General features: G+C 42.7%; 3 protein-coding genes and 1 long non-coding RNA gene across 5 annotated transcripts; 2 read left to right on the forward strand and 2 right to left on the reverse strand.

Annotated features, from left to right (window-relative positions):
* Positions 1-15,612: 15,612 nt before the first annotated feature.
* LOC109889377 (uncharacterized) lies at positions 15,613-33,651 on the reverse strand. Its single transcript, XR_002255276.2, has 4 exons — positions 33,539-33,651; positions 29,765-29,803; positions 18,710-18,778; positions 15,613-15,650 (listed from the first exon to the last, which is right to left on the reverse strand). It is a non-coding gene; the product is annotated as an uncharacterized LOC109889377 (long non-coding RNA).
* On the forward strand, positions 20,974-22,831 carry LOC109889375 (ankyrin repeat domain-containing protein 34C-like). The gene has a single exon (XM_020480775.2). It carries the CDS (start codon positions 21,029-21,031, stop codon positions 22,598-22,600), a length of 1,572 nt encoding a protein of 523 aa, XP_020336364.1. The 5' UTR covers positions 20,974-21,028; the 3' UTR covers positions 22,601-22,831.
* Positions 33,652-33,704: 53 nt separating the features above from the next.
* LOC109889376 (isocitrate dehydrogenase [NADP], mitochondrial-like) lies at positions 33,705-42,537 on the forward strand. Its single transcript, XM_031822795.1, has 11 exons — positions 33,705-34,019; positions 37,448-37,539; positions 38,169-38,334; positions 38,518-38,678; positions 38,758-38,901; positions 39,258-39,394; positions 40,692-40,843; positions 40,979-41,091; positions 41,391-41,488; positions 41,870-41,962; positions 42,146-42,537. Exons 1-11 carry the CDS (start codon positions 33,905-33,907, stop codon positions 42,228-42,230), a joined length of 1,356 nt encoding a protein of 451 aa, XP_031678655.1. The 5' UTR covers positions 33,705-33,904; the 3' UTR covers positions 42,231-42,537.
* A 50-nt stretch (positions 42,538-42,587) lies between these two features.
* LOC109888848 (zinc finger protein 710-like) lies at positions 42,588-51,002 on the reverse strand. 2 transcript variants are annotated; one of them, XM_031822793.1, is made up of 5 exons: positions 50,933-51,002; positions 47,141-48,643; positions 45,746-45,937; positions 45,485-45,659; positions 42,588-44,872 (listed from the first exon to the last, which is right to left on the reverse strand). In XM_031822793.1, exons 1-5 carry the CDS (start codon positions 50,975-50,977, stop codon positions 44,709-44,711), a joined length of 2,079 nt encoding a protein of 692 aa, XP_031678653.1. In that variant the 5' UTR covers positions 50,978-51,002; the 3' UTR covers positions 42,588-44,708. The 2 variants fall into 2 exon arrangements, with proteins under 2 accessions (XP_031678653.1, XP_031678652.1); XM_031822792.1 differs by having other exon boundaries at positions 42,615-44,872; positions 47,111-48,643.
* Positions 51,003-72,089: the final 21,087 nt, after the last annotated feature.

Consider the following 72,089-nt stretch of genomic DNA (forward strand, 5'->3'; position numbering starts at 1 on the left):
TTCCCCTCTTTCCACTGGGATTCTCTGCCTCTAACCCTATTACAGGGGCTGAGTCACTGGCTTGCTGGGGCTCTCTCATGCCGTCCCTGGAGGGGGTGCGTCACCTGAGTGGGTTGATTCACTGTTGTGGTCATCCTGTCTGGGTTGGCGCCCCCCCCCCTTGGGTTGTGCCGTGGCGGAGATCTTTGTGGGCTATACTCAGCCTTGTCTCAGGATGGTAAGTTGGTGGTTGAAGATATCCCTCTAGTGGTGTGGGGGCTGTGCTTTGGCAAAGTGGGTGGGGTTATATCCTTCCTGTTTGGCCCTGTCCGGGGGTGTCCTCGGATGGGGCCACAGTGTCTCCTGACCCCTCCTGTCTCAGCCTCCAGTATTTATGCTGCAGTAGTTTATGTGTCGGGGGGCTGGGGTCAGTTTGTTATATCTGGAGTACTTCTCCTGTCCTATTCGGTGTCCTGTGTGAATCTAAGTGTGCGTTCTCTAATTCTCTCCTTCTCTCTTTATTTCTCTCTCTCGGAGGACCTGAGCCTTAGGACCATGCCCCAGGACTACCTGACATGATGACTCCTTGCTGTCCCCAGTCCACCTGGCCATGCTGCTGTTCCAGTTTCAACTGACCTGAGCCCTAGGACCATGCCCCAGGACTACCTGACATGATGACTCCTTGCTGTCCCCAGTCCACCTGGCCATGCTGCTGCTCCAGTTTCAACTTCCACCTGACTGTGCTGCTGCTCCAGTTTCAACTGTTCTGCCTTATTATTATTCGACCATGCTGGTCATTTATGAACATTTGAACATCTTGGCCATGTTCTGTTATAATCTCTACCCGGCACAGCCAGAAGAGGACTGGCCACCCCACATAGCCTGGTTCCTCTCTAGGTTTCTTCCTAGGTATTGGCCTTTCTAGGGAGTTTTTCCTAGCCACCGTGCTTCTACACCTGCATTGCTTGCTGTTTGGGGTTTTAGGCTGGGTTTCTGTACAGCACTTTGAGATATCAGCTGATGTACGAAGGGCTATATAAATAAATTTGATTTGATTAGATTTGATTTGGCGGTTGTGATGGCGATTGCGGTTGCTGTTGTTTCAATCGTGGCACCACCTGTTAGCTTCCAGAATGAGACATTATCGGTAGATTGATTCAAATTATTTTCTGGCACACACTCTTTTTCCTCCAGACGTTCTTTAAAAAAAAAACCTAGCTATCGACATTTGGTTTGCCATTGCTAGCCTCTCTTGGGCAGGGGGCAGTATTTAGAATTTTGGATGAATGAGGTGCCCAATGTAAACTGCCTTTTACTCAGGCCCAGAAGCTAGGATATGCATATGCATAGTAGTATTGAATAGAGAACACTAAAGTTTCCAAAACTGTTAAAATAATGTCTGTGAGTATAACAGAACTGATATGGCACCCGAAAACCTGAGGAAAATCCATCCAGGAAGTGGAATTCTTTTGAATTAAGTGTTTTTCCATTGAAAGCCTATCCACCATATACATGGATGGGACCTAGATTGTAGCTCCTATGGCTTCCACTAGATGTCAAGTCTTTGGACCTTGTTTCAGGCTTTTATTCTGAAAAATTAGTAAGAATGACAACATTTTCCTGAGTGGTCGGTCGAATGAACCAGAGCTTTTTGCGCGCGAGACCGGGAGCGCACCCTCCGTTCTTTTTCCTTTGTATTGAATACGCTATTGTCCGGTTGAAATATTATAGATTATAAAGACAATAGACAACCTGATGATTAATAAAAAACATTGTTTGACATGTTTCAACGAACTTTACCGGTACTATTTGGATCTATTCGTCTGCCTGTTGTGACCGACTTTGAGCCAGTGGATTACTGAACAAAACGCGCCAACAAAACAGTTTTTTTGGATATAAAGAGGGACTTTATCTAACAAAACAAACATGTATTGTGTAACATGGAGTCTTGTGAGTGCAACCATATGAAGATCATCAAAGGTAAGTGATTAAATTTTTGCGCTATTTCTGACTTTCGTGACTAATCTACTTGGCTGGAAAATGTTTGTATGCTTTTGTATGCAGGGCGCTGTCCTCAGATAATCGCATGGTATGCTTTCGCCGTAAAGCCTTTTTGAAATCTGACACAGCGGCTGGACTAACAAGAAGTTAATCTTTAAAGATGATTGGACGATTGGATTAACAAGAAGTTAATCTGTATTTTGAATTTCGCACTCTGCAATTTCAGCGGATGTTGTCGAGGTGGGACGCTACCGTCTTACTGCCCATAAGAAGCTAGAACTACTAAATTACCTTAGCTGGTGAGTCAATTAGAGTAAGCTAGCATGGTAGAGCTTGCTAGCTTATGCGCTACAAAGTTTATCCACATGACGTTGTTCAAGTAAACCACCGGCTTCCAATAGTTGGAAGCCAACTTGATTGTCACGGACTATTTCTTTGTTACATTGTATTAAAATGACCCAAAGGAAATACATCTCACATGCATTTATTTTAAACATGTAATAAAATAAATACAAATTCAAATGTATATTGAATAATAATACATTTTTGGGGTAGGCCTGAGATCAAACTGGGTAGGCCGCTACCTGTGGCTAAGCCGCTGTTACGGACTCTGCCGTGGATTACCGACCTCTGCCTGCTTTGACCTGTTGTTTGCCTGACCTCTGTTTTGTAAATAAAGTAATGTGATTCAAATTGTCTGTATCTGGGTCTTATCCTGAGTTCTGACTGTACGAACTGGCCATGACTGACCCAGTAGACTCAGACCAGCTCCACAACGCCATCTCCTCCCAAGGAAGCCACCATCAGGAGATACAAGTAGTTACTTCGAGGTCTCATAGTAGGATTCCCATCCTTGGTGTAACGCCATGACCTTGCCTTGAATACATTGCTGGAGCAATTCCGCTGAATGTCTGTTAGGCAGATAGCCACGACAGTAACCTCCCAGCCCCTCAGTAACCCCACTGTTAGCAACTCTCCAGGCCACCCCGGCTTCCCGAGAACCCTGCTTACCTCCTCCGTAATGTTTCTCTTGCAGTGTCCCCCCATTTTCGAGCTGCAGCCCTTGTCCGTTACCTCGGACCGCTCGATGATAGCATACCTCATAACGCTGATGTCCGGGAGGGGCCTCGACTGGGTTACGGCGGAATGGGAACAACAATCAGCCATGTGCTTCAGTCTGGAGGAGTTCGTGGTTGAGCTGAAAACTGTTTCCGATTCTCTGTTGTCTGGGAGATAGGCTGCCCGGTAGTTACTCCAGCTTCGTCTAGAAATCTGCAGTGTGGCAGACAATGCTGTTGATTTCAGAATGTTGGCAGCCGAGAGTGCCTGGAACTCATAATCCCTTGTCATGACATTGCCCTCTTTGGGTACAGCGAGCACCATCCCCCTCTCTCTGTCTCCTACACTTAGGCTCCTGCGACCTCAGGTCATAAATTCCTGGAGGAGATTATCTCCTCTTGGCCACAGTGTAGAGAGAGAGTGAGTTGTCATAGAAATAACAAAATAATTTCTTCCACTTCACAGAACTGGAGGTATGAACAGTATTTATGTTCTGGAGAACGTATAAAAGATGGGTGAAGAATCCAGCTACGAACTGGTCCGTTTGGTACAATTCTGTGAAACTCACGAGAGACAATACGGCCACATTACCATAACGCTGTTTATACAATAGCCTCAGATATGAGGCTTACATCTAATTGTTGTATAAGATGAATGAGTGAGGTTGATACTGTTTGTGAAATTGTGTAATGTGATTTTGGACTGTTTAATGAAGGATACTCCAATTCGCTTTGGAGTTTAACTAAATCAGAGGACCACCCATGACCACAGTTATGGTCTGACGTCCTGGGATAGGCCGCTTTCTGCTCTTCCGAATATAACCCCCACCTTGAGAATTTCTCAACAGACCATGTTTCTCTCAATTATGAGAGGACAAAGGTTGCAGACCAGCTTACCTCGATAACGAGTTGGCCAAGGTTTGAGAGTAAGACCATAAACCTAAGGTTTGAGTAGATGGCTGAATCTTTTAACCACAACACGTGGTTAAACTCTTAGACTATCGATACCGACAGAATAACAACAAGTCTTTGATATTAAATACTAGTCTGCAGCTAGGAATTCGGTATCATTGATCACGAAGATCGACAACCGCCGAAACATCTATTCAATAACGACATGAATGAATGCGGGCGGACAAACTCTCCAACAGAAACAAACTTTTCAACAGAGATCCCGACGACACACTGAGCGTATATATATATATATATTGATTGCAATTATTCCTGAATGAGTGAGGGTTCATGTGCAAAGGATTAGCATTTCAATTGTTAGAATTATCAACTTTGTAGTGTCTCATCTCAGTTGACCCCCACTTCCCTTTTTGTCCACCAAGCCGCGATACCGGTTTATACCACTAGGGAAACGCCGTTATCATTTCCTTGTAACTATCTACTGTTTGTTTATGCATTTCTGTGAATTACTTAGCTAGTAAATAAATGATTTAAGACAATTGATGTATGGATGACTCACAGTGAAGACTGGGTTCTAGCAGATAACCAACAATTTACGAAGTTTGGAATGAGACTAACATGAGGTAAATAATAATTCATTCATTCAAAGACTAAGTGATCAGATATTCAAATATCTGAAAGTCATATTAGGAAAATTATAACTTTATAATCTGAATATTTTCCTTGCTGCCCCGACTTCCTAGTTAATTACAGTTACATGATTAATCAGTTTAATCACATAAAAATGGGCTCATTCCTCCAAGCTCCCGTCGGGCCCTGACCTTTGTTCGACAACTCTTTTGGTGGCCCACCATGGTCCCTGACTTATCCGCCCGCGTTCATCGCCAGATGCACTGTCTGTTCTCAGAACGAGACTCCTCAGCAAGCTCCGGCTGGCCTCCTTCAACCACTTCCTGTCCCTCACTGTCCCTGGTCACATATCTCTGGATTTCATCACTGGTCTCCCTCCGTCTGATGGCAACACCACTATCCTTACGGTGGTGGACAGGTTTTCCAAGCTGCCCATTTCATTCCCCTCCCCAAGCTACCCTCAGCTATGGAGCTCATGGTGAAGCACGTCTTCCGGATTCATAGACTTCCGGTTGACATAGTCTCTGACCATGGTCCTCAGTTCTCGTCCTGGTTCTGGAAGGCATTCTGCACACTCATTGGGTCGTCGGCCAGCCGGTCCTCTGAGTTTCACCCCCAGTCTAAGAGACAGTCGGAGCAAGCCAACAAGGACCTGGAGACAACTCTTCGCTGCCTCGTCTCCGCCAACCCCATCACCTGGAGCCAGCAACTTGTGTGGGTGGAATATGCCCGCAACACGCTCCCCTGCTCAGCCACTGGTCTCTCGCCTTTCGAGTGTTCGGTGGGTTATCAGCTCCCGCTCTTCCATCGGGCCCAGATGTTCGCCGTACCTGGAAGAGAGCCCGGTCTGCTCTTAAGACCACCTCCAGGTATTGACATTAGGCGGAGCGCCCCAGAACCCCGGCTCCCTGGTATCGTCTCAGGCTGTCACGACTTCCGCCAAAGTCGGTCCCTCTCCTTGTTTGGGCGGCGTTCGACGGTCGACATCACCGGTCTTCTAGCCATCGCCGCTCCACCTTTCATTTTCCATTTGTTTTGTCTTGTTTTCCCGCACACCTGGTTCACATTCCCTCATCAGACTAAATGCATGACTAAATGCATATTACCCTCTGATCCTAGACATTTTCCAGATGGAAAAAAAGCATCTTTCCCGCTTCTTTCCCCGCCTGTGGCGCCTTTAGAGCAGCGACGCTCGCCGCCGACCTCTGACTGGGGACCCTAGCAGCGGGCCCCGAATGGATGGGAAATTCCAGCAGCACCGGACAGGGCGACTCTGGCAGCTCAGGACAGACGGGCGACTCTGGCAGCTCAGGACAGACGGGAGACTCTGGCAGCTCAGGACAGACGGGAGACTCTGGCAGCTCAGGAAACATGGGAGACTCTGGCAGCTCAGGACACACGGGAGACTCTGGCAGCTCAGGACAGACGGGAGACTCTGGCAGCTCAGGACAGACGGGCGACTCCGGCTCGATGCCCACTCTAACCCGACCGATACGAGGCGCTGCGATGTAACGCACCGGGCTATGCCTGTGCACCGGGGACACCGTGCGCCTCACGGCATAACCCGGTGCCTGCCCGGTCTACCTCTCTCCACAGTAAGCATGGGGAGTTGGCTCAGGTCTCCTACCTGACTTGGGCACACGGGGAGTGTGGCTGCCCCAATAAATTTTTGGAGCTGCCTCTCGTCCCAGCCGCGCTACCGTGCTGCCTCCTCATACCACCGCCGCTTAGCATTCGCTGCCTCCAGCTAGCGCTGCTCCTGACCACGCTGCTTGGTCCTTTGGTGGTGGGTGATTCTGTAAAGTTTGTCGTCGGTGGAAGAAGGTGAGGACCAATGCGCAGCGTGGTAAGTGTCCATATTATTTATAAAGTAATAGAACACTGAACAAAAACAACAAAGTGAACGAACGAAACCGAAACAGTTCTGTCTGGTGCAGATACAAACACTCAACAGAAAAAAAATCGCCCACACCACACAGGTGGGAAAAGGTTACCTAAGTATGATTCTCAATCAGAAACAATGAACGACACCTGCCTCTGATTGAGAACCATAGCCAGGCCAAACACAAAACCACAACATAGAAAATGAACATAGACTACCCACCCAACTCACGCCCTATAAATATAAATATGTGGATGAGCAATGACAGAGTGGCATAGGCAAGATGCAATATATGGTATAAAATACAGAATATACATATGAGATGAGTAATGCAAGTGTTGTGTCTTTGCCTATGCCAGATTAAGTGATATGACATGCTATTCTATAAAATAATTTATCTGTAATTAATATTAACTGATTAAGCTAATCAGGTAAATGTAATTAACTAGAAAGTCGGGGCACCACGAAATAATGTTTTATTGAGCTGTTATCTTCCGAATAAACTCTTAAAGACCTAGTAATCTTTTGCATCAATAGCAGTCAATATTTAATCGTCACTTTATTCAGTCTCATCTGAAAGTTGTATATTCTTCACAAACCCTGGCTAATAAGTTGAATCAGCAATACAACATTTGGTTAAATCATTTATTTACTAAATACCTAAATAACCACACAGAATTACATATACACAGAATGCATCATACGTTGATTACAAATTATGTCACAAAGGAAAACGTCCCTAGTGGACGGAACAGATATGACAGCTGGTTACACAAAGAGAGGGGGTTGGGTTTGAGTGAAAGAGTGGGAAAACTGAGTAACAAAGGGAGAAGCTATGCTATCATAAATACAGTATCTTATGCATTCTAAATTACCGCCCATTTGAAAAAGGAAAATGCAATAAATATTTACTCTGAGCTGCACTTCGGTAGATTGGTGGTAGATCGTAGGCCGGGTGGTCCAGCATGGATCTCTGGCCCTCTGAAGACTGTCTAGTGGTGAACTGGAGCGTGGTAGAATGGATACTCTGTCCGTCCTCTCCTAGCCCACTTTTAGCGGGCGGAGGGGTAGCACTTCTTTAGTGAATAAGAGTTCAAAGTTCATACCAAGTTGCCATACTTTAAGCTCATGCTATATTCTGACTGTTATAGTCGAAATTCATCCTTTTGGTGTGTAGGTCGTCACCTTCAAATTGAAATTTGATGCCAGTTTCGTTAGGTTCTTGCTGATGTTGGCTTAGTTCTGTAGGTGGTCTTTGTCCTTTCAACGTGGGGACTGCCAGTCCGCACGTCCGTGGAACAGAAAGTTACATTTTCGTCAACGGCTTTATATAGTGGTGAAAGAAGGGGGTGTTTCATAGTTTTACAACCCATGTCTGTTCACTTGGACAGGGCCTCTGAGTGAGCAGAGTGGTGTTATGACAAACCGTTCTCTCATTTAAGAAGCTAAAATTACATTTAATCTTTTCACACATAGTTTCATATTTAAACATTTAAAATTGTGCAACAATTCCATGTGAATCTGATAACTAGAATGTGTGGACTTTCCAAGATACAGTTTGTCGTCCTACCATCAGTAATAATGTCTCAGACACCAACTGATCTGACATCATATTCATTAAGTACCAACGCATATTTACCAACTGGTTGGTACCATCTTCTGATGTTCCCAGACTCTCTATGTTAACAAAGGGATTTTCAATAGTGACATTGGTAGAGTAGAGAGAGGAAAATGGGGAAAGGTATTTATGGGGGTCATAAATCTCCCCAGACAGGCCAGCGTCATGACACAAGATATGTAAACATGATTAAAGTGGCATTATTAAATTGACTAGTGATCAATTTATTAAAGTGGCCAATGATTTCAAGTCTGTATGTAGACTGCAGCCTCTCTGTGTTCGTGATGACTGTTTAACAGTCTGATGGCCTTGAGATAGAAGCTGTATTTCAGTCTCTAGGTCCCAGCTTTGATGCACCTGTACGGACTTTGCCTTCCGGAAGGTAGCGGGGGGAACAGGCAGCAGTGCCCATCTTAATCTTTTCTTTTCATTGGCCAGTCTGAGATATGGCTTTTTCTTTGCAACTCAACCAAGAAGGCCAACCTGAAAATCAGCTGTTTCCAGTTACAATAGTCATTTACAACATTAACAATGTCTACACTGTATTTCTGATCAATTTGAGGTTATTTTAATGGACAAAAAAATCCACCTTTTTTTTCAAAAACAGGGATATTTCTAAGTGACCACAAACTTTTGAACGGTAGTGTACATTTGGCAACTATTCCACCTGCAGTCAATAGCGCTACTGCTGATTATCTGGGAATCTGACAACAAGCAAAACATAAACAATGGTCTAACCTTAAACACACAGTAGAACAATCTGAAGGTACATAAGATGCAGGTAGAATGCCTAACAACCATCTGCCTTATAGAGGATGGTCTCCAGTATTGTTGGACATTGCTGCCTGGTATCGCTGTGACCTATGGCATTACAGTCCTAGTTTTAGCATTTGACGGTTTGATTAATGCAGGCCAATGAGAGGTTATCCATTTCAATATGGAGTTTACTGTTAATAAGCAACCAATGTTAAACCTTTAGGCTTACTGCTTCGTAAGGAGTGATATTGAGGAGAAACTGAAAAATTCAACACAGAGGACATCAAAGCACCCACTTTGCAAAATGAGTACCAAACTCCTTGTTAGATATTCACCAATCTCCTAGGATACGGCCGCCACACACAATAATCACCCAGCGAAAATGTTGCCTGTATAATGCTCTTGAATAATGCTCTTCTTAAACAATTACTGTTAGCCAGGAGAGGGGCAGGTGTTGGCCTGCACTGTGAGATCTGAGAGGACATTGGCAGAGTGAAGCAAGAGCGGAACCATTTCAAGGCTTCCGGTGTGACAGCATAACACATCTCAATATCAAAAGACAATAGGAAGGGGGACTGTAAATGGATCGTACATCAAGGGACATAATCTAATAAATGGAAGCAGAAATCCCTATATTATCCACTGCTTATATCCCAATAACATAAGCAGAGGATAACGGATTTGCAAAACATACAGGAAATGTTTCCCAAAACTGAAAAAGTAGAGGCTATATAGAGCCAGGACAAAGCTACAGCCGGGTTCGTGCCAGTTCATCGCTGTCACTGCCTACACATTCAGTTGATGCAATCGCTGAGACACCAAATGCCATGAGAATGTCAGACTCACTTTTTAAAGAGACAACTGTCTCAGTTCCACAAGCAACATCCATCTCTGCAACAACACAAAACATATGGGATATCTCTACCTGTTATGGAAGAATATGTTACTAAATACTGTGGTGAGGTCTAAAGAAACCCCAGTTTAAGAGAGAATTCATCAAGAGAATGAAAATAGCAAGCTCTTTTGATAATGAGTAGCATTTAAACAGCTCCTTCTACAAAATATGTTCTGTAAACCTTTCAAGTCCTCTCTGTTTTGGACATGGAACAGAGGCAGATTTACTTCAATAGAAGTACACTATATATAAAGAAAGTGTACGGAAATTCTGCCACACTCACTGCTGACAGGTGTATAGAAATCAAGCACACAGCCATGCAATCTCCTTAGACAAACATTGGCAGTAGAATGGCCTTATTGAAGAGCTCAGTGACTTTCAATGTGGCATTGTCACAGGATGGCACCTTTCCAACAAGTCAGTTCATCAAATTTATGCCCTGCTAGCACTGACCCGGTCAACTGTAAGTGCTGTTATTGTAAAGTGGAAACTTCTAGGAGCAACAACAGCTCAGCTGTGAAGTGGTAGACCACACAAGCTCAAAGAATGAGACCATCAAGTGCTGAAGTGCGTAGCGCATAAATATTACTACTGAGTTCCAAACTGCCTCTTGAAACAACATCAGCACAAGAACTGTTAGTCTGGAACTTCATTTTATTTTTCCTTTATTTAACTAGGCAAGTCATTTAAGAACAAATTCTTATTTACAATCACAGCCTAGAAACAGTGGGTTAACTGCCTTGTTCAGGGTCAGAACGACAGATTTTTACCTTGTCAGCTCTGGGATTCGGTTACTCGTCCAACGCTCTAACCACTAGGCTACCTGCCGCCCCATGAGATGGGTCTCCATGGCTATGCAGCTGCACACAAGCCTATTATTGCCATGTGCAATGCCAGTGTTGGCTGGAGTGATGTAAAGCTCACCGCCATTGGACTCTGTAGCTGTGGAAACGCTTTCTCCGGAGTGATGAATCACGCTTCACTGTCTGGCAGTGAGACGGACATATCTGAACGCCACCTGCCCGAATGCACAGTGCAAACTGTCAAGTTTGGTGGAGGAGGAATAATGGTCTGCGGCTGTTTTTAATGGTTCGTGCAAGGCCCCCTAGTTCCAGTGAAGGGAACTCTTAACGCTACAGCATACATTGACATTCTAGACGATTCTGTGCTTCCAACTTTGTGGCAACAGTTTGGGGAAGAACCTTCTTGTTTCAGCATGACAATTCCCCTTGCACAAAGCGAGGTCCATGCAGAAATGGTTTGTCGAACGGTGTGGAAGAACTTGACTGGCCTGCACAGATCCCTGACCTCCAACTAGGGCTGTGGCGGTCACGACATTTCATCAGCCGGTGATTGTCAAGCAAATAACTATCGGTCTCACGGTTATTGACTGTTAATTAACAAAAACACATTTAGCATCTCCTGGCTTCCAAAGATGCAGACCTTTGGAATATCTACATTTAATCCATGTAAAATAGCTTACACCTTCACAATAAATCTATTATTTATTTTAGATAGGTCTAAAGAAGCATGATATGAAGAAAATGTAGTCTATTTCAGAAGAAGAGAATAACATATTGTCCTTAAGTTAGGTCCATCTGGCTTTGCCAAATGGCTGTGAGCTACAACATTTCATTAAGCAGACAAGATTTGCTTAGAATTCTGTGGCATTATTTTATATAATTTTATAATTTGAAGAATACAATTGAACAAAGTTGAATAAAATAAAAAGTATATTTTCTCAATGATTTGAGGGAGTGCGCACATGCAGCTATTGTGTGTTGAGCTGTTAACAAATATATAGGTACTCCATTATGTTTCATTTAGAGTTATTAATGTAACTTTAGTTGTTCTACAAACATTGGCCTATATGTTTTTGAATTTTAATACGTTATAAGGCTGCATGATGCGACTCTAATGATGATTTGAAAAATGCTGCTTGAAAGGCATGAGCTCCGATTTTTTTTTGTGCAGGCTGTACACACTTCACCAGTCTCGCATTCACAATTTAATTTGACAAGCACTTGATATTCCCTCTAATTCCATGGATGCATCCCATTTGTGTGGTCTTAATGCACCCTAAAGAAATCAATGCCCATTGCGGCCAGTGGCTGTTGTGCCCTTGGCCCAGAGTGCTGCATTGTGCCCTTCTCCCTGAGTGCTTCACACTCCGAAGCACCTCTCCCTCACATGTCTGTTTCACCTTTCTCTGTTTCTTGCTCCTGTTTCCTAGTGCTTCCCGGTTTTGACCCTTCTGCCTGCCCTGAGCCTGCCTGCCATTCTAAACCTTGCCCCACCTCACTGGATTATTGACCCGTGCCTTCCCTGACCCTGAGACTGCCGTTCTGGACCCTTTGCACCCTCTCTGGATTACTGACCCATGCCTGCCTTTGACCTGTTGGTTGCCTGCCCCTGTATTAGAAATAAAAGTTTGTTTCTTCAACACTGTCTGCATCTGGGTCGTACCTGATTTGTGATAACATGATCGGGTCTTTCTTACAGGCTACAAGTGAAGACCCACACATCGGGGATGCAACTGCGCACATCCTTATCCAATTCCGAGGTGCATATTGAAGATATTGGAAGAACTGTCCACATTGACTTTGTCAGCCAACAAGATGAGTAAGCTTAACGAACAGCAAAATAACTAGCCTATGTCAAGCTACTATCCCGCATTGTACAAATTTGACCTATTCTATTCTGTGAAAGAAATGAATATTCCAAACATAGTCTGGGACAGTTGGGTATACGACAGATCCCAATTAATACATCCACTAGCATCAAAAATGTTTAGCTTAACATTTTAAACTATTAGGCTATTTATTCACATTATAAGCATAGCAATGCACACATGGCAGTATGCTATAAATGTGAAAGTATAGAATGTCATATTTTGGGGGGGTGGTATTTTCATACATAGCAGTTTTACCCCGGTTTTACTGTTTAGAAATGAAATCACTTCATGTATCTAGTCCTCCCATTTAAAGGTGCCATAATATTTTGGAGAAATTCACTTATGTGTATTAAAGTAGTCAAAAGTATTTGGTCCCAAATTCCTAGCCACCATATTCCTAGTACTTGCAGTTAGTTTTGGTTGTGTTTCAGATTATGTTGTTCCCAATAGAAATTAATGGTAAATAATGTATTGTATCATTTTGGAGTCACTTTTTTGTAAATAAGAATAGAATATGTTTCCGAATACTTCTGCATTCATGTGGATGCTACCATGATTACAGATAATCATGAATGAATTGTGAATAATGTTGAGTGAAAAAGTTACAGAGGCACAAAAATCATAGCCCCAAGACATGCTAACCTCTCACCTTTACCAATAACAGCAAAGGTTAACCTTTTTTAGGGGGGGGGGTATGATCTTTGTTCTTGATGATTCATAATCATGTTAGTATCCACATTAATACAGAAGTGTTCATTAACATCTTATATTCTAATTTAGAATGGGGTGGTATATAGTCTAGTGGTTAGAGCGTTGGGCCAGTAACCAAAAGGTTTATGGCTCGAATCCCTGAGCTGAGAAGGTAAAAATATGTTGTTCTGCACCTGAACAAGGCAGTTAACCCACTGTTCCTAGGCAGTCATTGTAAGAAAGAATTTGTTCTTAAGGATCAGCCCCTTTTTTTCAATTTTCGCCTAAAATGACATACCCAAATCTAACTGCCTGTAGCTCAGGCTCTGAAGCAAGGATATACATATTCTTGGTACAATCTGGAAGGAAACGCTTTGAAGTTTGTGGAAATGTGAAAGGAATGTAGTAGAATATAACCCAATTGATCTGGTAAAAGATAATACAACCATTATTTTGTATTTTTTTTGTACCATCATCTTTGAAATGCAAGAGAAAGGTCATAATGTATTATTCCAGCCCAGGTACAATTTAGATTTTGGTCACTACATGGCATCAGTGTATGTGCAACGTTTTAGACTGATCCAATGAACCATTGCATTTATGTTCAAAATGTTGTATCAAGACTGCCCAAATGTGTCTAATTTGTTTTTTAATAACTTGTCATGTTCAATATTGTGCACTCTCCTCAAACAATAGCATGGTATTATTGCATTGTAATAGCTACTGTAAATTGGACAGTGCAGTTAGATTAACAAGAATGTAAGCTTTCTGCCAATATCCGATATGTCTATGTCCTGGGAAATCTTCTTGTTACTTACAACCTCATGCTAATCGCATTAGCCTACATTAGCTCAACCGTCCCATGGAAGGACACCGATCCCAAAGATGTTTTTAACTGGCTTGCCTAGTTAAATAAAGGTAAAAATACAAATAAAAATACAAATGGGAGGACTTGATACAGTAGCGGCAAAATATATTGGCACCATGGCACTTTTCTTCAATAATTCCCATTTTCTTCTAAAATAAGTAAAAACAAGTAAATCAATGTTTGTATACCTTGTTATTGGATTTTCAACATTGGAGAACCAATTGTATTTTTGTAAAGTTAAATTTACAATTTTAATTAAGGAAATAAAGACAAACGGCATTAACAAAATGGAGCTAGTACTTAGTTGCACAGCCTTTGACCAAGATAACTTCAGACAAAGGATTCTTGTATCCATCAATGAGCATGTTGCACCGTTCTACTGGCAATTTGGCTCACTTTTCAGCAGCAAACTGTTCTAATTCTTCCACGTTTGAGTGGTACCCTTCACTAACTGCTTGTTAATAGAATTATATGATTAGAATGATTTGAATATTACACTCTGAAACCATATGATTGTATGAAATTGATTAGAATCAGACTATTTTAATGCTGTGTGTGATGTAGTCAGTAGACAAAATGTTCAGCTCTCGCGTTTCTTCTTGAACTTTTCCTTGGTGCTTTTTGATGCGTGTTTGTGGTTGTCCTGCTGGAAGACTCACAACCTTCAATGGGGACCCAGTTTTTGAACAATGGGTTAACATGCCTTGCAAAGGACAACAACCCCAAACAAATGCACCATGGAAAGGTTCAAGAAAAAGAAAAACGCTGAATTGTTCTGGAGTGGCCAGCAAAGAGCCCAGATCTGAATCCCATCCATAACCTGTGGAGAGATAAAAATCCACAGCTGGTGAAGGGCACCCCTCAAATATTGAAGAATTAGAGCAGTTTGCTGCTGAAAAGTGGGCCAAATTGCCAGTAGAAAGGTGCAGCAAGCTACAAGAAACAATAACTGCCAACAAATGTTTATCTTGGCCAATGGCTGCGCAACCAAGTATTAGCTCCAGGGTGCCAATACTTTTGTCCACACAATGTCTTTATTTTCCAAAAATAAAATGGTAAATTTAGGTTTACAAAAAAATAGTTCTGCATTGTTGAAAATCCAATAACATTGTAACTAAACATGTATTTAAATTGTTTTACTTATTTTAGAGGATATTTGAATTATTTAAGAAAAGTGAAAGGGTGTCACGTTCTTTCAAAATCGAACCCAGAAGCAGACCAGGACAAGGAGAGTAGGAAGAAGGTGAGTATTTATTTACAAGTGAATGTGAATGGGTAGATATATCCAGGTGGCGTAGCGGGCAGCGGTGGTGAGTTGATGGGAGTAAATAGGTGGATCCAATGGGGTATCGGAATCCTCCGAAGACCAGGCGGGAATGGGGTAAATGATCCGGGTGAGTAACTGAAGACAGAACAAACGGAGGTAAGTTTAAGGCAAGCAATACGTAAAAAAACAAAAAACAAATTTTATCCAACTTGAGGCTGATACTATGGCACAACATACTGTTCATGGCTAACGATCCGGCAGGGAATGGATGTCAGGTCAGAGCTTTTGAAGGGGAGAGGTGATGATCAGGACAGGTGTGCAGATTACTGATGGGATACAGGTGCGGGTGAACATCGATCTCCCAACAAGCTAATTCGCCCGGCAACCAGACAGGGTGCGTTCCAGGACACCGGAAACACACTCCAGGACAGAAACACAGGCAAACACAGACTCAGGAAGCGGGATTCGTGACAGTGACAATATATTTGTCTGCAACTGTACAAAAGTGATTTCATTTCTAAAACGGTAAGACTGGAGTAAAATGGATATGTATAAACAAACATACCCTCAAATAAAAGATGACATTCTGTACTGTCACATCATATGAAATATTTGATTTCAAATCCAAAATGATGGAGTATAGGGCCAAATGTACATCATAAATTGGCATGGCATCTGAGTAGAATTCAAATTTCAACTTTCTTACTCAGTTTCACTCATGTTGATCTCAGTTGATCATAAAAAAGACAATGCTAAACTAGTACAGAGATCTAACTTGTACATTGTTATTCTGGGATATGTCTTGCTGTTTCCTACCATTAGATATGATTCCATAAGACTGTATCTTGGGAAACCCTCCAGATAGGGAGGGACATCTTGGGATGTCATACTGTACTTGTTGTGGGTTGTCTAATTAAAACAAAATAAACTCTCAAATGTCTTAATTTTGAAAGATGTTGTTCCATTTATATCAAGCTTGAACTTTTCATAGGTATGATCCAGAAATACACCCCCTGTTCTTTTAGCCCATTGAGAAGCATTGCATGATATCAGAGTCGAGAGACAAAATGCTATATTTAGAAGGAGGCAGTGCAGCAGGTGTGATGTTAGCCAATTAAACTCAACTCCAGGATGTACTTCACATCAACTGAGTTGAGTGGCGACCAATGTTCCATCTCATTTTTTTCATCACTGAGCAAACTTCATCTCTGCTGAGCGCAAACTTGAACATTGTGAAAATCCTGTGCAACTTCCGGTGCGCGTTTACTGTGACCACTGAGGCTGTACCTGCTTTAAGTTACAGTTTTAACAGTGGCCAAGTAGCCTAATGTGGATATTTGATCATAATGTAGGCCTACCAGAGTAGCCTACCATAAAAAAACTAAATGGATCCCATAACATATTAACAAAGAAATAGCTGATCTGTCAACAAGTGTACAGGTGCAGCAAATGTGTGGTGTTCAATGTAGGCCTACATTCCATGAGACTTTTGAAAAAGGCTTGACATTAATCTGCTCATCCACTTGTCCTTCAGACAAGGAGGTGACTGAAAATGTTGTGTTGTTTGATGCAAGAAACCCCTTTATAAAATAAAATACATTATTATTACCATAACATTATTAGAGAGAATCAGACAAATGATGCTACTATCTGTCTTTTGGCTACTTTTGGCATGTTCAAGACTGTCTCAAAATACAACACTGCCCCTATAAGTTATTAAAAAAAAGCTCTTTACCTGACTGGCTTTTCAAAGATGGCTAGAAAAGCGCACATTATGTGCTCTTGTAGGAAATAACCACCCCACCATTGTTGACTAGAAATCAGCTATAACTGGGCTAATAACTCACTAACTCGCAAAGAATATGAACAAATGTGCACAGGTGGCAACATGCAGCTCTCACTTTGACATAAAAACAAGCTCATCTACTCATGCTATAAACACAGTCTAGCTCAATGTGAATGGCACAGATCCATATATGTCAACAACTATTTGCATGTAAGCTTACTGCAGCTTTGATTGGTTATGACTCACCGGTCTGTGTAGAGTACAGGCCTGAGTCGTCCCAGTCAATGCAATATAATCCTACTCCAATGCGCTCTGCCTACTAGAAAATCTCTTGCACAGTTTTTTATACTATGTCTTGCATAGTTTGTTTTGTTTTGGTAGGTAACATTGAAAGTGGCTAATATTCCGTTGATTCGATCACAATTCCCACAGTAAAGGGAAATCTTGATAGCGTTAACTAAAGGGGAAAACTAGAAAATTTAGTGAAATTCAATCTCATACATCTCTGCATGAGCAGAAATGTCTTCTGCGTGGCGGCGCGCATTCGTGCAGCTTAGAGGGAACATTGGCATGACTAGTGTGTGCCGACATCACATGAAAAAAACTACAGATTTCAGCAAACAAAAATAATGTGTATTTGCACGCTATTCTTTTGTTGCTGAAATCCGTAGTTTTTTTCAAAACGTAAATTTATGTGACGTCGGAGCTCCAGTCCACCCACACTAGTTGCCACTCAACTTCGTGGATGTGATGTATATCAGGGAGTTGAGTTTAATTGGCTAGTGCGATGTAAGATATCTGAAGATGGGAACTGCTCCCATGGGTGACAGCGCTTATTCTCTCTGTTTTAATTATTTATTTCCCCTTTAATATGCTGCAGACGACAGCAGCGTTGGGGCAAAGATCATATGGAGACTGCTGATGTCTGTAGTTCCCAAGTTAATGAACGTGCTTAGACCGGTAAGCTTGGGGAATATGGCTTTGCCCTGTGTTATGATCCCCACTCCATAATCTACCTCCCTGAAGTGGCACCAGTGTGGATAGACTAGCCCCTCACCTCAAAATGATACAGACTGTGTCTTATTTCAGCATCTACATTATTCCAATTATCATGGTATATTACAGCCTCCCTGCTTACATCCACCAACAAAGATCCCTTTTTGTTGCTTGACAACACTCATCAGAAGGCCTTGACTCCATTATATTTTACCTATTTTTTTTTTACCTCTCAGGGATCTACATCTAAGCAATGCCTTTCCTTGGATTACCTCTCCTGTTTAAGTGATGTCTGTACCAAGAACCATGTGGACTCTTCCTACACAGAATAGCCAGACAGCCATAATGACTTTCTATCAGTTCCTGGGATGAACACAAGCATGGAAGTAGGTGACTCCCTGCTGTTCCATAAACCACCTCTCCCGTGTGCTTCCCTGGTAAATAACAACATTTCCCAGGAGTCTGTCAAGCAATCACTAGGGGGGAAATCACTGACATCCTTGACTGTTAAAGTCCTGCAACATCAGAGTAGTGATAAATCTGTCCCCTATGAGGAAAAATGCAGGGGTCATAAGGGCTAATGATCAATGGGCTTTGGGATTCTTTGTGCAAATGGAAAACATCATCAACAAATACATTTGGGTAAATGACATAAGAACCCTCCTGTTTCTTGGTGCAATGTTATTGTTCTGATTACCTGTTCCTTGCAAAGCTGAGAACTCCATAGCTCTCATCAGGAACTGCTTCTCTGCTGTCTCATAGCAACCTATAAATAGAAATGTCCCTATTAGGCAGTATGGCTGTGATGGCTGGAACAAGTTGTGGCCTCTTTAATTGTGCTGTAAACATGTCCTGTTTTCAAGATGATGATTTACCCATTATTTTTGCAATATAATAAATCCAAGACAAAAATGTCAAAAAACATCTGCAATGTGTATTCAAGAAATAAACATGAGTGTATTTGTTTTTGTGGTCAGGAGGGCTAAATATTGCAACCAAATTACAATTTTGATGTATTGGACATGTAGACACCCTGAGATGATTAGGCTACTGAACCTAACATCAGCACAGGTTTTCCACTTCTGTCATAGGGCAGACAAGTGACAGCCACCTTCCCTGGCTCAACATCTGTGATGTTAATATGAATGATCACATGAAACTGTATAACTTCCAGTGTACAAAAATATTCAATTATACTTTTTGTATATACTGAATCTTGATTCTCCCTTTGTTGTGGGAGTGGGACATAGGCTAATCTATAAAAATGTTTTGTCATTATATGCTGTAAAAAAAACATGTGTTATAAAACTGTGAACCTTTCCATTTTATTGGAAGGTAGAACTGGATTGTTTGTGTGATGCATGACAGAGGTTCTCACCAGACGCAATCTTTATTTTTGTCGACTCTGACGTCAAGAAAATGCACGTTTCATTCACCAGGCAAAAAAAAAAAAAAAAGTTATTTACAACCTCAGTATCTTGAGGTTATTGCCTAATGGATTGATTTAGAACGTTTCCATAACAAAAGCGAGGAGCATGATGCGCTATGCTGCCAGAGCTCTGAACCAAAACCAGGACAGTATTTGAGAAGCTCCGAATAAATTCAGGGATTATAAAGAAGAACCTTGTATTTTCATTTTTCCCCCATTATGTTTCAGGGTCGCTACTGACAAGACATTGGGACATCTTTGAACATGACAAGCCTGCATCAGGTAAGATAAGTGGTGGAATGACAGTTACACCTTCTTGATATCTTGAACATAAGAATATGTGGATTAATGCAGGTTATTTTCACAAAAAACGTAAATAGTCTACATATTAATATACCATTCATGTAATGTCCAATATCCAAGACTTTATACCGACATTTTAAAGCCCACACACCTTTTTGAGTAGACAAGTATATTATAATTCGATAATGGAAGATAGTTTAGCTAATGAGAATATTAAATGTGAGGAGTCCATGGTTATGTGAAGAGTCAAAATAACACTTTAAATTGTGGTCCTTCGGGTTACTTCTGTTGATAACAAGTTTACTGTTATTTTAACGACATAAAGGAATCATAGTAAGTACTATATGTCTGTAAAAAAAAGTCGCCTAAATTGTACAACAGATCAGGAATTTTGTAGTGAAACGTTTTCTAACAGATGCGCTCTCTAACACAAGTTATCCAAAATGAGGACCATGGAGAGCGACGCGGTATAGCCTAGTCTAATGGTAATCTATTCAACAGATAATGCACGTTAGGTAGCCTACCCGAAGAAGATACATCTTAGTTGTCGTTGAATCGAGTAAGAAAAAATTCTGAACATTACATAGATGTTTTTGCTTAAAACATGTGACCCAACTCTTCAACTCTTCTAGGATGATTAACGCTTATGGTGACGACGTTTTTTTTCTACAACCATATGATTATCTCAATATGTCATGTTATTTGTTATTGGTATTTAATGATCGAAAAGTTCAACTAATTAATTTATAGGCTTGGATCTGTAATTAATTGGTCAATTACAGAGCAACAATGACAAAATAACATTACAATATTGAATACTAGGCTATTGTCCATCTATCACTAACAAGCAATACATTCAAGATAAATGGCTTGATTACATATAGGCTATAATGCACATTCTTCCATCTAATTGATGTTTTACACAGGGAGATGGAAGCTTACAGAAGATACATGTGACAAGTTTTGGCCACTAGCACAGTTGACTGTTTTGACAATAAAACTACCTAAATAGGTATAAAGTTCCTTCCACAATTTCCATACCTGTTCATGTCTTAATAAAATAGATTTTTAGAACACAGACTGCCTCCTGGTGGCAGTCTTGGGAGAGGCTTGGAAAGTATCCATTGTGCTTGTGTGTTTGTGATAATACTAGATGGATGAATCAGTAAACCGACCTATATATTAAGCAAAATATGCAAAATAATCTATGCTTTGTTTGAAGGGCTGCAGGTAGTGACTGCCTTTCACCACTGAGGGAGGGCACTATCTGTGTATGTGTTGGCGATGATGGCAGACATACTAGAGCTGCGGACAGACGGGAACTCTCTCCTGAAGGCGGTGTGGCTCCGACGCCTGCGGCTCACCAGGCTCCTGCTGGATGGGGGTGCCTACATCAATGAGAGCAACGAGCGAGGAGAGACACCGCTCATGGTGGCCTGCATGTCCAAACACAGCGACCCGCAGAGCGTCAGTAAGGCAAAGCTGGTTAAGTACCTACTGGATAACAAGGCTGATCCCAACATCCAGGATAAAGCAGGCCGGACAGCCCTGATGCACGCCTGCAGCCAGAGGGCGGGACATGAGGTGGTGTCCCACCTGTTGACCAATGGGGCAGACCCAAGTCTGGAAGACAGGAGTGGGGCCTCTGCTCTGGTCTATGCCATTAACGAAGACGATAAGGAGACCCTGAAGGGTCTCCTAGACGCATGTAAAGCCAAGGGCAAAGAGGTCATCATTATCACCACAGACAAGTCACCCTCTGGCACCAAAACCACCAAGCAGTACCTGAATGCCCCCCCTTCCACAGAGCTAGAGGATAAGTGCTCCGCTGCATTCTGCACCACTCCCTCTGACATTGAGCTCAACACCTCCTCATCACCTAACTCAGCCGAGCAGCACAACACTATCTTCAGTTTCCAGACAAAGTTGAAAACATCGTCCAGCACAGCAGCAAAGCTTCCCAATGGGCCGACTTCTCCCACACGGCGACCAGCCAACCCCAAGCGTGCTCGTTTACCCCAGCTGAAACGTCTGCAGTCGGAGCCCTGGGGGCTGATCGCTCCCTCCGTCCTCGCTCCAGCTGCGGCCCACGAGGAGAGTAAAAGAACCACCCCTGATGAGGACGTTGTCACGGGCATCAATGGACTTTCTCTGTCCAAGAGATCGACTCTGTCTCGACAAAACAGTGTGGATGGCAAGGATGTGTTGTTTCCACAAATTTCATCCTCATTATCTGTCCCTCCAACTTCCAAATCGGCATATGAGAGGAGTCTGTGTCAGCAGCACCAGCCCCTAGCCCGGCGTAGCACAGTCCCTGCAGAGCAGGACAGTAGCAGTAACACTGGGACAGCCAGTTTGAGAGACACAGTCTACAAGAGATGGCTGGGCACTGACCACTATGACTCAGACTTCCAGCTGTACTCAGACTGTGGCATGCTGGACTCTCCTAAGGTTCCTCTAGAAAGGAAGAAACTCAACGGGTCTCCGTTAGCCATTCTGACCAACTCCAGGGAGTCCATAGACATCAACAACAGCACGTCATCTCCCAGCACAGCACGACGGTGCGCACCAGGCCTCCTGGAGAGGCGAGGCTCAGGGACTCTGCTACTGGACTACATTTCCCATACCCGGCCTGGCCATCTACCCCCCCTGAACTTCAACCCCAACCCTCCTATACCTGACATAGTAACCAGCAGCAAGCCCTCATCCCCTCTTGCCTCAGGTTTCAGATCAATAGCTCGAGTAGCAGCTAACTCACCAAATAGAGGCCAGCTCAAGTCAAAGAAGAAACTTGTAAGGAGGCACTCTATGCAAGTGGAGCAAATGAAACAACTCTCTGCTTTTGAGGAGCTGTAGTGGGACTCATTGTTTGTAGATGTTCACCACATAAAAAAAACGTGTACATTTTCTAAAGAAAATGTCCTGATTTTGTAGATTTTTTTATTTCAACCTTTCCTCTTAGAAAATCAGTGGAACAAGAATATAACTTGCTTATACAGTTGTAAATGTTATTAATGCTCTTAGAATATCAGCACCACCTATTCAACATTACAGGTTAGACACTAGCAACATCTCAAGGTAACAACTGATGGCTGAGAGATTCAAAAGCATTACATTTCTAGACAATTAAAAATCACAAAAACTATTTGAATGTAACCATATGAATAACAATTACTTGTTGGGCCAATTATCGGAAAAGAAGGTGGATCAAAAAGTTATTTATAAGTCCCAATGCAACCAAAAGGTGTTTTGTTTTAGTGCCATTGGTTTCCTGCCCAATATGAAAGGCTAAGAAAACATTCAAATCCTATGACTTATATGCCTTAAGTACAATTAAAGAGATTATGGAAATCAGCACTTCATTATCGTAAATTCTAAATTGCCCAAGAGAAAAATAAAATGTTGTTTCTCCAAATGTTTTGTAGATATAGCAGGGCATGTATTTTCATACATTAGTTCCATGACAAAACAACACAAATTCATCAAAAAAAGCAACTGCATTTATTTTCCGCAAACTCAACATGTGTAAATATTTGTATGAACATAACAAGATTCAACAACTGAGACATAAGCTGAACAAGTTCCACAGACATGTGACTAACATAAATGGAATAATGTGTCCCTGAATAAAGGGAGGGGTCAAAAGTAACAGTCAGTATCTGGTGTGGCCACCAGCTGCATGCAGTGCATTTCCTCCTCATGGACTGCACCAGATTTGCCAGTTCTTGCTGTGAGATGTTACCCCACTCTTCCACCAAGGCACTTGCAAGTTCCCAGACATTTCTGGGGGGAGTGGCCCTGGCCCTCACCATCCGATCCAAAGGGTGCCAGATGTGCTCAATGGGATTGAGATCCGTGCTCTTCGCTGGCCATGGCAGAACACTGACATTCCTGTCTTGCAGGAAATCACACACAGAACGAGCAGTATGGCTGGTGGCATTGTCATGCTGGAGGGTCATGTCAGGATGAGCCTGCAGGAAGGGTACCACATGAGGGAGGAGGATGTCTTCTCTGTAACGCACAGCGTTGAGATTGCCTGCAATGACAACAAGCTCAGTCCGATGATGCTGTTACACACCGCCCCAGACCATGACGAACCCTCCACCTCCAAATCGATCCCGCTCCAGAGTGTGTAACGCTCATTCCTTCGATGATAAACGCGAATCCGACCATCACCCATGGTGAGACAAAACAGCGACTCGTCAGTGAAGAGCACTTTTTGCCAGTCCTGTCGACGGAAGAGCACTTTTTGCCAGTCCTGGTCCAGCGACGGTGATTTTGTGCCCATAGGCGACGTTGTTGCCGGTGATGTCTGGTGAGGACCGGCCTTACAACAGGCCTACAAGCACTCAGTCCAGCCTCTTTCAGCCTATTGTGGACAGTCTGAGCACTGATGGAGGGATTGTGCATTTCTGGTGTAACTCGGGCAGTTGTTGTTGCCATCCTGTACTTGTCCCGCAGGTGTGATGTTCAGATGTACCGATCCTGTGCAGGTGTTGTTACACGTGGTCTGCCACTGTGAGGATGATCAGCTGTCAGTCCTGTCTCCCTGTAGTGCGGTCTTAGGCGTCTCACAGTACGGACATTGCAATTTATTGCCTTGGCCACATCTGCAGTCCTCATGTCTCCTTGCAGTATGCCTAAGGCACGTTCACACAGATGAGCAGGGACCCTGGGCATCTTTCTTTTGGTGTTTTTCAGAGTCAGTAAAAAGGCCTCTTTAGTGTCCTAAGTTTTCATAACTGTGACCTTAATTGCCTACCATCTGTAAGCTGTTAGTGTCTTACCGGCCATTCCACAGGTGCATGTTCATTAATTGTTTATGGTTCATTGAACAAGCATGGGAAACAGTGATTAAACCCTTTACAATGAAGATCTGTGAAGTTATTTGGATTTTTACAAACTATCTTTGAAAGACAGGGTCCCTAAAGAGGGACGTTCCTTTTTTTGCTGAGTTTAATATCTGGACACTACAAACGTAAATACAGACTTTAGTGGTTGTTGTTCCTCTAGAATATAATTTACACTTATGGCAATTGAAGTAAAAGTTAATACAGCTGCCATGTAACTTAACTGTAAGACATTCCTTCTGTTTAAACATTAACATATTTTGATGCATAGTATTTTTGTATGTAGTTTGCTGTATATTCTAAATAAATGTCTCTAAGCACTTGTCATTCAACAGTTTCTTACCAAATGCAATGATGTTTGAATGCATTTCACTTACGGAGTTCATCATCATCAGTTGGTAATATGTGTTGACTGCTGTGTATAGTTTCATTCTAAAGGCTAGGCCAGTCCTGGTGGTAATCAGGTCCATCATGCCAGACCAACCATGGAAGCACTTAAGTCCCACAGCTTCTTGGCAGCTGCCCTGAGGGCCCACAGTTTTTGAGGTGCAGTCACTTTAGCTAGGATAGAAAACAAAGTCAACTACAATGTCTCTCCCGCCCTCTATCCACCATTCATAGTGACAATAGCAGTAGGTGGATCGTTCGTATTTATGAATGTCTTATTCAATGCGTCTCTATGGGCTATAGTAGTAAAGGTCAAAGAAAACATTATATCCCCCCCAAAATATATACTTTTTCTACACCTAAAGGGGTCCTAAAATTCCTAATCAAATAGCTAAATGATCCATGGTATGACCATCTTAAAACAATTCCATGTGTTAGCTTAATGCATCTGTTCAGAGAAAGAGATAAAGCCTGGGCCAAGTACCATAGAACCAAAGATCAGAATGATTGGAAATCATATAGAAAATTAAGAAACGCCAGTAAAACTCAAATTAGAAATGCAAAAGCCTCGTTCTATATGGATAGTCTTATAAAGAATTCAAAAACAAGCACAGCAGTTTTGGAAATACACATATTGTGTATTTTAAATAGGTTAACTAACCAACCCATTCAGCAACTAATCCTCCAGGACATTCATGAGCCAGCAGATATAGCTGCTGTTTTTAATCACTATTTCTCACCTATTAGCTCATCTATTACCTCAAATAATAATTCTACCCATAATTCCATTAATGCTACAGTACCTTCGGAAAAATTTCAGACCCCTTCCCTTTTTCCACACTTTGTGACGTTACAGCCTTATTCTAAAATGGATTAAATAAAACATTTTAGTTATCAATCTACACACAATACCCAGAATTCCAAAGGAAAAACAGGTTTATTGAAATGTTTGTACATTTATAAATGTTTTTAAACTGAAATACCTTATTTACATAAGTATTCAGACCCTTTGCAATGAGACTCGAAATTGAGCTCAGGTGCATCCTGTTTCCATTTATAATCCCTGAGGTGTTTCTACAACTTGATTGGAGTCCACCTGTGGTGAATTCAATTGATTGGATATGATGTGGAAAGGCACACACCTGTCTATGTAAGGTCCAACAGTTGACAGTGCATGTCAGAACAAGAACCAAGCCATGAGGTCAAAGGAATTATCCGTAGAGCCCATAGACAGCATTATCTTTTATATTGTTGATTTATTTGACCTTTATTTATATCGATTTGTTCTCATTGAGATAATATCTCTTTTCCAAGAGAGACCTGGTCCAATAGCAGCAGGCAGAACATTTCAGACAGAACAACTTACATACACTAACAAAACATTAAACACAACTATAAACACACATACAGTACAACAATTACATATTACATTAAAAACACAAACATCTTGACTAAAAACAGCTGGCCTAAAAACAATTACATTATTATTGCAATTATGTTGAGGCACAGATCTGGGGAAGGGTACCAAAAAATGTCTGCATAATTGAAGGTCCCCAAGAACACAATGTCCTCCATCATTCTTAAATGGAAGAATTTTGGAACCAACAAGACTCTTCCTAGAGCTGGCCGCCCGGCCAAACTGAGCAATCGGGGTCAAAGGGCCTTGGTCATGGAGGTGACCAAGAACCCAATGGTCACACTGACATAGCTCTAGAGTTCCTCCACCAATCTGGCCAGATGTAAGCCACTCCTCAGTAAAAGGCACATGACATCCTGCTTGGAGTTTGCCAAAAGGCACCTAAAGGACTCTCAGACCATGAGAAACAAGATTCTGTGCTCTGATGAACACAAGATTGAACTCTTTGGCCTAAATGCCAAGCATCACTTCTGGAGGAAATCTGGCACCATCTCTACGATTAAGCATGGTGGTGGCAGCATCATGTTGTGGGGATGTTTTTCAGTGGCAGGGACTGGGTGACTAGTCAGGATCGATGGAAAAATGAACGGAGCAAAGTACAGAGAGATCCTTGATGAAAACCTGCTCCAGAGCACTCAGGACCTCAGACTGGGGCAAAGGTTCACCTTCCAACAGGACAATGACTCTAAGCACACAGCCAAGACAATGCAGGAGTGGCTTCAGGACAAGTCTCTGAATGTCCTTGCGTGGCCCAGTCAGAGCCTAGACTTAAACCCGATCTAACATCTCTGGAGAGACCTGAAAATTGCTGTGCAGTGACACTCCCCATCCAACCTGACGGTGCTTGAGAGCTTCTGCAGTGAAGAATGGGAGAAACTCCCCAAATATAGGAATGCCAAGCTTGTAGCGTCATACCCATGAAGATTTGAGGCTATAATCGCTGCCTTAGGTGCTTCAAAGTAAAGGGTCTGAATACTTAAGTAAATGTGATATTTCCGTTTTTTTTATACATTTGCAAACATTTCTAAAAACATATTTTCACTTTGTCATTATGGGGTATTGTGTGTAGATTGATGAGAATATTTTTTTTTTTATCCATCTCAAAATAAGGCTGTAAAGTAACAAAACGTGATAAAAGTCAAGGGGTCTGAATATTTTCCAATCCTCTGTAGGTCTTTTTTCCATTCTTTTTTTAATTTAACCTTTATTTAGCTAGGCAAGTCAGTTAAGAACAAATTCTTATTTACAATGATGGCCTACCCCGGCCAAACCCGGACGACGCTGGGCTAATTGTGCGCCGCCCTATGGCACTCCCAATCACGGTCGGATGTGATACAGCCTGGATACATGGAACCAGGAGATCAACACCGCAAATCAGAAATGTAACTTTATAAAGATGAAACCAACTGATATACTGCCTCTCCTCAATTAAATAAATATTTTTAAAAAGGAGCTGGCCTCGATGGACTGGAACCCATATTTATAAAGCGTGCTGCTAATATTATAATGTATTCTCTAGTCCCCCGATATCATCCAGAAGGCGAGGTCAGTACAGGTGCATTAAAGCAGGGACCGAGATACTGAAAAACAGCTTCTATCTCAAGGCCATCAGACTGTTAATCAGCCACCACTAACATTGAATGGCTGCTGCCAACACACTGACTCAACTCCAGCCACTTTAATAATGGGAATTGATGGAAATGTATGTAAAATATATCACTAGCCACTTTAAACAATGCTACTTAATATAATGTTTACATACCCTAAATAGTATCTCTATCCACAGTTAAACGAGTCCTATATCGACATAACCTGAAAGGCCGTTCAGCAAGGAAGAAGCCACTGCTCCAAAACAGCCATAAAAAAAGCCAGACTACGGTTTGCAAATGCACATGGGAACAAAGATCGTACATTTTGGAGAATTGTCCTCTGGTCTGATGAAACAAAAATAGAATTGTTTTCTACAATGTAGAAAATAGTCTAAATAAAGAAAACCACTTGAATAAGTAGGTGTGTCCAAACTTTTCACTGGTACTGTATGTTTGATGTATTTATGCAGGCCTCATCTAAAAAAATAGAACCTAGTCTCAGTATGACTTCCCAGTTCATTGTTATTAATATTAGACAGTAGATGCCTTATTATTCTTGTTTCTCTGCATTTTCCTTCTAGGTTTGTTTACGTTTTTTCATTTGGATACTTGAAAATTAGATGGTGCATCGCAAAATATTTCATTGCGCAAAAACCTAAAAAAAAAATATATATATATATTACCATCCCATACATACCAACTTTGTCAAAATACAGTAAAAGTGTTTACCATTGTGATATAATGTACAATCAGGAAGTAGTGGAAGGTCACGGGAACAACTTGTTACAGAGCGGTCAGTGCTTTGGAATCCTTGGGATGTCCCTACCCTAAACTCAACCCTAACCTTAGGCCCTACCCTTAGCCTAACCATAACCCTTACTTAAACCTAATGGAAAGAGAGCATGTGACGTGACTTGCGCTTTTGGGCGTTAATAAGGCGACACTCCAGATGAACTCCTCCTCCACATTTACTGGATTGGTTGAACAGTGCAGAAGAGAACCTCCTCAGACATTTTTTCTTCACGTCAAAACCAGTATGTAGGGGGATCTAGTTTGAGGCGTTTCTTTTAAGCCTTCTATGTTAGGTTACCCTAACCTTTTTTTTACCTTTTTTAACAAGTCAATTGGAGGTTGGGTTTGGATTACAATTATGTCAACAATTCATGCACTCTTTTGCCAAGCTCCATGTGGAAATTGCCCCTCTGCCCACTTCACTTTCCTTCATTGAATGAATGGATCGCTGATGTTTCATCTGCCGTTTGAGACTGAAAAGCCCAATACGTATTGACCATGCCTTCGGCTCCAGTTCGACAATGCATGCTTCCAACAGGATGCACAGCCAACAATAGTTTGCATGCACTGCTGAAGGACCCTGCCGTGTGGAATAGGTGGTTGGAGTTCATTGATCCCCAGTGGTGGTAAGTATACCGGTAACTAGACCATAGACTGCTGGTTATGTATCTGACATTATTTTTTGCTTAATGTCTACTTAGATGCATATAATGTCCAGGGCATAACCTAGCCTGGTGGAACCTGCCTAATCGCTGTGTTCACCATTCTATTGGACTTCACATTTTATGATATCTGAAGTGAAATAAAGGTGAACGCATCGATCTGGTTGATTCCACCAGGCTAATCATAATAGACATTGATAATGTAATCAGTGCTCTATGTGTGTGTGTGTGTGTGTGTGTGTGTGTGTGTGTGTGTGCGTGCGTGACCGACCAGTATCTGAGCTGATCTACGCTGCTATACCCATCAATGGCAAAGGCCTCACCTCCAGCCTCACCTCTGGTCTTCTCACCAATGGTTGTTGCTGGGAAGAACAGAATAAGGTAGGTTTAGTCTGACCTGTTCAAACTTCAAAATAGTATCTGTTTGTGTGTCAGATATCACCTACTCTAACTGCCATTGGTAATAGAACAGCAACTACGTATGTGTGTATGTCTTCACAGATACCTACTGTATATGGAGCCAGCATTTGGGAGACTTGCAAGATGTGATAGAGTCCAGACTGACAAACGGCTTGATGCTGATGTCTCTGAATGAGCGAGCCCTTGCACTCAGAAATATAATTATACAAGACATCTATAACTTGTTATCATATTTTGTTATTATTGAATCAAATGGCACTATCAAGGGTGGGGTGGGGGGGTGGTATGTGACACCATACAGGAAGGTTTGACGACTGACATGTTTGGTAAGGTGGCCGTCTGGAGGCGGCAAGGTAGCCGCAGCACCACCAGACAAAAAGTTGATAGGTACACTATCTCTGTCGGCTGTGAATGACAATAAAAGATGAAAGACGGGTGTAATATTTGCACATTGTTATATTAGCAGAACACTGCTTCTACAATATTATGTGAAGGATGGTTTATTCTACATGGAACTTATACTTGAAAGTCATCAAAACACTTTGTTAAGAATATCTTTAGCAATTTCATTCTTCTCATATTACTCTTTAAGCTATCATGCCATAACCGATTTGACAGAGAAATATCAGCTAGGTTGAATAGCCAGCTTCAGCCATCACCAAGCTATGCTAGATAGCTGCTGTCAGCTTGGCTAAACACAAAGTAGCGCAAGCTTTAGCCTACACATAGAACTAACCACCTTGAGATGGTGAGTCAGTCAGGAGGGGAGAAGTCCTCAACTTCAAAAATGTGTTCTCGCCAGAGCAAAGCTAGCCTAGCTTACATCGCTGTACTTACTACTGCATTTGTTTGTTGTGATTGCATGGCAAATACACACCCACATCAAACTTCTTAGGATCCCTCAACCTTGATCCATCATCCTCTACATTCTTCACTGCCTCAGCATACGACACCTGTACTTCTCTGGCACTGGCCACCTCAACCTGCCTATTTCACACTTCCCCAGTAATATTGGCACCCCTACAGTTGACACGCACAACTTGTTCACCCAAACAACACATTCCTCTGTCCCATGCCCTCCTGCACACTCCTCACATCTAGGAATATCCCTCCTACACACTGCTATAACATGACCCTAAGCATGGCACCTGAAACACCGTAGTGGGTTCGGCACAAAAGCTGTAACAGGATACCTGACATATCCTAACATGACTTTGTCAGCCAAAAGGCAGCGATCCACTTTCTCCAAGAATGTCACTCCTACTGGGCCAGAATCATTGTTGTCATAACCATTGGGAAAAGACTCGGGGATCTTCACCACACCTGCCACCTCACTCATCAACTTCACTTTCTAAGCACACTTTGCACTTAGCGCCAATCTTCCTTGACACACTGTTTCCCTTTGCACTCAGCTCCTCTCCTTCTTCCTTGCTTTCCCATCTCCGCTTCCGACCAAGAAACAGGGTCTCCTCCACTCGCCATCTTTCCGGGTTGCTTCTCTCTCTTCATAACCGCCGGTCTCCAAAGACAATTATCATACATTTCTGACAGATTCCAAGAACACAGGATGAGATGTTACTATCCTTTGTGCAAGCACTTCCAAGAGTTCATGAACAGTGAGCCTAGTGAAATTTAGGGAGCGCATCGTCAGTAGTGTACCTTTGGTTCCTAGGGTGTTTCGGCCTTTCACACTATACACCCTCCCCAAAGGCAGCCAGCGACAGGGTGATCAATCCTACGCTTGTGTCCCATTCCCAATTAGTCATAGGAGTTGCCTTGTTGTTGATAGCCAACATCCCATGTTGGCTATCAACAACATACATGAACATTTACCATGTCCTCCTCTTAATGTTTTCTTATTACGGCCTTACCTGGCCGACACTGGGCCAATTGCACACCACATTATGGGATTCCCAATCACGACCGGATGTGATGTAGCCTGGATTTGAGCCGGGGAAGACCACTGCACCACTCGGGAGCCCCATTTCTGACATCCTCGCATATAACCCTTGTTTCAACACAATACAATTAATCTTCTTAGCTAACTTGACAAAGCCATCCAGCTAGCCAGCCGCCATAATACCTCCAATCGAACAGTGGAATCATATTGGTATTAATTAATTGTATGGGTTTCCTATCATTTAATCTACAATATTCAATCCAGCAGGGGTCGCTCTAGGCCCACTCAGGTTCTACAAATGGATTCAGATTTTATTCCAGCAGGTAGGGCTGATAGAACACAGTGTCAAATGATTTTTCAAAGACCTACAACTGTATAAAAACCACACTTAGGAGATAACATCTTTCTTGGGCCACATTTATGCAATGTGATTAATTATATATTGCCTATTGGGTGACATCTACACTTAAATAAAGGGTGGCAGGTAGTCTAGTGGTTAAAGGGTTGGGCCAGTAACCAAAAGGTTGCTAGATCGAATCCCCGAGCTGACAAGGTAAAACTCTGTTGTTCTGCCCCTGAACAAGGCAGTTAACACACTGTTCCTGGCCGTCATTGTAAAAAATAATTTGTTCTAAACTGACTTACCTAGTTAAAAATAACCTCTTTCACGTGGAGAAATGTATCCTATAAGTGTAGAATGTCATACATTTTTCTCTATTACTGGTTTGTATTGTTATACAGGATGTTATGCTAGATTTAGATCATTTGAAATGTTTTTACATTTCACTAGGGTGTCCTAGAGAGATGTTGGTAAACTGGACCCTGTCATCTCTGAACCCAGACACGAATCGTGTGTGCACTGACAATCTGTCACGAGATGAGAGACTACTATGTGTGCCATCCAGAACAGAAGGTGCCCTAAAGATATGTACCTGACCTTAGTACCGTAGGACCTTTTGTTGGGTGATTCTTCTTCTGTTAGACTATTTGAACTGTCATTGGTTGAACTGCATTCCAACTGTATTCCAAAACTGTTTACATTCCAAGGGTCCAAAGGTTGGGTGCTCACTCAAGTCATCACATTATGTCATAGCACCGACTCTCCTCTGACTGACCTTTCATCTAGATCACTGTAATAGTGAAAATGAATGCAAACATCTTGTCCAGCTATCTAGAGGATAACCAACCACATGCCCATCTATTTGGAAAATTGATACATTTGTGTTCTTCTGAGTTTCAAAGTCGTGCAGTGTTTTTGTCCTTTAATGCTCCCTCTTCCTTGGGAGGTGACCTGGCTGCTCTGAGCTGAGGGACTTTAATATGCTGCAAGCTTCGACTCCCACATGACTACACACTACCCATTCTTTCTCCCAGTATGGTAACCAGCCCCAGCTAAAATTAGGGCCCTTCACAGTGGTGACTGAGGATATGGAATGTGAGAGGATTGTTTCAGCTTCATAAACCAGTCTTAATTCAACCCTTATAATATATAACCTACACTGAATTTGGACTACCAGCAAGGTGCCTTTGCTCTTACTGCTGAGAATCAATTATACCTACATAAAGACATACTCATCTATTCACTTTATAATCTATTACGTCTATACATGGCGGCATGGCTATTCAGTCTATAATCTATAATCTATTCGATCTATGCATGACAGCATGTAAAATTCTGCCTGTATGAAGGTCCAGGCTTCTAACATCAAATCTAATTGTATTTGTCACATGCGCCGAATACAACAGGTGTAGGCTTTACCGTGAAATGCGTACTTACGAGCTCTTTCCCAATGATGTTAAAAATAAGAAATATTTGAAATGATAACACAAGAGGAATAAAGACCACCTGAATGCGGCTATATACAGGGAGTACCATATCTCGTACCATACATCTCCATGAACGAAAATTAACTGACCCTTATCTGGAGTCCAGACAGCAGGACTAGAATGAAAGTCATAAATATTCTGATTGGGGATGGTCAATTAGAAGTCCCTCCCTCTATCACTTTTTTTTTTTTTTTGTCGTATCGTCAAGCGCGTAGAGTGGGGAGGTGCTGAGTCTATTGCAGTGCGCGGCATTTCATTTCGACCCTTCTTTGCTCGGAGTTTGTCGGGTATCAGCTGCTAGTAATTTAGGCAAGCCATGGCTGGATACTTGAAGGTCCTCAGCTCTCTATCTAGGTCGGCGGCCACTTTCTCCAAAAACCCCGCGGTACTCGCGCCAGCTGCAACCTTCCAGAGTTTGCAACAGAGGAACTGTGAGTTTTGAGCAAAATGTCCGACCTTTAACATGGTTACATGATATTTTACAAAATCATACAGAAAGTGAATGTATAATGCTTAACGCAAAACCCCGTCAAATAACGTTGGCCTATTCACTGTGTGGAAGCTAGCCATAGACGGAAGAGGAAGCGAGGCTTCCCACTCATTTTTTCTGGTTCATATGTGTGAACTAAAAGTAGACCAGACCCAGTTTTAATCGCATTGGTGGCTTAGCTAGTAGTCTAGCTTTCTCGCCGTTACTTTTAGCTAGGCATCATCTTGCGCCATATTTGGCCAGTTTTGGATTGTTTGTTGGTGAAGTAACTGTTGCTACCATAATGAAATATTCGTCAGTTCGTTAAATTATCCCATTAATGCAGAGTCCCACATTTGCTCGGTGAATGGAGCTAGGTAACGTTAGTTGTCACAAAATGAACTCTCCTCGCAAGCAAAGTCAGCTGCCTTCCCTAGAAACCGCTAGCGAGGGGAAGATAAGAGGGTGGAGGGAGATTTCTTTGTCTGCGTCACTATTGGCCATAAAAATAAATCACATTTGCTTTGGCCTAAAAAGTAGAGAGAATGTACATACTGTTAAATAAATCAGCCTATCTCGAGATTGGTTTAAAATACTCTAAATAGTTTAATCTAAAATGTGACCATTTCCATTCGCCACGCAACCAAACCAATTGGCAGCAATTGAATCGAAGACTCCAAGCCACCTGCCCATGCCAATCATACATGTGAACTGTGTAAACACGCTGTAGAAATGTGTCAATCAATTAGAAATAGTGAATATACATTGATACAATTGTTTCCAAACAGTTTTCAAAAGTTTACACCTCCATTGTTTGAGCGCTAGCTACTTTTTTTTTGCTAAGAAACTTCCACAAGGTCAGCCTATAGTGGGACGCTCTGCAATGGCTGCCACAAGTGTTCAATGGCCCACCAAATCCTATTTTCTGCAGCAGCATAACTAAATAATGTCTGAACTGTGGTGTCGATCTAGGAAGCTGTTTTACACGCACTGTAAAAATAAATTTGACCCTCTTTGTCCTCCTATATAACCTTCCAGAATAACTTTCAAATTAGAAAGTCCAAAATATGGTATTTAGGTTAGCTGTTTTGTTAGATAGCTTTAAGGCCTATAATGCCCTGTCCCCTCTATTTGACTTTGAAGGACTGTATAAAGTAGCAGGTCAATTGAAGGGCAGTTCGTCTTCCCCAGTCTGCACATTCTACAGTCAGCTGTCTCTGAATCATGATCCTGATATTCACTGGATTGCAGAAGTCACTGATGTGTTTGTATAAGGTTATGTGAGGATTGAATCCAATTGAGGGGCTCTAGATAGTTTCAAGGCTTTGGTCCTGTTAAAGCAACACACTATCTATCCAGTCACATACCCTTGTGGTTGTTAAGGACAGATGTAAAAGAAAATTTAAAAAATATAACAATGATCATGAATGGAAAATGTTTCAAAATATGGGGTATTTTTTTGGGTCATTGTATTTTGGCGACATTATTTGACACATTTTCATGTCTTGGGACCAGTGTTTTTTTGCCTGGTCATGCAATACAGATCATTGATATAAGATGCTAGTTTAAAAGTTGAGTGATATAAATAATACAGGAAATGGTGTCACAGTGGCACATGTTTTGGTCATCTTTTTGTACCATACACAATCCCTTCAAATCAATAACTACTTTCATTTGCTACTTTTAATGTGTCTTGAAGAGTAGCCAAGTGCAGTTATGAACATAGGGCCTACATTTTAGTAATATGTTTTAAAATGACCATAAACACAATCGTAACAGATTTTAACTAGCAGAATATGCATAGCAAAGGTCTTGACCTTTGAAAAGTTCAGCTGTCACTACATATTCCACTTAGTTGTTAGAAACGGCATATAATCACCTTTCACCCATCCCCCTACAGACTGATGTCTGCAGTGAATTTGATCTATACTGCTTGTGCAGATGGATTTAGGTGTTCTGTAATTCAGCCAAAATCATCAGCTTTAAAAAAAAATATGAGTTTGAGCTTATTTAAAAAAAAAAATTACAGGGACAGTGCATATTAATCAATGTTTCAGTAAAAGTGACTGTTTTAGCCAGCTGGCTATTTAAAAAAAAAATGTATATCTCTACCCATTATACATTGCAGCAAGACACAGCTGGGGGGGGTAAATCTTTCTCATTCAGACTTCACCTGGTGTCTGTATGCTTTTCACACCTGGTAAACTTGTGCTCAAAACACATCTTCTGAGTTCTGCTACGTGTTCACTACAGTATTATAAAGGATAACCTAATCCTTGCCTATCACAATTGGCTCTTCAGGCAAAGTAAACTATTGTCTCTCAATGGATGAAGCTAACAGGCTTGCGGGAGAAAGAATTAGGCGATCAGTCAGTGTATATACCCAGGTCTTTGCTTGCGTGCAAGGTTAGCCTATATGGGCCTTGTTTTACAGTCTCTTTTGCTGCGAGGGTTTGTTCATGTCCAACTGAGTTGTGAGTAGGTTGTTTTGACAGGTGCGTAGTTGCAGTAAAGGTCTCATGTTCGTGTGTATACTTGGTATCAAGGTTGTCATACAGCATAAATCCACGTGATGGTGTTATTTCATCATTCCGCTGGATACCGCCATTTTGTTTCTCCTTAAGTATAAACACTATTCTTGGATGTCATGGGGAGCAGTGGAAGCATAGACTTGGCAGGAACATTAGAAAGTCACTTGATTCCCTGCACCGCCCCTCTTCCACTCTGTCTCCACTGCATGGTCTAGCTGGGAGAGTGGGTGAGGGCCTGCCTTCTTCCAGGGACACTAAAGGGCAGAGCAGTGTGGAAGCAGAGACTTGTTTTACTAGATAATTGGACTACTAGTCTGGGTGAATCAAAGGGCTCGATGCATGGCAGCTACAGATGAATGAAAATAGAAATGTCTTGCTGTCAATATTCTGTATGTATGGGCATGAAGAGAGCTGAATATGTTACTGTCCATGGAGAGATGAAACCATGACGTCTAAATGAAAGTGCAGTCTCTTTGTAGGATGAGGTGACTTTGATCACACGACTCCCCTAATTTAGAACCAACTGTTTCTTGAACCCTCACAAAAGGCATGAGCCTATTCAGGGAACATTTCCCGAGACCTTTAGACGCCGTATAGGCTATTCATAGAGACCATGTCAAACAAAATATTCCATTATGTACTATTGGTTGTCATAGTTCTTCGGGGGCCATGTTGCCAGTCCAACAGATGTATTATTGTTATATATATATAATTGTATGTCGTAATAAGCTATAATCAGTGACGGGTTGCTCAGCAGTTTTTGTGCTGAAAACACGCTAACGTGCTCCTTACTAATGTGTGTAGGTCACAATTGTGACGACAGGCAGTCTCCATTTAATGTACTTTTTATTTTGGACAGATGGGGACAAGCGCATCAAGGTGTCCCAGCCTGTGGTGGAGATGGATGGAGATGAGATGACCAGGATCATCTGGGAGTTCATCAAAGAGAAGGTGCTGAACTTGGAGGGGAGGGGGACGACAGTGGTGTCTGTGTAGATTCAGAGTGAATGACTATGTGCCTGAGTGTAGGGAGATTGTCTGTATGATGTGGGAGGAGGGTTTTTTGTAAGGTTTGTCACCCATTGGCTACTCACCTCTGGAGAGAGCAGAGAGCAGATGGTGCGTTGGCTCAGTCTGAACATGGAGCTTCAATTTTAAATGTGTATTGTCCCCCACGTAAAACAATATATCACACTACACATGAATGAAGATACGATTATTACATCTATCAATAGATATGGTACAATCTATATTGCATTAAGTTATAGTATTTTTAAAGATTGTTCTTGTAAATTTGACTGTTTTTGTATTTGACCTTTTAACTAGTCAGTTAAGAACAAATTCTTATTTATGATGACTGCCTAACCCGGGCGACACTGGGCCAATTGTGCTCTGCCCTGTGGGACTCCCAATCACGTCCGGTTGTGATACAGCCTGGAATTTTGACCCTTATGTGCTTGGACTGGGTTGCGTCCATTCTAAGTTCACTGACATAAACAGTGTCTGAAATCCTGTAGAGCAGTTGACAATGTAAAGAAAGAATGAGTTCTGATTCCTGTCACGATGTTCTGCTTTTCCAGCTCATCCTCTCCAATGTGGATGTGGAGCTGAAGTACTACGACCTGGGTCTGCCATACCGTGACCAGACTGACGACCAGGTCACCATCGACTCTGCCATCGCCACCCAGAAGTACCATGTCGCTGTTAAATGTGCCACCATCACTCCTGACGAACAAAGAGTAGAAGGTATTTGAATAGCATATAAGCAGTGTTTTATAGTTTGCTATAAAGGTTTAATTCCCTCTCCAAATGCACTTGGCTTAGAGAGCAATCACACATTGCACTATTTTTGTAGTTAAACCGACAATAGGAACCTATGGTTGGTGTTTTAAATGTTGCTGTTTTGTGAGAACTGTCGTTTACCATCAGAGTTCAAACTGAAAAAGATGTGGAAGAGCCCCAATGGAACCATCAGGAACATTCTGGGAGGCACAGTCTTCCGTGAGCCAATCATCTGCAAGAACATTCCCAGGCTTGTTCCAGGTTGGACACAGCCCATCACCATTGGCAGACATGCCTTTGGTGACCAGGTCAGTTCCTTCTAAATTGGAGCCATTTTAATATTTGTATCTTCATTGTGTTATTTGTAACCAATCCATTGTTTTACAGTACAGAGCAACAGACTTTGTTGTCAGCCAACCAGGCACTTTCAAGATGGTCTTCTCTCCTACTGATGGGAGCAAAGGCCAGGAGTGGGAGGTCTACAAGTTCCCCGGAGGTGGCTGTGGAATGGGCATGTACAACACAGATGAGGTGAGTTCAGCAATGTGGTTTGTTTTGCCAACTAGATTTATTTTATTATAATTTGTCAGACTTTATTTTGCCACAGATTTTTCCCTTCATGAAATTATAGCAGTAGTGAATGGAGTGAGTTGGCCTCCTGTAAACATGCCTTAATACTGTTTGTTTACCATCACAAGCAGGATTTTGTTTGATTTTATGCCGTCAGAGGTCATGTGGCAGACTTTCAACTTGTCTAGTGGAAATGGAAGTGTGAATTGGGGGCTAGTTGAGGGTTAAGAGATAGAAGGTTGTTAACCTCTTACTGCTGCTCATATGACCTACATGCTACGCTAGTGGAGACCTTTGTACACTTTCTATCCCATCAGTCTATTTCAGGCTTTGCACATAGCTGCTTCCAGTACGCCATTGGCAAGAAGTGGCCCCTCTATCTGAGCACCAAGAACACCATTCTCAAAGCTTATGATGGCAGATTCAAGGACATCTTTGAGGAAATCTACCAGGCGTTAGTATTTGTTGCTTTTTATGATCTCATTAGCCTCAACATGTATTGGGCTGTGGTCCTGGATACTGATTGGTTGAAACAGGATTCCAGACCTGTGAATATAAAACAATTAGGCAGTGAAATACCAGTACCTCAGACTTTAGTTAATAAAGTGTGCATGGCTAATATTGGATTTCTAGCATATTGGCCATTATAAACTGGGTGGTTTGAGCTCTGAATTATAATTGGCTAAAAGCTGTGGTATATCAGACTGTATACCACAGGTATGACCAAACATTTGTTTTTACTGCTCTACTTATGTTGGTAACCAGTTTATAATGGCAATAAGGCACCTCGGGGCTATGTGATATAGAGCGGAGGTGTTATAATGCTCTATTTACTGAGATTCTAAAATGCTATTTAGCATCAGTAGACATGCAAAACTACAAATCTCTGCAAGCTCCTGCATGTCATATTTTAGCTGACACCTTTGCCTACAGGTTTTGTCTGTTTAAAACTTGCACAACACAGTTCACAGAATTTTCCATTTAAAGAAATGTTGCCAATTTATTCATTACTACATTTAATGTGATGTTAGCTAATCTAGAGATTCTTACTTTTGCCTCGATCGGCGGTCTCGTCCAGATCGTCATGAAATTTGTAGTTCTTTATGATAGCCACATTAGCGGCTAATTAGTATTTCATTTTTTTGGGGGGTAAATAGAGGCAACTATATTGGAAAGTCACATTTTCCTAGATTGACATGGTTATCAAAACGTCACGCCAGGGTAAGCCTACATGACACCCAGCCCTTATTTGAAGTGTTTCTGAAATTCCCTATGGGGAAAGATGAATGGTGGAAAGACTATTGGAACCATTTCCCTGTTTGACCTCCTAGGTTTTGTGGGTATTATGACTCATACTGTGGTGCTCTATATACACCGTGGCTACGGGCTGTATCCAAGCACTCTGCATTGCATCGTGCGAAAGAACATACCTTAGCTGTGCTATATACCACACCCCCTCGGGTTTTATTGCTTAAATATACGCCTTAGGGCTCTTAGCCACAGCGTGATTGCCTGGATACAGCCCTTAGCTGTGGCATATTGACCATATAACACAAAACCCCAAGGTGCCTTACTGCTTAAACTTGTTGCCAACATAAATATAACAGTAATCAAGTAGTTTTGTGCCATACCAAGGGGTATATTGTTTGTTATACACCCAGCTGGAATGCTGCTTCAGCATCCAGGACCCAAATTACCCAGGTTATGTTTAATGCAGTGCTCTCACACTACCATGTGTTTTGTGTCCATAGGAATTACAAGCCAGAGTTTGACAAGCTGAAGATCTGGTACGAGCACAGGCTCATTGATGATATGGTTGCCCAGGTGCTGAAGTCCGATGGTGCCTTCGTGTGGGCCTGCAAGAACTACGATGGAGACGTACAGTCTGACATCCTGGCTCAGGGTGAGGGATTAGGAACACCTCTGTCTAATTTCAAATGGAATATAAATTATGATCCAAATGTTTAGTGCAGTAGAGATTAGATTAAGAGAGTCCTATATCAGACTGGGTGATGGACATACTATTTGGGCTCCGTAGGTTTCGGCTCTCTGGGTCTGATGACCTCAGTGCTGGTATGTCCCGATGGTAAGACCATTGAGGCTGAGGCAGCCCACGGCACAGTGACCAGACACTACCGCGAGCACCAGAAGGTTAGACTCATTCTACTAACTTTCATTACAGCCCAAGATCCATATTTAGAGAAACATAAATCATCTTCCGTGGTACGTACAACAGTCCAATTTCAGTGGCTCTATTTGAATGTCTTATGTGAACAGTGCCATCTTGTGGTGGACAATATGCTGCCAGAATGACTTCATAGGATGAAGGAAATGATCCATCAACATGGGATTATTGGAGTTATGTTGTCCATGCTTTTACATAATCTGTAAAGTATCTGTATTTCCACTGGTAAACTGTAACCTAACTTTACCCCTTTATCCACCTTTAGGGAAACCCAACCAGCACCAACCCCATTGCCAGCATCTTTGCCTGGACCAGAGGGCTTGAGCATCGGGGTAAACTTGATGGGAACCCTGACCTGATCAAGTAAGAAATGAATGCATCGTGTCATTTAAAAAAAATACTAATATTGTCACTAACAATATGATGGTGTACTGTCCCAGTGTCCTATTCCATTGGGGCAGCAGTGTAGCCTAGTGGTTAGAGCGTTGGACTAGTAATCGAAAGGTTGCAAGTTCGAATCCCCGAGCTGACATGGTACAAATCTGTCGTTCTGCTCCTGAACAGGCAGTTAACCCACTGTTCCTAGGCCATCATTGAAAATAAGAATTTGTTCTTAACTGACTTGCCTAGTTAAATGAAGGTAAAATAAATAAATTGGTGTTTGCCAGGCAATTGGCAAAGTGTATTTATATTCACAAGCCAATTGTTTTGCCCATTACTGAATCTTGTCTGTTTGACCTGCAGGTTCGCCCTGACTCTGGAGAAGGTATGTGTGGAGACCGTTGAGAGTGGTGTTATGACTAAGGACCTCGCCGGCTGCATTCACGGACTTTCCAAGTGAGCTCCTTACTATTGCGTTGACCAAATTCTTGATCTAACATGTTCATTAATGCATGGATTGTATTATAATCGAGGGTGGGAATCCTATTTCCGTATTGGAAGTTTGTATGATTCTCTGTCTCAGGGACAGGGTCCTGACTGTGAGGACTGAGTAACTTATGTTCTGATCTGTGATTGCAGATGCAAGCTGAATGTACACTACGTCAACACTGAGGACTTCCTGGATGCCATCAAGAACAACCTGGACAAAGCCCTGGGCAAATGAAGGATTTAAATTTGGAGTACAGCTAGCCTGCAAATGACAAATGTCATTCTGTTTTTGTACCTCGTTTTTAATTTAGGTCAAGATATCCACATGCGTATTGTCTGAAGGAAGAAGTCATCTGTAGAGCATTCAGTGTACCAGATTAGGTCCTTCTATTCAGAACTGTGTTCCATCTAGCACTCCTTCAACCTTCTTTCCCCATGTCTCCGAGGTTATATTTATATGTGAAGTACTGTATTATACCTTGGAAGAAACTTGAAGGCCATGTCAAGAATATTTGCTAATAAATCTTCCTTGTTGGATCCTATGCTTGTATTCTGCCTCCATTTTAATCTTGTAAGATAAAGTGCACACTGATTTTAAAGTTTTAAAATAAATTTATTATTTTACAGTATTGTCTGGTACACATTTTAAAGTTTCTATCAACAGCATATTTCCACACCAATGTGTAACACAGAAAGCCATTCAAGTTCCAGATCTTTTTTTTTTTTCTCCATTTGTTTCATCACGAGGTGTTTTATCCCCCACAAAAATGAGCATTTTGTATATTAAGCACACTATATCAACATTGTGTATGGATACCATAATGGTGTTACAACAAATGGCTGCTTCAGACAAGAGGCCATGACTGTGGCAAATCTACCCGATAGTCACGAACTGAAACTTCCCTCTACTCAGACTGGCAGGTACTACAACAGCCCATGCCTTACGTTGAGACTGCAATGTTGTATACTACATCTCTTAATTTACGTAGGCCTATGTATGCAGCAATTAAGCTTTTAGCTGCAAATGTGTACAATTCAAAATTAAACCTTGCATATATACCTAGTTTGCAGGTGGTTTTAAAGCGACGCACAGGGGGAAACAATATATAGGGAATTTCCCAAGTCATTTTCTGCTCGGTCTGTGGCCCTGTCACATGTTGGGAGGTTGTCGTTCATCACTTTAGACCAGTGTGTAGCATGATGGATGGCACAGTCCTGGAGACACAAGGGCACTTTATTTCTGTCTAAAGTTTTTTAGGACAGATCCTGTTGCGATTCACCCATCAAAACCACAATGAGTATGCAGGGGCTGTGTTTGCGTTTGAGAAATGTTGCAGTCTTCCATGAAGGCTTGCATGGGGCATGAATTGTGAAGGATCCTAAAAAAACTACACTAGTGTCTTCTCCGTGGTAATCGTTTGGAAGAATCTACTGAGGGGTGCATGAAGCCTAAAAAGTAATTGCATGAAGTCTGCTATTGGGGGACGTGAAATCGAATGTCCCATCTCTACAAAGCAGAGAGTGGGTGCCACTAGACTGCTATTGTCCTCAGCTGTAGGCTTTGGCAATGTGGCCCAACATTGGTCAGATTCTTTGGCACATGGTGGCTACATCAGCAATTCAAACATATTTTATTTTGCTTTTAGCTCACTTAAAGATGTGGGCTGCATCAGTACAATTATTTAACTCGGGATCAATAACAAAAAAGTCTGCCAATGCAGACACTTCAAATCAAGCTAGTAACATGGGGCCATAAAGTGATGACGTGCAGAACCAGCCAACTCGAGGAGTCTGAATGACACTGGCCGAATGATTCTTTCTGCACATTTAAAATACAACAGAATATGAAATGAGCATCCTATGTTATCTAAACCTAGAACTGTAGTTGAAACTACTCACAGTATAAAAGTAAAACACAAGTAAATGAAAATAAAAGTTGGTTGGCTAACCATCATGAGAACTGCTTGAATGTTATCAGCTTTGGTAAGTGACGTGAACAGAGGACACATTTACTTGACTGGCTTGTATGCATTGTTATATATGTTAATAAAAGCAATACTACTCAGCTGTATTCTAATTTACCCACACAGACTTACTGGGGGATGGCTTTGAATGAGTAAGTGCATTTTACTATTACATTTTAGTCATTTAGCAGACATTCTTGTCCAGAGCGATTTACAGTAGTGAGTGACTTACAGTAGTGAGTGATTACATTTTCGTACTGGTCCGCTGTGGAAATTGATCCCACAATCCTGGTGTTGCAAGTACCGTACGCAACCAACTGAGCCACGTCGGTACCATATGGGTGTTTCCCTACAAAGTGTGCTTACAGAGTTAGGCCACCTCTGGGGATGTATGTTGAGTATGTTTCTCCCAGAGGTTTAGATGATGGTTTATTTTCAGATATGACCCCTTTTTCCTGTGAACACTACATTTATCAATCACAATGTTGTGGCAGCTAGAGCTGAAGTCACATTTCAGCACAAAACAAACAGACCGATGAGAAATCTACAATCCCAAATTACCTGTCTCTCACTCCCAATGAATGCCGGAGCGAGAGAACAGATTCCAGTGTATACGAATGGGCAGACTCCACCACTTTATATCATGCCCTTACAGTGAGTAAAAGCTCATCACATTGCTGTCAGCTGCTAGTGGCACTAACTTCCTTTATTAGTTTACATTTCTACTCAATATGGGGTCTTTTAATCATTCATGCAGTTTTGTAGCGCCCTGCACCCTTGGCGTAGCTGCTATAATACTCAATTTCAGACAGTTTAGCGATGTCTGGTGTGTTGTTACTGGCCAGGTTCTCTCGTTCGCTGAATTCAAAGTTGTCTTCGTCATAGTCCTCCTGGTTCTCTATGTCAGGGGGGGCTGAGGAAGGAAATACACAGACACACACATGAGCCCATCCTGTCGACACACACACACACAAGCCCATCCTGTCCACACACACACGAACATACGAGCCCATCCTGTCTACACAACCACACACACCCACACACACAGCTACTCCCAGCCTCATAGAGGACAGTACAGTCCTCCCCTGCCTCCCTATCCCTCTCTACCGATAGAGACCGGCATGTCTAGTCCAAGCACTTCTATATTTACGAAACACAGAGGGAGGGGAGTGGCAGAGAAGCACCAAAACACTTGTCAGTAGATTACATACATGCTGAGTTAAAGTGCATTAAGGGTAGACTGACTAAAAACACAATGAAACACGGAGCCCACTGAAATGTCTAGTGTATAAACATTCTGTACCAAGAAACAAAAATCACATAACTGAATTAGCTAATTCAAGATCAAATCATAACTAACAAGGTACATAACTGAAGAATAGTATCAATGAATATTGTTAAATCAAATCAAATCAAATCAAATGTATTCATATAGCCCTTCGTACATCAGCTGATATCTCAAAGTGCTGTACAGAAACCCAGCCTAAAACCCCAAACAGCAAGCAATGCAGGTGTAGTTAGTCACCTTGTCCGTCTGGTGAAGCGTCCAGGATGCCGTGTTTGACCTTCATGTGTCGGCTCAGATTGCCCTTCAGGTTGAACTTGCTGGAGCAGTAAGGACACTTGAAGGGCTTGCTGCCAGCGTGGAGGTGCATGTGGCCCAGGAGGTTGTACATTCTGTTGAAAGACTTGCCACACACCTGGAACACAAGAGAACAACACTCAATCTCAACACTCTAGAAGCAGTGGAACTCAACCCATGCTGTCTATAGAGAGCTCTTCTGACCTTGCATTTGAAAGGCTTGACAGGCAGGTGGACGATCATGTGTGTTTTGAGGGTCTGTTTCTGGACAAAGGTCTTGAAGCAGACGTGACACTGGAAGGGCCTGATGCTGGCGTGGATCAGCATGTGCCTCTTGAGGTTAGCAGAGAGGGTGAACTCCCGGGCACACACATCACATTTGAATTCCTTCATACTCTGGGAAAATAAAGAGGATTGGCTCTTTAATTAATTTGGTTGAATAAAGTTGGGTTTATTGTTGATAAACACCAAGTTACGGCAAGTTACATGTTGAAATTAACACTAAGATTGGTGGTTGTTATAGTCATTTATCAGACAATCAAGCTTTCACACAAAAACACACAGATATCATAGGTCAGGAGGTGTAACTGCTGTAGGGTAGATGTGAAATCCTTGCATAATGGCAGCAACTTGATACATACACGTTAGCACCACCAAGTGTTGGCTCTCTAAGCTTGTGATACTCTCACAATATGGAAAGGTGCATGATTAGTATTGAAAAACATGTTAAAACATTAACATGAATGTTTGGATACACCTACATTTTGATGAACGCTAAAAAATACATCGAATTGTTTGTGACAATATGTGTAAGCCAATATTTAAGTAAATGCCCTGTCAATGTGACACTACAATTTCTCCGACTGAGGCTCTAGGCCTCGGATGAATCAGTGTAGAGATCAGAGCAGTGGAGGCTGCTGAGGGGAGGATGGCTCATAATAATGGCTGGAACAAAGCTAATGGAATGGCATCAAACCTTGTGTTTGATGTATTTGATACCATTCCACCTATTCCACTCCAGTCATTACCACGAGACCGTCCTCCCTAATTAAGGTGCCACCAACCTCCTGTGGATCAAAGCATAGACTGTAGCATCAGGCATGAAGGGTGGTATGTGTTTGTATGACAACACACAGCACAAAGCACATGCTGGATTAGGTCAGACCAAACATAACAAACCAAGTATTTGGAAGGCTATGTTTACATTGCAACTGGTTCAGGCAATAGGAATAACAGCCTTTAGGTATTTTGATATACCTCTGAGTTCACCTAACCCTGTCTGTCTCTGCCTGTTAATTCATTCAAGTTACTGGGAATTCATAGAAACAGCTCAGAGAGTGTTGTTCAGTGAGCAGCATGCTATGGATGTTTTCTCAGAGTTTATCGCATCAATCAAGAAATGTGTGAGTCATAAGAAGCGGAGATCTTGATGACCTTCTAGAGCTGGTGTGACCCCTGGGTGACCCTGTGAGAGCCTGGACTACTCTGATACTCTGATCTGGAGTTAGAACAGGGGTTGGTACAGAATAATGTAATATATGGAATATCAAGTCAGTGGGGTTTTAGTACCTGGTCGGCGAGGGCCTGTGGTGTCAGTACCTTGTGAGTGAGGGAATGCTGCTTGAGGTGATGGATCTGGACAAACTCCATTCCACACTCTGGGCAGACGTAGGGCCTTACGTTCTGATGCTTCATGAGGTGGTTCTGCAGCTGGCTGCGGTAGGCAAAGGACTTGTTGCACTCAGTGCACTGGTAGGTGGTGGGGCCCTGGTGACTGGTCTGGTGGCGCTTCAGGTAGGCGTGGGTGGGGAACTCCATGGCACACTGGGAACACACATGGCAGTGGCCGTTTTCGTGTTTGTTCTCGTGGGACCGGAGCTCGCTGGGGTAGGCGAAGCCTCGGCCACAGAAGCGGCAGCTATAGGGCTTGATGTCCGAGTGCTGCAGCATGTGCCTCTTCAGGTGGCTGGTCTGGGTGAAGGCCTTCTTACACACGGTGCACTTGTGTGGCCGGGTGCCCTGGTGTGTGAGCAGGTGGGTCTGGAGGTGGCTGGGCTGCTTGAACAGCTTGCCGCAGTGCAGGCACTCATGGGGCTTAATGCCGTTGTGGCCCAGGATGTGGGTGACCAGGTTGTACTTGGAGGTATAAGACTTCTCACACATGCGGCACTTCCATCTCTTCAGGCCCTCTCCCACATCCACGCAGTAGGACTCATCTATCTGGACGTTGACGTCCAGTCGGTCTATCTGCATGCGCCTGGCTATCCCCTCAGCATCTGCAGCCCACAACATTCCCTGGCTGCCCTCGTCATAGTCCCCCACGGCCATGTCAGCAGACTCATAGGCCACCTCGCTGGACTCAAAGTAGCGGTTCATAACGGGACTGGGACTGTGTCCCCTGTCTCCTCCAGTCTTGAGGTTCAACACTCCTTCTTCCTCCTCAGCTACCTCCTCTTCTTGTCCCTCTCCTCCTCCCTCCCTCCTCTCCTCTGGCCCCTGCTCTGGCCGTACTTCTGTCTGGGTCTGACTGGACGTCTCTCTCACACACACAGCACAGTTACCACAGCTCTGCTCCTCCTTCAGAGGCCGTCTGTGAGTGGCTGGCTCATCTGTCTTGCCTGGGCTGCTACGGCTCTTCGCCATGTGGATGCAGGACGGAGGGGTGTCAAACTCTCCCCGCTCCCCTTTGACCTGAGTCTGTATGTTGGGGACTCTGTGAGGGGGCTCCCCTGGCGCTCCTCCTTCACTCCTGGGTCTCCTGGTCCTCCCTCTGGGCCCGGGGCGCCTCCTCTCACTGCTGTGGGGCGCAGACTCCCCTACAGGCTCAGCCAGGTAGTCCCCGTTGGCCCCAATCAGTTGGTCAGCGTACTCATACTCCATGCCCTCTGGAGTAGGAGGGGTCCTGCCATACTCCCTGGGCTCGCCCATGTAGAAGCCATTGGGGGCGATGGTGGCTCCAAAGATCTCATTCTGGGAGATAAGGCCCAGGACAGCAGCCTGGGCCAGTGACAGCACCACCACGGGTTCTGTCTGTGTTCCTGCATCCACCTGGCCCTCCACCACCTTGGGGTAGCACCGCACCAGACGGCCACTCTCCTCCTCCTACCAGAGAACATACACACAGCACTGATCAGGTCAGCACACAGCAGCAGACCACACCACACAAAGACATGTATTCAACATTGTGAGATTGCTTTATAATATACAACCGTTATATAAGCCACATATTGCTTAAGTACAAGGACTGACAGTCAGATCTCTCTAAGTGATATGTATTCCTAAGAAATCAATGGTAGGTGTGTGTGGTGGGAATAATGATTGATAGTTCATAAGATCCCTGAAGTGGTCTGACACATTTGGTTTTTATGCAACTCCCTCCTAACTCCCAACTCCCTTGCTAGAGACAGTCAGCTGCATTCTGACAACGTCTTGGTTCTTTGCTCTAAATCCAGCAGAGAACATTAGATGGAGGAGATAAGGCAGATCGGTACTCAAGCCCCGTTTCCTTCCTTGACAGCCTTTAAAATCATAAGGAACACAAATGGGATGCAGGCCCACCAGGAAGTGGACTTCTGTGACCTGTCCACAGAGCTTCCTGTGGAGTCCAGAGTGGCCCTGGCCAGGCTGACCATACTGGGTTCATCATCACTGGGCTGGAGGCTGGGGCTATCTATCAGTCCCATTCGTGAGGAGCAAGCCTAGCCGTCTGCCTTGCACTGCTAATAGTAGGCTAACACCAAACACATGGTCTCCTCTCACAGTTCACCTCCACTGCCACAGGGCTTCCGTTACAAGGTGGTAGAAGACATACTCAGTTACAACCATGACAGAAATATGATCGCGAGGAGAACAGATTAAGTATGCAATACTTATACATAAGAGTATTGTTATGGTATACACCAAAAAGCAGCATTATGGTCTACAAATGATTGTGTTTGCCCTCTAGATGATTGAAAAGGCAAAACAGAGTGGAACTAGAAGAACGCTAAATGCTGGCACAACCAAGCTCCAGCTCCATAACAAATGACAGGTCCCTAGTGTACCCCAATACTTTCAGGTAATTTCCTTCAAACCTGGTGTAATGATGGAAAAATACATGAGATAGACCCTAGCCTCTTCATACACCTTAGTCTAGGACCCTCAAACTCAACTCTGTAACTCGTAGCCAGTTCCACTGCATTTTTTCATTGTTCCCCTCTAATCAGGAACTGATTTAGATCTAGGACACCAGGTGGGTGCAATTAATTATGAGGTAAAATAGAAAACCAGCAGGCTCCAGACTTCGTAAGGTAAGAGTTGAGTACCCCTGGTCTAGGACATACACTACAACAGATTACGAGCTGCTATCTTTCATAATACAATACTGAGGAAAGAGACAGAGAGGGGATGGAGACAGAAAAAAAGGAGGAAGAGAAAGGAGGGAAAGAGGGAAGAGTGGGGGGGGTAGACCTGGATGCCCTGGTAACCACATAATTTATAATTACTCCTTTTAAAGTAGTCAGACAGAGACAGACTTTGTGTTTGTGAGAGGAACACAGAGAGTGAGGTGTGTATCTCTCTCCCTGTGTGTGTGTGTGTGTGTGTGTGTGTGTGTGTGTGTGTGTGTGTGTGTGTGTGTGTGTGTGTGTGTGTGTGTGTGTGTGTGTGTGTGTGTGTGTGTGTGTGTGTGTGTGTGTGTGTGTGTGTGTGTGTGTGTGTGTGTGTGTGTGTGTTTGAGAAAGTAGGAGAGGGAGGAAAAGAAAGAGAAAGCGAGATGTGGGCAGGGGAGGAGTGGAGGGAGAGGGAGCGAAATGAGATGCAGAGGCTGAAAGATAAAGAAAGGGGGGGAGGGGAAGGGAGAGATTGAGTGAGCATGTGAGAGAGATGGGGAGAGGGAGAGAAAGGAAAAGGAGAGGGAGGGGTGTGGGAGGAGTGAGAGAGACAGAGAGAGACAGGGTGAGTGAGTGAGTGAGTGAGTGAGAGAAAGGAGGGGAGGTAGAGAGGGGGAAGGAAGGAGAAAAGCACGACAAAATGAAAGGCAGGCTAAATGAAAGACAAAAAGACAAATGACAGAGAAACAGAAAGGCAAGATAGTAATTGCAAGTCTATACTTATACATTTGAAGTTCTATGTGAAAGAAGGTTTAAGACAAATATCAAACAATCAGAACAATATGAAGCTTAGCAGCTTAGCAGAGGTGTGACAGAGACAGAGAGGAGAGAATAGTTAGTAGTCTAGTCTGGTGGTCTACTCTTAGCTGTAAAATATGTTCTTCCTGCAGCACAGTATGAATGTAGAAAAGTAATCTCCTTTGACTTAGAGAGAGACAGTGTAACCACCTTTAAATCAACATACAACATCCCCACTGAACTAGTATTGTAATCACGGTCTCAGTTTAGGCTAACAACTCACCACATTGTTCCTGGTGTGATGTTTGAGGTGTTTCAGGGATCTCATCCTTCAGGAGAACTGAGTGGAGTAAAAAAAATCCGGCTCCTATTTATATCTGTGGGAGAGTGGGGCGGTCCCACGACTCATCCTCCTCCTACTGTTGCTGTTATCAGAACTGACTGTGCCCCCCCCCCCCCCCCCCCCCTCCACACACACACGCACGCACACACACACACACACACACACACACACACACACACACACACACACACACACACACACACACACACACACGCACACACACGCACACACATACGCACACACACACGCACACATACATACACACACACACACACCATTTCTTTCTCTCTCCCTCCCTCTCTCCCTCCCAGCTCACTTCTCTTTATCTCTCTCCCCCTCTCCTTTTTCTTTCTCTTCCTAGTCTCTCTCTCTCTCTCTTTCACTCACACAGACACACCGACAAACACACGCACATACAGCGCACACATTTTATCTCTCTTTCTCACACACACAATTCAGCATGACCCTCCAACAGACGTTTGTCTTTAAGGCACACAGAAACCCAAGCCTATCTTCTCTTTATCACACTCATACTTTGCATTTCCTTTAGCAAGCCTAATCAAACACACAAACAATTATAACATCTAATCAGTAGTTCCTCTGTGCGTGCGCACGTACACACACAGACATACACATTCACACACATGCACACACACACAGTATAGGTGGATATGTCTATGTCAGTGGCTAACTGTCAAATAAGATATGCTAACATTTGAACTTTCCAGAGAACATGTATATTTCTGTCTTTATTTATTACATTAAATTAATTAAACGCGAGACAGTTTGAAGTGTACCATGTCTGAGATTCAGTAGAAAAATGAGTGACAAAAGAAAGAGAAGGAGAAAGAAAGGAGAGAAAAGCAGTCAGGAAAGAGAGGGAGGGAGTGAGACAGACGTGGGGGAGAGAGAATAAGGAAGAAAGAGGGAGAGGGAGGGGGAGTGAGGCAGAGAGGAGGGGGGGGTGAGAGAGACAGAAAGAAAAAGAGAGAGAGGAAAGAGAGATGGGGGAGGGGAGGGAAGAACAGAATGCAGCAAAAAAGGAGGAAGAAGGGAAAGGAGAGACGGGGAGAGCAAAAGCATAAGAAAGGATGTGGTAAAAGAAAGAGAAAAAGAAGGAATGAAAGAAAGAAAGAAAAGAAAAGAAAAGAAAAGAGGAGGGAGGGAGGAGTGCTCTAGAGGGGGTGGGGATGGGGAAGAGAGATAAAGAGAGGGAGGGCTGAAAGAACATGCAGTGAAAGAGGGAGAAGGGGAAGGGAGGGCTAGAGGAAAGAAGGAGAGGGAAAAAAGAGAACAAAAAAGGGGGTATGGTGGAGTGTGAAAATAAAAAGAAGAGTCCATCAGCAAGAGAGAGAGAGGGGGAGTGCAGAATGAAGGAGAGAGGGGTGAGGGCGAGGGGAAGGGAGAGAGAGGAAAGGAGATAGAGGGAGCGAGCGAGGGAGAGAGTGAGGAAAAGGAAAAACAGCAAGGGAAGACATTAACTATTGAACTTCCAGATTTCTTTCAGGCTGTGTTCAGAAAGAGTGCGGCAAAGTATCTGCGGGCTGGGCACTGGGTGTGTGTGTGGGGAGGCAGTCAGTGGTCGAGCTGATCTTGATAATGAGACAGGTACGCTATTATGAACATGCTTCTCTTTAATTCAGAAACAACTGATCAATATCCCTGACAGGGGGCTACTATCACAACACACACACTGACACACAGACACACAGTCTACAGTAAATGAGCACATGATAATCCTGATTGTATGGAGGCAGGCTGTGCATAATATTCTCCACTAAATAACAGGAAAGGGCAAACCTTGAAAACCTTGATAAATAATCAGTGGTTGGGAGTGCTGAGAATGAGAGAGAGATAGAGAGAGGAAGGGAGAAGGAGATACAGAGATAGGGAGTGAGAGCGAGGGAAGGAGGGGGAGAGAGAGATTGAGTGAGGGTGTGATTGAGGGGGAGAGATAGCAGGAAGTCAAGAGAGAAAATAGGAGAGAATATAGAAGGAGAGCAAGGGAAGAAACAAAGAGATAAGAGGCTGAAAGACAAAGAAACCACATGGAAGAAACAACAAGGGACACGTACATAAAACAACACAGAACTAGCCTATGGGGAAAATGAAAAAGACGACAAAAGTTTTGGGAAGGAACACACAATCTCTGTTCCAGGCCCGCATCTTTACAACACCAGAACACCCGAAAAAGTTGATAGTTAAGTACCTCAATATTATTTTGGACAATATTATATCGATACTTTGACTACAAGTATCAATTTGTACTTGGAGTATCGAGGTAGCGTTAGCTAAGTAGCGTTAGCTAAGTAGTGTTATCTAGTACTAGTTAGCTGTACCAAAACTCTGGTATTTCTCATCTTAAAGCTTGTTCTCCACTTTATTTCTAACTAGTGAGCCAACATGTTTTCAGTACTTTTATTTCGGTTACTGATCAAAACGTATCTTCTAATGCTCTCTCTTGTCTCTGCAGCAGACATAATGAGCAATAATATTATGTTTGTAACACCAAATCGCAATAAAATTGCTCTATCGAATTGTAGTAAGTAAGTATGGTGATAATATCATATTGTGAGGTCGCTGTCAGTTCCCAGCCCTATCCAATTGCCCATTTGCCGGTAAATATGGGGCTGCTGTTGGAAACCAGCACTAATATGATAGAGAGAGAAACATACAATGAATAATGAGAGCCTGCTCATGTCACTCCTCTCTGTGTTTCCACAGGTTTCCACATGCATCTTATACTGAGAGAAACAGAGGGAAGTGAGCCATGGCCCAGCTCTCACTAGTGTATCTACTAACACTCAACTGGGGTTTCCACTGTGTGTGTGTGTGTGTGTGTGTGTGTGTGTGTGTGTGTGTGTGTGTACGAGCGCTTCTGTGAACAGGGACAGGCGCACACTGACATCAACACACACTTTCAGGTCCCTCCACCACCCTACAGCTCTGAAACAACACACTTGACATGGGTGTCTGTGTAAGTTACTGTAAAAATGTTCCTTTAAATATCCTCACAGACTGGTTCTTTACATCTGTAATAAGTACCATAATATAGCCAACAGTATCATATCTCAGTGATAGTCAGATTTGATACAATTTATTCTCGGAGAGAGAGAGAGAGAGAGAGAGACTCAGCTACCAGGGGTCAGGATGGACTTCTAGTGATGAGTAATTATTATGTGAGACACATGCAGAAACACCCACACACTCTTCAGTCTCAGGTTAGTCCTTCTCCATACATTGAGTATACCAAACATTAGGAACAACTTCTTAATATTGAGTTGCATCCCCCCTGCCCTTTTGCCCTCAGAATACCTACATTTGTCTCTCATGGACTGCAAGGTGTCGACTGCTTTCCACAGGGATGCTGGCCCATGTTGACTCCAGTGCTTCCCACAGTTGTGTCACGTTTGCTGGTTGTCCTTTGGGTGTTGAACCATTCTTGATACACACAGCAAAATGTTGAGTGTGAAAAATCCAGCAGCGTTGCAGATCTTGACACAAACCGGTGCACCTGGCACCTACTATCATATCCCGTTCAAAGCCTCAGGTGAGGTATAGAAAGCGTATTCGTCGACCCGTCGTTCCAGTAAACCCCTTTACATTTTCTACACCCTGGGAAACAATGTGAAAAAACTTCAAAGGAAATAACTTCCCTCTCTGGTTTTGAACCTGGACTTGTGATCAGTCCTATGGGCTAATGTTGTTTGGGGTCAAGTGGCCTCCCATCTCAGACCTGTATCAGGAAGCAGCCAGAACCAGAGTCAGAGCCACACAAGCCTCACCTCTGCATGACACACTGATATAATAGTGTGCCTCAAGCATGATTAGCTGCCGTAATTAAGCTTTTTTTAAAAAAAAACACAGCAGGCTTTTTCATAAGCACAGACAATTACACAGCTTGAATGTGAATGTCACAGATGGAATATTGCAATGGGTAAAAAAGCTAACCTGGACACAGGGCTAGACTAAACATAGTAAACAAAATCCATATGATATGTTACGATTGGTATCTTATGTATTAATTTATGGATGTCCATAATCCATTTCGTATGATATGTTACAAATTCCAATTCGTATGATATGCTACGAATTGCAATTTGTTGTGTCTAATGTTAGCCTGGTAGCAAACGCTAACATTAGCAAGGTGGCTAACATTAGCTAGGCAAGGGGTTAAGTCAGGGCTTAAGGTCAAATCAAATTATTTGTCACATGCTTGCTTACAAGCCCTTAACAAACAATGCAGTTTTAAGGAAAATACGTGTTAAGTAAAAAATAGATAAGTAAAAAATAGATAAGTAAAAAAAAAAAATTCAAGGTAACAAATAATTAAAGACGAGAAGTAAAATAACAATAGCGAGGCTATATACAGGGGATACTGGTACAGAGTCAATGTGCAGGGGCACCAGTTAGTCGAAGTAATTGAGGTAATATGTACATGTAGGTAGAGTTAAAGTGACTATAATAAACAGAGAATAGCAGCAGCGTAAAAGAGGGGTGGGAGAGGGCAATGCAAATAGTCAGGGTAGCCATTTAATTAGCTATTCAGGAATCTTATGGCTTGGGGGTGGAAGCTGTTGAGAAGCCTTTTGGACCTAGACTTGGCGCTCCAGTAACACTTTCCGTGCGGTAGCAGAGAGAACAGTCTATGACTTGGGTGGCTGGAGTCTTTGACAGTTTTTAGGGCCTTCCTCTGACACCGCCTGGTATATAGGTCCTGGATGGCAGGAAGCTTGGCCCCAGAGATGTACTGGGCCGTACGCACTACCCTCTGTAGTGTCTTGCGGTCGGAGGTCGAGCAGTTACCATACCAGGCAGTGATGCAACCAGTCAGGATGCTCTCTGGTGCAGCTGTCAAACTTTCTGAGGATCTGAGGACTCATGCCAAATCTTTTCAGTCTCCTGAGGTGGAATAGGTTTTGTCGTGCCCTCTTCACGACTGTCTTGGTGTGCTTGGACCATGATAGTTTGTTGGTGATATGGACACCAAGGAACTTGAAGCTCTCAACCTGCTCCTCTACAGCCCTGTTGATGAGAATGGGGGCATGCTCGGTCCTCCTTTTCCTGTAGTCCACAATCATCTCCTTTGTCTTGATCACGTTGAGGGAGAGGTTGTTGTCCTTGCACCACCCGGCCAGGTCTCTGACCTCCTCCCTATAGGCTGTCAATCGTTGTCGGTGATCAGGCCTACCACTGTTGTGTCATCTGCAAACTTAATGATGGTGTTGGAGTCGTGCCTGACCATGTAGTCATGAGTGAACAGTGAGTACAGGAGGGGACTGAGCACGCACCCCTGAGGGGCCCCCGTATTGAGGATCAGCGTGGCGGATGTGTTGTTGCCTACCCTTACCACCTGGGGAAGGCCCGTCAGGAAGTCCAGGATCCAGTTGCAGAGGGAGGTGTTTAGTCCCAGGGTCCTTAGCTTAGTGATGAGCTTTAAGGGCACTATGGTGTTGAACGCTGAGCTGTAGTCAATGAATAGCATTCTCACATAGGTGTTCCTTTTGTCCAGGTGGGAAAGGTCAGTGTGGAGTGCAATAGAGATTGCAATCTGTGGATCTTTTGGGGAGGCATGCAAATTGGAGTGGGTCTTAGGTTTCTGGGAACATGGTGTTGATGTGGGCCATGACCAGCCTTTCAAAGTACTTCATGGCTACAGACGTGAGTGCTACGGGTTGGTAGACATTTAGGCAGGTTACCTTAGTGTTTTTGGGAACAGGTACTATGGGGGTCTGCTTGAAACATGTTGGTATTACAGACTCAGACAGGGAGAGGTTGAAAATGTCAGTGAAGACACTTGCCAGTTGGTCAGCGCATGCTCTGAGTAAAAGTCCTGGTAATCCGTCTGCCCCTGCAGCCTTGTGAATGTTGACCTGTTTAATGGTCTAACTCACATCAGCTTAGGAGAGTGTGATCATACAGTCGTCCGGAACAGCTGATGCTCTCATGCATGTTTTATCATGCATGTTACTTGCCTCGAAGCGAGCATAGAAGTTATTTAGCTTGTCTGGTAGGCTCGTGTCACTGGGCAGCTCGCGGCTGTGCTTCCCTTTGTAGTCTTTAATGGTTTGCAAGCCTTGCCACATCCCACGAGCATTGGAGCCGGTGTGGTACGATTTGATCTTATGGTTATGGTTAGGATTAAAGGGCTTAGGGGTTAGTTGCAAAGTAGCTAAAAAGTATACTGGACAAAAATATAAACGCAACATGTAAAGCATTGGTCCAATGTTTCATGAGCTGAAATAAAAGATTAGTTTATATCCCTATTAGTGAGTATTTCTCCTTTGCCAAGATAATCCATCCACCTGACAGGTGTGCTATATCAAGAAGCTGATTAAACAGCATGATCATTACACATGTGCATCTTGTGCTGGGGACAATAAAATGACGCTCTAAAATGTGGAGTTCTGTCACGCAACACAATGCCACAGATGTCTCACGTTTTGAGGGAGTGTGCAATAGGCATATTGACTGCAGGAATGTCCACCAGAGCTGTTGCCAGAGATTAATTTATCTATCATAAGCCGCATCCAATGTCATTTTAGAGAATTAGGCAGTACGTCCATCCGGCCTCACAACCTCTGACCACGTGTAATCATGCCAAACCAGGACCTCCACATCCGTCTTCTTCATCTGCGGGATCGTCTGAGACCTGCCACCCGGACAGCTGATGAAACTGTGGGTTTGCACAATTAAATAATTTCTGCATAAACTGTCAGAAACCGTCTCAGGGAAGCTCATCTGCATGCTCCTCGTGCTCACCAGGGTCATGACCTGACTTCATTTCGGCTTCGTAACCGACTTCATTGGGCAAATGCTCACCTTCGATGGCCACTGGCACACTTGAGAAGTGTGTTCTTCACAGATTAATCCCGGTTTCAACTGTACTGGGCAGATGGCAGGCAGCGTGTATGGTGTCGTGTGGGCGAGCAGTTTGCTGATGTCAACATCGTGAACAGAGTGCGGGTGGGTTATGTTGTGGGCATGCATAAACTATGGACAATGAACACAATTGCATTTTATCAATGGCAATTTGATTGCACAGAGATACAGTGATGAGATCCTGAGGCCCATCGTCGTGACATTCATCCGCCACCATCACCTCATGTTTCAGTATGCTAGTTGGCGTGCTGGCATAATTTTTATCGATATACAGTACCAGTCAAAAGTTTGGATACAAGGGTTATTCTTTATTTGCAATATTCTCTACATGGTTGTGAAGACATCAATAATATGAAATAACACATATGTAATCATGTAGTAACCAAAAACGGTCCAACTCATCCCAAACCATCTCAACTGGTGATTGTGGAGGCCAGGTCATCTGATGCAGCACTCCATCACTCTCCTTCTTGATAAAATAGCCCTTACACAGCCTGGAGGTGTGTTGGGTCATTGTCCAGTTGAAAACCCAAATTCTAGTCCCACTAAGCGCAAACAAGATGGGATGGCATATCACTGCAGAATGCTGTGGTAGCCATGCTGGTTAAGTGTGCCATGAATTCTAAATAAATCACAGACAGTGTCACCAGCAAAGCACCCCCACACCATCACACCTCCTCCTCCATGCTTCACGGTGGGAACAACATATGCAGCGATCATCCATTCACCTACTCTGCGTCTCACAAAGACACTGCAGTTGGAACAAAAATCTCAAATTTGAACTCATCAGACCAAAGGACAGATTTACACTGGTCTAATGTATATTGCTCATGTTTCTTGGCCCAAGCAAGTTCTTATTACTGGTGTCCTTTAGTAGTGGATTCTTTGCAGCAATTCGACCATGAAGTCCTGATTCAGGCAGTTGATGTTGAGATGTGTCTGTTACTTGAACTCTATGAAGCATTTATTTGGGCTGCAATTTCTGAGGCTGGTAACTCCAACTAACTTATCCTCTGCAGCAGAGGTAATTCTGGGTCTTCCTTTCCTGTGGCGGTCCACATGAGAGACAGTTTCATCATAGCGCTTTTTTCGTTTTTTGCGACTGCACTTGAAGAAACTTTCAAAGTTCTTGAAAATGTCCATATTGACTGATCTTCATGTCTTAAAGTAATGATGTACTGTCATTTCTTCTTGCTTATTTGAGCTGTTCTTGCTATTATATAGATCTTCTGTATACCACCCCTACCTTGTCACAACACAACTGATTGGCTCAAACGCATTAAGAAGGAAAAATAAATTCTACAAATGAACTTTTAAGAAGGCACACCTGTTAATTGAAATGCATTCCAGGTGACTACCTCATGAAGCTTGTTGAGAGAATACCAAGAGTGTGCAAAGCTGTCATCAAGGCAAAGGGTGGCTACTTTGAAAAATCTCAATTATAAAATGTATTTTGACTTGTTTTACACTTTTTTTGAATAGTATATGATTCCATATGTGTTATTTCATAGTTTTGATGTCTTCTCTATTATTCTACAATGTAGAAAATAGTATAAATAAAGAAAAGCCCTGAAATGAGTCAGGGTGTCCCAACTTTTTACTGGTACTGTATACAATGGAATGTTGGGCTAGTTTTCAGGCCTTTTGGGTGGGTTGTTATCTAGACCTGGCAACCCTGCCCGCTGGAATATACTCGCTGACGACCAGAAGATTCTAGACTGCTGATGAATGAAGATTCCACCAGAGAAAAGGACAGAAAAGTGCTTGAAAATAGTTATAATGTTGAATATTTTGGATAAATTAAACCACTACAACTTCCTCCTCACCTGAAGCTTCCGTTCCATGTTGAGGGATAGTTTTGAAAAATATTTTGTTGAGTTTGTGAGACCTAGACTTTGGCGAACTACAATGTTGCAAAATGTTCTAGCTCTGTTAGTCGCTAATCTAGTTAGCATGCTAACTGCTCCATTCCCTTAAAATTGAGCATTGCTCTTTGCTAGGCTTTAAAGCTAAATGCAATTTGTATTATTTTAAAGGTTCACTATGCAGATATCGCTCTGCCATTTTCTGGTTACTAAAATTATAATAGTTTGTCTAATTTCAGTTTATGACAAAAGAAGCAAGTATAGTGTAGAGAATCACTTTAACATCTAAACCGCTGTGAAATATCTTTTCAATAACCAGAAATATTGTATTTTCAGATGTTTGAAGCTAGTGTACATAACCAATATTATAAGACGCAAAAAGTAAACTTAAGAACGAGAAGCATAGAAATTGCGCACATAGAACATATCTACCACTTGTTACACTTACTTTCAATGAGAATGACAGATCTATAACGTACATTTATATCTGAATTTGGTCGGGTCACGCAAAAAGTTATATATTGCAGCTTTAACGGTAAAATAGCTCTTGAATTTGAACTGTATTACTTTCCCCTCATGCCTTATGTTTTGATAATTAATTTAAGTTGCACTAGATGCACTGTTGTTTGTTTAATTGCACTTTTAGCCCTTACTTAATTTACTCAATGAAAAAGTCTGTTCATGCCACATTGTTGGATATTTTTTCCCCTATCTGTGTCCTCGCGTACTGCACGCCACCACCTCGTGATGGTCTGAGTGCATGTAGAGTGCATGTACCATTGAACGATTGGTGAGAAAAGCAATTTTACTTGATTTCATGTTGAAATAATGTTTATTTTGAACCAAAGCTAATTGAATGAATGTAATTTGTTATACTTGAACCTTACTATATTGTAATTCTGTTGATGCCTTATGCGGATACTTTTTTCCTTGGAAGGACGTTGAGCCCTTTATTTGCCGCACTTACACTACATGACCAAAAGTATGTGGACACCTGCTCGTCGAACATCTCATTCCAAAATCATGGGCATTAATATGAAGTTGGTCCCCCCCTTTGCTGCTATAATATCCTCCACTCTTCTGGGAAGGCTTTCCAATAATTGTTGGAACAATGCTGCGGGGACCTGCTTCCATTCAGCCACAAGAGCATTAGTGAGGTTGGGCATTGATGTTGGGTGATTACGCCTGACTTGTAGTCGGTATTCCAATTCATCCTTAAGGTGCTCAATGGGGTTGAGGTCAGGGCTATGTGCAGGCCAGTTAAGTTCTTCCACACCGATCTCAACAAACCATTTCTGTATGGACCTCGCTTTGTGCATGGGGGCATTATTATGCTGAAACAGGAAAGGGCCTTCCCCAAACTGTTGCCACAAAATTGGAAGCACAGAATCGTCTAGAATGTACTCGTCTACTGTAGCGTTAAGATTTCCCTTCACAGGAACTAAGGGGCCTAGCCCGAACCATGAAAAACAGCTCCAGACCATTACTTCTCCTCCAAACTTTACAGTTGGCACTATGCATTTGGGCAGGCGGCATTCTCCACTGCTCCAGAGTCCAGTGGCAGAAACAGGATGCATGGGTTTCCATGGCAAGCTTTACACCACTCCAGCCGATTCTTGGCATTGCGCATAGTGATCTTAGACTTGTGTGCGGCTGCTCGGCCATGGAAACACATTTCATGAAGCTCCCAACGAACAGTTCTTGTGCTGACATTGCTTCCAGAGGAAGTTTGGAACTCAGTATTGACTAAGGTCAGGCGATTTCTACATGCTTACGCGTTTCAGCACTCGGCTGTCCCGTTCTGTGAGCTTGTGTGGCCTACCATTTTGTGGCTAAGCCATTGTATCTCCTAGATGTTTCAACTTACAGTTGACCAGGGCAGCTCTAGTAGCGCATACATTTTCGAACTGACTTGTTGGAAAGGTGGCATCCTATGACGGTACCACATTGAAAGTCTCTGAGCTCTTCAGTATGGCCATTCTACTTCCAATGTTTGTCTATGGAGATTGCATGGCTGTGTGCTTAATTTTATACACCTTTCAGCAATAGCTGAAATAGCTGTATCAACTTATTTGAAGGGGTGTCCACATACTTTTGTTTATATAGTGTACTGGTAGGAGGAAACTATTCCCACTCATTGCTCTGCACATTTCAGTGTTGACTCACATTTCTATTGTACTCACGTTGGTTTCACTGTGGGTTATTTACTAACGTGGTGGGATTGTTGTATTATTGAATGGGTGAATTGATTGTATTTAACTATAGATTTTTTTATACAGTTCTGAAACAGATTTTGTATTGCTACATTGTATTTCTATCAGGTTTAGATTTAAAGGGTACACCCAATAGATTATAATTACTCTGTTAGATTATAATGACCTAGAAATACTATTGACTGCCAAAACGTTGATGTTCAAAACAAGATTATTATGAGTTTTTTTCTTACCCACTGTCATTACATGGTTATTACAATTTTCTGTCGTAACTGTATTAATTTGAGCGCTTTGTATATTGATCGATCATATTACCTTATTCCTATTTCTATTTTAATACAAGCCTGCATTATCTTTTACACTTTACAACTGTCCCCCAGCCTTATTATTTACCCATTCTGCTCCAGCAGAGAACCTTGACTGGTCCAACCCTTGAATGTGGTTGAATGGTGTGCATAGCAGTACTAGACATCACAAGTGCTACATAACCCTACCAAACATATCATACTAATTTGAGAGTTTACTTTGTTTTGTCTAGTCTATGAGACCAGCCTGCTCTGCTATCAGGTGAACCCTGATAGGAAACGACACATGTACAGGTGAGCACCCAACACAGGGCTCAGTCCTCATCTGAGTACATACTATGCAGTAACTTTAAGTGTCAGATATGCATGATCTCAAAGCGTATTCAGACAAAGTTGGCCTGTAGGTGACTCACACAGACAACGCTTACTCAAGCAAACAAACAAGTATTTGCAGCAAATGCAGCATTAGTGATTTATCAATACTGATTTCTGAAATAGTTTTTTTACACTGTTAGATTCTTCTAACAAATCAGTCTCACAGACGCAGAGAGACAGGATGCAGAGATGGGCAGAGCCAAAATCGTAAATAAAAGATTACTCCCCTCATTCAGCACAGGGCTACTAAATGGAAGGACAGAATATTAGGAATGAAATAGCTCTGCTAAGAGACAACATTAGAGAAAGGAGTGTGAGGAGAGCTGTAAAAAAGACTGAATATAAAGAAGAAAAGACAGAGTTGAGGGAGGAGAGGAGAAGAGCATTCAGCAAGGAGGATATAAAAGGAACAGAGAGGGGGGCGAGGGAGTGAGACAGAGAGCTATGGAAGGAAAGAGAGAAAGAGTAGAGAGAGCATAAGAGAGTGAGAGAAAGAGGGGGGCATGGGAGAGAGAGAGCGGGAATGGAGAGAGATTGAGAGGAGAGAGATATCAAGAGAGAGAGGGGGGAGGGAGGAGTGGAGGGAGGGGGAGTGAGTGAGTGAGAAACAGAGACAGAGGACGAGAGAGAAAGACAGAGAAGAGAAAAACAGAGAGGGGGAAGGGAGAAAAAGAGAGCCACAAGAGACTAAAAAACAACAATAAAAAGCCTCTGTCTGCCTGTAACTCTCTCTTTCTATATATATATATACAAATATGAATTTTACTATATAGATACCTCTAGCTCTTTATACATTTATGATGGAGTAGAAGACAGCAGTACAGCATATAGCCTAGACCTCAAATGATTTGAATCAATAACTAAATGTAAAGTGGCACCATGGAGGAAGGAGCCATATATTTTCATATAATTTATAGCCTACAGCTTCATATCAATACAATGTTTGTGATAGATCTACCCAGATATCTCATCCCAAGGACATGGAGCCTCAGACTCACACCATGCAGAATGTGTAAAGGTATCTCTCAACTGAGGTATAGTCTCATCAAGTTTTATCCAGTCATTGTGTGGACAGGCCCTGACACTTTGCACACCAAGAGCTGGAGTAAGGCCATTGTCCTACATTACTCCCATGTCTCAAGATTTACTCAAGGTGAGGCCCATGATGAGCCAGTGAAGCCTATTAACACTAGAGGTCTCTGGAGTGCCTGGTGTTGGGAAGAGCCCACCTCATTCACATGGACTCATAAACAGACTGCAGGACCGAGCTGCTGTTGTCCCTCTATGGTCCTCCTTACTCTTTTGTATTATTCCTTCACCCCCTGGTAACAAATTTCAGTCCGAATTACTTTTCCTTCGTCCAAGTTTCATTCTTTTAAATCAAAACCCTTTGTCTATCTCTTCTTTTGTACCTTCCTCCTGTTTCCATGGTTACCCCTCTGCTCTGTACACTATCTATCTCTTCCTCCGTTTCCCTCTCTGTCTCTCTCACTCTGTTCTTATCTTTCTCATTTTGCTTTCATCTCTGCCTCCCTTCCTCCTGCTTTATCCCACACCCTCCTCTCTCCGGCTTTTATCTCTTTTCACTTTCATCTGTCTTTCACCTTTCTCTCCCCTTCAAGCCTGCCATTCCATCATGCTGGTTTTTGGTTCTTACTTATGGCGAGAAAGTTTTATCGGTTTCCCTGTCAATTCTGCATTTTTAATCATTTCCAATTTATACAACTCACTTTCCATTGCCATCATGTTTTTCTATGCTGTCAATTATTGTCCAAGAAAGAATGAGTGACTGTAAGATAGAGACCAAATGTGCTTAGTTAGACTACTCTTTAACCATCATCAAAAAAATCTAGATATAACTGGTCGATTTTAAATGATTTATTCTGAGTAACAATCATTGACTGAGGTTGCGCTATCCACCTTCTTACTGTAGCTTAATAAACATATGTTACGAAACAAATAACTGTTTACTCATTCATGTTGTCTGTATTGGTAGTTAGGTGGAGTGCAGTCCCAGATAATAGTCATTACTTTATTTATATAGCACTTTTCAATACAAGTAACACAGTGCTTCATATCATAAAATAATACCATTTCAAAAACTAAGAAAGAAACAAAGACAATATTAAAATCATACAGTACATTGAAATCATACATTAAAAGCATCTTTAAAAAAGTGTGTCTTCAGCAGGGATTTAAAAAGAGGTACTGAATCTGCAAGCCTGATCTCCTCTGGCAGACAATTCGAAAGTCAAGGGGCCCTAATGACAAATGCCTGGTCTCTTTTCCTTTTCAACCTAGACTTTGGAATGGTCAACAGTGCCCTGCCAGGGTACAGTATCTCTGACTGCATCCTGGCTTGTAGAGAGATAAAATATATGTGATTTATGATGCCTAGCCTTAAATGTTATTCATACATTTTTAAAATATATTCTAAAAGTGACTGGTAGCCAGTGTGAAGAAGCTAAATAGGTGTGATTTGGTTACATTTTCTGGTGCCTGTTAAAAGCCGCGCTGCAGCATTTTGTACTAACTGTAGCCAATAGAGTGATTTCTGACTGAGACATGTACAGTGCATTCGGAGAGTATTCAGATGATTTCACTGTTTCCACATTTTGTTACGTTACAGCCTTATTTTCAAATGGATTACATGTTTTTCATCAATCTACACACAATACCCTATAATGACAAAGCAGACATATCTTATGTACATGAGTATTCAGACCCTTTGCTATGAGACTCGAAATTGAGTTCAGGTGCATCCTGTTTCCATTGATCAAATTGATTGCAGTCCACCTGTGGAAAATTGTATTGTTTGTCGAGGCACAGATTTGGGGAAGGGTATCAAAAATGTCTGCAGCATTGAAGGTCCCCAAGAACACAGTGGCTCCATCATTCTTAAATGGAAGACGTTTGGAACCACCAAACTGAGATATCGGGGGAGAAGGGCCTTGGTCAGGGAGGTGACCAAGAACTTGATGGTCACTCTGACAGAGTTCTAAAGTTCCTCTGTGGAGATGGGAGAACCTTCCAGAAGGACAACCATCTCTGCAGCACTCCACCAATCAGGCCTTATGGTAGAGTGGCAAGACGGAAGCCACTCCTCAGTAAAAGGCACATGGCAGCCTGCTTGGAGTTTCCCAAAAGGCACATTATTAAGACAAGATTCTCTGGTCTAATGAAACCAAGATTTAACTCTTCGGACTGAATGCCTAGCGTCACATCTGTAGGAAACCTGGCACCATCCCTACAGTGAAGCATGGTGGTGGCAGCATCATGCTGTGGGGATGTTTTTCAGTGGCAGGGACTGGGAGACAAGTGAGGATCAAGAGAAATATGAACGGAGCAAAGTACAGAGAGATCCTTGAAACCAGCTACAGAGCGCTCAGGACCTGAGACTGTGGGCGAAGGTTCACCTTCTAACAGGACAATGACCCTAAGCACACAGCCAAGACAACGCAGGAGTGGCTTCGGGACAAGTCTCTGAATGTCCTTGAGTAGCCCAGCTAAAGCCCGGACTTGAACCTGATCAAACATCTCTGGAGAGACCTGAACATAGCTGTGCAACAATGCTCCCCATCCAACCTGACAGAGCTTGAGAGGATCTGTAGCGAAGAATGGGAGAAATACAGGTGTGCCAAGCTTGTAGCATCATACCCAAGATGATTCGCGGCTGTAATCGCTGCCAAAGGTGCGTCAACAAGTACATAGTAAAGGGTCTGAATACTTATGTAAATGTTATATTTAAGTTGGTTTTTTTAACACATTTGCAAACATTTCTAAAAAACAGTTTTTCCTTTGTCATTTTAAGGTATTGTGTTTAGATTGATGAGGGAAAGAACAATGACCATTTCAGAATAAGGCTGTAAAGTAAGAACATGTGGATCTGAAGGGGTCTGAATAATTTCAGAATGCACTGTACAATGAGTTACAGTAATCTAGATGTGCTTATCTGAGTGGATCTCTGAGACTGAGGCCTGTGAGTAGGTAGTGCTACTCTACATGGCATCGCCTCCTGTAGCCTGTCATCTCTGTGCAGTGATAAATATGTTCTTGTGTAGGGCAAATGCCTCTTCCCTGTACGTGCCTCTGTTCGGAGATAACAACATTTGAACACAGCTGTGGCAGTTTAATGCACCATCCCATCAAGTTTTACCAGGCGACACTGAACCCAACATACCACTCAGCCAGGGCATGGAACGATTTGGCTCTTTGCAACACAGGAGGCTGCTGAGGGGAGGACGGCTCATTATAATGGCTGGAATGGAGTAAATGAAATGGTATCAAACACATCAACAATGTGGTTTCCATGTGGTTGATACCACTCCATTGACTCCGTTTCCGATATTACTATGAGCCCTGTCTTCCCCAATTAAGGTGCAACCTGCCTCCGGTGCTCTGCAACATGCCATGTCGATGCTGGCGAGAACACTCACCGATTCATTACATATAGACAAATAGTTGAGACTGTGTAGGACTAAGTAACATGGAGTCAGTGACAAACTCATTCCAAGAGACAGTGAGTGCATGTGGTGTGGGAGGAAGTTTTGTGTTGCAGCTTTGATTGAAACTAACCTCCCTCTCCTTCTCTTCTCCTTCCCCTCAAAGTACCACAACTATTCAGGAAAGAGAATAAAGGAAACCTGAATAGAGGAAAAGAAAAATATGGGGTCTCAAGGCGAGGGAAAAAAGAAAAACAATGAAAGAAAACAGGAATGAAAGGCGGACATAGAGAAGGAGGGGAGACAGAAAAAGAGACAGAGAAAAGCAGAGAGAAAAGGTATTGAATGTTCGAATAGAAAGACATGTTTCAGTGGAAATGCATTTTGAAGGAGAAAAAGAAAGGAAGAATACATTACAAAGGATTTCTTACAGAATATATACAAAGCTAACATAGTCTGGTTATACACAATAAACGCTTTCATCTGCCAATAGAGTGTTTTTAGCACTGTTGTAAGAGACCATTAGTCACCAATGGCTTGCATGTTTTGCATTATATAGAACATCTTACATTAGCCCATTCTAAGAACACAAGTAAGGTGCAATATTGATGTTTCAGATATTCCACAGATCCTATTGAATTGAGAGCAATAAAGGTGTCTTGGCAGCAGGTTACCAGTAAAGATGGGACTTCATTGCTTTGTTCTATTCCATAAAACCTGAACATCACTATATTTCTACATTTGACTATAGACGACTCTAATACCATCACACAGCAGGCCTATGCCTTTTCTATGTTTCTCTGTGAAAAATAACATACAGTTGATGTCGGAAATTTACATACACCTTAGCCAAATACATTTAAACTCAGTGTTTCACAATTCCTGGCATTTAATCCTGGTAAAAATTCCCTGTCTTAGGTCAGTTAGGATCACCACTTTATTTTAAGAATGTCAGAATAAAAATTAAAATAAAGGGAACACTAAAATAACACATCCTAGATCTGAATTAATGAAATATTCTTATTAAATACTTTTGTCTTTACATAGTTGAATGTGCTGACAACAAAATCACACAAAAATTATCAATGGATAAGGTCTGGATTTGGAGTCACACTCAAAATTAAAGTGGAACACCACACTACAGGCTGATCCAACTTTGATGTAATGTCCTTAAAACAAGTCAAAATTAGGCTCAGTAGTGTGTGTGGCCTCCACGTGCCTGTATGACCTCCCTACAACGCCTGGGCATGCTCCTGATGAGGTGGCGGATGGTCTCCTGAGGGATCTCCTCCCAGACCTGGACTAAAGCATCCGCCAACTCCTGGACAGTCTGTGGTGCAACGTGGCGTTGGTGGATGGAGCGAGACATGATGTCCCAGATGTGCTCAATTCGATTCAGGTCTGGGGAACTGGCGGGCCAGTCCATAGCATCAATGCCTTCCTCTTGCAGGAACTGCTGACACACTCCAGCCACATGAGGTCTAGCATTGTCTTGTATTAGGAGAAACCCAGGGCCAAACCCAACCGTACCAGCATATGGTCTCACAAGGGGTCTGAGGATCTCATCTCGGTACCTAATGGCAGTCTGGCTACCTCTGGCGAAGACTTGGAGGGCTGTGCGGCCCCTCAAAGAAATGCCACCCCACACCATGACTGACCCACCGCCAAACCGGTCATGCTGGAGGATGTTGCAGGCAGCAGAACATTCTCCACAGCGTCTACAGACTCTGTCATGTCTGTCACATGTGCTCAGTGTGAACCTGCTTTCATCTGTGAAGAGCACAGAGTGCCAGTGGCGAATTTGCCAATCTTGGTGTTCTCTGGCAAATGCCAAACGTCCTGCACGGTGTTGGGCTGTAAGCACAACCCCCACCTGTGGACGTCGGGCCCCCATACCACCATCATGGAGTCTGTTTCTGACCGTTTGAGCAGACACATGCACATTTGTGGCCGGCTGGAGGTCATTTTGCAGGGCTCTGGCAGTGCTCCTCCTGCTCCTCCTTGCACAAAGGCTCCACAAAGGCAACCTGCTGCTGGGTTGTTGCCCTCCTACGGCCTCCTCCACGTCTCCTGATGTACTGGCCTGTCTCCTGGCAGCGCCTCCATGCTCTGGACACTACGCTGACAGACACAGCAAACCTTCTTGCCACAGCTCGCATTGATGTGCTATCCTGGATAGGCTGCAATACCTGAGCCACTTGTGTGGGTTGTAGACTCCGTCTCATGCTACCACTAGAGTAAAAGCTCCGCCAGCATTCAAAAGTGACCAAAACATCAGCCAGGAAGCATAGGAACTGAGAAGTGGTCTGTGGTCACCACCTGCAGAACCACTCCTTTATTGGGGGTGTCTTGCTAATTGCCTATAATTTCCACCTGTTGTCTATTCCATTTGCAGAACAGCATGTGAAATGTATTGTCAATCAGTGTTGCTTCCTAAGTGGACAGTTTGATTTCACAGAAGTGTGATTGAGTTACATTGTGTTGTTTAAGTGTTCTTTTTATTATTTTTAGCAGTGTAGTAAAGAACATGATTTATTTCAGGTTTTATTTCTTTCATCACATTCCCAGTGGGTCAGAAGTTTACATACACTCAATTAGTATTTGGTAGCATTGCCTTTAAATTGTTTAACTTGGGTCAAACATTTCGGCTAGCATTCCACAAGCTTCCCACAATAAGTTGGGTGAATTTTGTCCCATTCCTCCTGACAGAGCTGGTGTAACTGAGTCAGGTTTGTAGGCCTCCTTGCTCGCTCACGCTTGTTCAGTTCTGCCCACAAATTCTCTATAGGATTGAGGTCAGGGCTTTGTGATGGCCACTCCAATACCTTGACTTTGTTGTCCTTAAGCCATTTTGCCACAACTTTGGAAGTATGCTTGGGGTGCATTGTCCATTTGGAAGACCCATTTGCGACCAAGCTTTAACTTCCTGACTGATCTTGAGATGCTGCTTCAATATATCCACATAGTTTTCCTCTCTCATGATGTCATCTAGTTTGTGAAGTACACTAGTCCCTCCTGCAGCAAAGCACCCCCACAACATGATGCTGCCACCCCCATGCTTCATGGTTGGGATGGTGTTCCTCGGCTTGCAAGCCTGCCCATTTTTCCTCCAAACATAACAATGGTCATTATGGCCAAACAGTTCTATTTTTGTTTCATCAGACCAGAGGACATTTCTCAATTTCTCCATGTGCATTTGCAAACCGTAGTCTGGCTTTTTTTATGGCGGTTTTGGAGCAGTGGCTTCTTCCTTGCTGAGCAGCCTTTCAGGTTATGTCGATATAGGACTCGTTTAACTGTGGATACAGATACTTTTATACCTGTTTCCTCCAGCATCTAAACAAGGTCCTTTGATGTTGTTCTGGGATTGATTTGCACTTTTCGCACCAAAGTACGTTGATCTCTGGGAGACAGAATGAGTCTCCTTCCTGAGTGGTATGACGGCTGCGTGGTCCCATGGTGTTTATACTTGCGTTCTCTTGTTTGTACGTATGAGCGTGGTACCTCCAGGCGATTGGAAATTGCTCCCAAGGATGAACCAGACTTGTGGAAGTCTACAATTTTTTCTGGTTTCTTAGCTGATTTCTTTAGATTTTTCCATGATGTCAAGCCAAGAGGCATTGAGTGTGAAGGTAGGCCTTGAAATACATCCACAGGTACACCTCCAATTGACTCAAATTATGTCAATTAGCCTACCAGAAGCGTCTAAAGCCATGACATCATTTTCTGGAATTTTCTAAGCTGTTTAAAGGCACAGTCAACTTAGTGTATGGAAACTTCTGACCCACTAGAATTGTGATACAGAGAATTATAAGTGAAATAATCTGTATGTAAACAATTGTTGGAAAAATTACTTGAGACATGCAGAAAGTAGATGTCCTAACCGATTTTCCAAAACTGTTTGTTAACAAGATATTTGCACAAATTATGTAATGATCAAGAATCTGATACCGAATATCAGCAATGCAATCTGTATTTGAAAACACTGATCTTCCAGCTCTACTCTGGCAAAGTTGCACATCACGAACAATAATAACAGTGTTGGCCAATATGAATGATTAAGTAATAACGAGAGGGCAGGCCTATACTTGTGATTTAAACAAAGTATCTATCCACAGCACCCTACAGTAATCAATAATTATATTTAAAAAGTATCACACTTAGGACTGAATCAGAGCTAGAGAGATTACAGTCTGGAGTTGTAAGTCTACTGCACAGGCACCTCTGTTGATATTGGTCATCTCTTGTCAAGAAGGCTTAAAAAAAGCTACTTTAACTCCTACAGTCCCACCGTGACGCAGGCGCGATTTGGACTTCTATCCCCTTTTAAACATTGTGTTTGAGCCACATATGTTTATCTCTTCTGCATCCATTGATACCAACCATTAGTCTATGTGATTAATGGGGGCTGAGCTAGAGTGGTGTTAGTGAGACAAGGGCAGATTCTGAAGGGGTCCGGGGGCGGTTCTCCTCACAAAAACATCTGTAAAATCCGAATGGTTGAGCTACTATTAATACCGTTTCTATGAAAAGCTGAGGGTTTTGCTTGGCGGACCTTATTTTTGTGTTGACATTTGTCCATATAACTCATAAATGCTACTGTTTATGTCAATGTTTTTGTGTTTTACTTGTAGCCCTGGTTGTCCTGAAAAGAAAATGGTAAAACACTTCATCATGAGGCTAAATATAAGGGCTGGACATACAGATAAAAACGCAGATTTTTGCTGGGATCCTCGGCCTGGTGAGGTTTTAAAGATATATGGATCAAAAACTTCACCCAGACCAAGTCTATAAAATGAATGTTGTCCACAAGCCAAATAAGTGTGATGGATCCTCCTGATAAATGATATCTTAGAATGTCTTATCCTTCATTATAGGCATGCAGCAGGCTACACTAGACTGAGAATGTGGAATGGAAAGACAACACGAGGGCTACAGTTCCTGACCTAGTTTAAAAAATCAGAGATTTCCATACCCAACTATAACATTTTCCGTCAAGATAGAACTGCCAAAGG

This window comes from Oncorhynchus kisutch, linkage group LG4 (genome assembly GCF_002021735.2).
Source record: "Oncorhynchus kisutch isolate 150728-3 linkage group LG4, Okis_V2, whole genome shotgun sequence".
NCBI classification, from domain to species: Eukaryota; Metazoa; Chordata; class Actinopteri; order Salmoniformes; family Salmonidae; genus Oncorhynchus; species Oncorhynchus kisutch.

Coding starts and splice junctions, on each gene's coding strand:
- LOC109889375 (XM_020480775.2), top strand. CDS start 21,029: ATGATGGCAGACATACTAGAGCTGCGGACAGACGGGAACTCTCTCCTG.
- LOC109889376 (XM_031822795.1), top strand. CDS start 33,905: ATGGCTGGATACTTGAAGGTCCTCAGCTCTCTATCTAGGTCGGCGGCC. Junction 39,395..40,691: donor TTTGAGGAAATCTACCAGGC/GTTAGTATTTGT, acceptor TTGTGTCCATAG/GAATTACAAGCCAGAGTTTG. Junction 40,844..40,978: donor GTCTGACATCCTGGCTCAGG/GTGAGGGATTAG, acceptor TGGGCTCCGTAG/GTTTCGGCTCTCTGGGTCTG.
- LOC109888848 (XM_031822792.1), bottom strand. CDS start 50,977: ATGAGATCCCTGAAACACCTCAAACATCACACCAGGAACAATGTG. Junction 45,938..47,110: donor CACAGGCCCTCGCCGACCAG/GTACTAAAACCC, acceptor TTATTTTCCCAG/AGTATGAAGGAATTCAAATG. Junction 44,873..45,484: donor CGCTTCACCAGACGGACAAG/GTGACTAACTAC, acceptor TTCCTTCCTCAG/CCCCCCCTGACATAGAGAAC.